Source organism: Myotis lucifugus, unplaced genomic scaffold, assembly GCF_000147115.1.
Source record: "Myotis lucifugus unplaced genomic scaffold, Myoluc2.0 scaffold_110, whole genome shotgun sequence".
NCBI lineage: Eukaryota > Metazoa > Chordata > Mammalia > Chiroptera > Vespertilionidae > Myotis > Myotis lucifugus.
Genome location: NW_005871158.1, coordinates 662,840 through 734,928, shown reverse-complemented (window position 1 = coordinate 734,928; position 72,089 = coordinate 662,840). Strand labels below are relative to the sequence as shown.

Sequence of the window (72,089 nt, the reverse complement as noted above, 5' to 3'; positions counted from 1 at the left end):
TCATAGGACTGAACCAAGGGCCTTCCTCTCTCTCTCTCTCTCTCCCCCTTCCCTCTCTCCCCCTCTCTCTCACTCTCTTTGGTCCTTCTGTCCCCGCAAACACCCTGACCTTGACAGACCCCCTAAACTTGGTTCCAAATATGCTCTACCACATGGAATACATCACAGACACCCTCCCTCTTCTATTCCAGCGATGGCTTCCACTTTGCTAAATACAGGGATCAATTCTGTGTTCTTAATTGACTCTCAGCAGCATTGGACACCATGGACTACTCCCTCCTCTTTGGTAAACTTCCATCTCTTGCCTCCCAAGACACCTCACTCACTCCCTTCAAGGAGCTCCTCCAGTCACATAGTTTTGAATTTCCTCTCCATGCCAACAACTCTACATATATATCTCCAGCATAGTTCTCTCTCCTGAGCTCCAATTTGCATTTCTTTTTTCCTTTTGTTAATTCTCAACTGAGGATATTTTTTCTTTCTTTCTCTGTTTTTGCTTTGTTTTGTAAAAAGAACATTTTATTGGGTAAATTATAGAGGTTGAAGAAGTAATTCCTAGAAAAAATGGGCTTAGGAAACAAGGTATAGAGGTAAAGGAAGGGCCCTTGGAGCTTGGGAGTGAGGAAGCTAATGGTAACGTGCCTGAGGTAGGGAGAAGGGAGGGGAAGAAAAAGGCAAGGTCATGTTCACCAGAGGGAGAGTGCACTGGGTTCTCCATCCTAAGGGTAAGGGCAGAGATTTTAGGAGAGGTCCCAGGGGAAGATCTCAATAGAATATTCAGCAATTTTCCAGGTGTGTCCTTTCAGGGTTGTGGTCTCCACGGATTGATTGGATGGCACCAGGGCAGGGGGTCATTATTCAAGGCAGCTGGTCCTGAGGTCAGCCATGGCTGGTTTTGTTGCTTAGCTGGGCTTAGAGCTGAAATACCCCTGAGGCCTAGATGTTATCTCTAAGGAGGAAAGGTCAGGGGGTCCAAAGGAAAGACCAGCCCTATGCTAGGGGTGGAAAAGTGGCCCTGGGGGCAAGGTCCCACTGTACAATTGATTGTCCATTGCTAGGCACCTGGGTCTTTTCACCCTGGTGACCTTCTGTACCTGGCCCATCATCCTTGCTCTGCTCATGTCTGTCTAACTGCCTACAACATCCCCTCCTCAAAGATCTTGGCTCTGAAATCTTTCCAAGAAAAGGGGTGCCGGGTCTCTTCTGTAGCTGCTTCCTGCTGAAATGGGGCAACATCTTTCTTCAGAGCCAAGAGGTCCTTGCTCTGTCAAAGGGACAATGAGGCCTGGGCACAGAAGGAGGTGGCGATGGTGTCTAGAGGTGGTATTCACTGAGTACAAGTGTGGCTTGTAACCTGGTGGGGACAAATTGTTATAAATCTTAATATTATTGGGGCAAAGCTAGAACAGCAGAGTTATGACAAATGGTCCAGTGGAAGGAAAAAGTTTTAGTTCTAATAATTCCAAATAAAAGGACAGGAGAAAACGGAAACATTAGTTTGGAGAGTTGTAGCCAAATATTTTAGAACATTAGCAAAATTCAGGATCCAGTTAACTCATAGGTGAAAAATAACACTTTGAAGATAACTAATTGAATTAGAGTCTAATATTCACAACTGTGTATTACAGAGTCTTCTGAAACAATTTCCCCCCCAAAATCACCCTCATTTTTATTAAAGAGCCAAATTAAGACCAATTTATTTACTGTATTAAGTCTAGTTTCAATTTGGGTTGATTGTTTATATGAAACACAATCAGAAATAGCAATTGATTGTATGGGCTCATTTAAAATCTGCTTTGCCTGGCCAGCATGGCTCAGTGGTTGAGTGTCAACCTATGAACCAGGAGGTCATGGTTCAATTCCCAGTCAGGGCACAGGCCCGGGTTGTGGGCTCAGTTTCTAGTGTGGGGCGTGCAGGAGGCAGCCGATCAGTGATTTTCTCTCATCATTGATGTTTCTCTCTCTCCGTCTCCCTTCCTCTCTGAAATAACTAAAAATGTTTTTAAGAAAAGAATTCATTAGCTTTATGCTGATATACCAAAATGAGGTTTATTCTCTTAACTTCATTTGTCCTTAAGTGTGGTCAACATATGGCACTAATTGGATTTCTACTTCTCCCGGTGTTGGCAAAAATAAGCTATTTACCCTCTGGCTGGATAAATACGGTAGGAATAGTGCAAATCATTTACTCTTAGAATTTAGTGGATGGTTGCAAACTGCTGTTTACCTATCTCAGTTTCCCTATTCCCCTTGCCCTGGCTTACTAGCCTGGATCATTTATATAACTTCCTTTTAACATTACTCTTTATAAACCTATAACCCTTACAAACCTTTCTACAACTTTCACAAACTTTTTTACCCACTCAGAAATAACCAACATTAGAACTCACTTTTTTCCTCCAAAATATATCTTCATGCCTTATACCTTCTATTTTCAAAACCATACCAATTCCTTTCCAATTAATTTTTAGAGAGAGTGGAAGGGAGGGAAAGAGAGAGAGAGAAACATCGATGTGAAAGAAACACATTGATCGGTTGCTTCCCACACAGGCCCCAACTAGTACCAGGGATCAAATCTGCAACCCAGGTACATCCCCTTGACTAGGAATCGAACCAGAGACCCTTTGGTCTGAAGCTCTAACTACTGAGCAATCAGTCAGGGCTCCAATTTGCATTTCTAACAGCTTATTTGCTTTTCCTACTTAGACATGTAATGGATTTATCAAACTTAACAAATCCAAATTCCTGCTCTCTCCCCTTCCCCCCTCCCCTGCAAACCAGTGCAACCCACACAGCTTTCCCCCCTCAGTAAATGGCAAACCCATTCTTTCAATGTTTGGAGCTAAAAGCCTTGATACCTCTCTTTTGCTAACAACCTACATTGAAACTGTCAGGAAATCCTGTTGGCTCTACCTTCTAAATATCCATCTCCATTGCTACACCATCATCTATCATCTCCTGAATTACTTCATTAGCCATTTAACTAGTCTCATGTGCTTCCACTCCTGCGCCACCCCTCCCCGCAGTCTATTCTCAACAGTAGCCAAAGTGATTCATTTAACATGTAAATCTAATCAGCTCATTCCTGTCTCTAAACCCTGTCATGACTCCCCATTTTACTCAGAGAAAAGCCAAAGTTCCCATAGTGGTTTGCAAGGTTCTTGAACACGATTTGCATCCCCCACCCACAAATGCCACTTACTCAGGGCAGCAAACTCTGACAGCCATAGCTACAACGGAAATGCCCTGCCCACTCCCATTCTGCTTACCTTTATTATTATTGCTTTATTATTTTCCTTTGAGCACTCATCATTTACTTATTAAATATGTTTTGTTTAATATCTATCTTTTCCTGCTAGAATATAAGCCTTTTAAAGACAAGAGATTTTACCTGTCTTGCTCACTGATGTGTCCCATGTATTTAGAATAGTGTCTGGCACATAGTAGGCGCTTAATAATTATGTTTTCATGAATGAATGAATTTATTCCAGATATCAATATAAACTCAGGAAAATACTTCCCAGAAAGAGGTGTTTTTTTTTTCATATCATGCTGTTCTCTACATATTTTTAATTGAGAAAAGCATTCATATGCAGAGTCTCCAAACCCAGACCATTTACTAAAACAGCACCTAGTAGTTTATGTGGTAAAATAAGAAACTTAGTGGAAAATATTACCTTTTTGCTAGTCCCCTAACAAACAAGAAAAGGAAAATAATATGAGTTAACAAACAAAAAAATTGCAAAATAATAATTCCAAAGTCTTAAATTTTATTCTTATTAAGGAAATAGTTAAGCAAAGTAACACAATAATGAAAATAAGTTAGAGCAGATTAAACATTCACTTCTTCGTAACATATTACTTTAAGACTGTCTTTTGTAAAGTTACGATGTATTATAATCTGGCTACAAGAAAGGGCTTAAGTGAAATGAAAGACTATAGATGTGACATAAAATAGCAAGTGGGAATTTTAATTATAGTTTTGCACATGCAAGTTGAATTGATACAAAAATCCCGAGAAAAAGCACCATAAAAGCAATTAGGCAATACTTTAAAACAAAACAAAACCAGCCCCCAAAGCAAACTGATTTGTTTGGTCATTTGAAAAGAGGACAGAAGAGGAATTGCAAAGAGGACGGAAGAGGAATTGCTATTTCCAAAGATGAATTGCACATTTAAACATCCACAGGGAACTCACTCATTAGGATGTCTCCTCCGAGGCCTGGCCTGTGGGAAGAGAAGATGAGCACAGCCAGAAACCTTAAATGTCAACATGAGGCTGAGCAGTGCCTGAGCCGGAGCGAGGAATGCAGAGGACAGGAAGAGAGAAGCCAGCCGTGAGGTTTTCTTACTGGGGGTGACATTCTAGCATTCTGGGTTGGAAAGACTATTGTGTTGGAGCCCTGTCTGCAGCTTCTGTCAGCTCTTCAAAACAGTGTGGCTGGGGATGATTTGAAAATAAGTTTAGATGGAGAGATTGTAATCATGGACTGCAAGTCAGCGTTTCCTTTTTTAATTTTTTTTTTATTTAATCCTCACCCAAGGATATTTTTTCCATTGACTTTTAGAGAGAGGGAAAGACAGAAATATCGATGTGTTTCGATTGGTTGCCTCCTGCATGGGCTCCGGAGGAGCCTGCAACCAAGGTACATTCCATTGATGGGAATCAAACCCTGGGCCCTTCAGTCTGCAGGCCTACACTCTATCCCAGCGGTTCTCAATCTGTGGGTTGTGACCCCTTTGGGGGTCGAACGACCCTTTTACAGGGGTCACCAAACACCATCGGAAAACACATATATAATTACATATTGCTTTTTTACGAAGATGGCGCCGAAAGCTAAGAAGGAAGCCCCTGCCCCTCCCAAAGCCGAAGCCAAAGCAAAGGCTTTGAAGGCAAAGAAAGCAGTGTTGAAAGGCGTCCACAGCCACAAAAAAAAGAAGATCCGCACGTCACCCACTTTCCGACGGCCAAAGACACTAAGGCTCCGGAGGCAGCCTAAATACCCTCGGAAGAGCGCACCCAGGAGAAACAAGCTTGACCACTATACCATCATCAAATTCCCCCTGACTACCGAGTCAGCCATGAAGAAGATAGAAGACAATAATACACTAGTGTTCATTGTGGATGTCAAGGCCAACAAGCACCAGATCAAACAGGCTGTGAAGAAGCTCTATGACATTGATGTGGCCAAGGTCAACACCCTGATCAGGCCTGATGGCGAGAAGAAGGCATATGTTCGACTGGCTCCTGACTATGATGCTTTGGATGTTGCCAACAAAATTGGAATCATCTAAACTGAGTCCAGCTGCCTAATTCTAAATATAAAAATTTTACACTGTAAAATAAAAAAAAAAAATTTACATATTGTTTTTGTGATTAATCACTATGCTTTAATGATGTTCAATTTGTAACAATGAAAATAATCCTGCATATCAGATATTTACATTATGATTCATAACAGTAGCAAAATTACAGTTATGAAGTAGCAACGAAAATAATTTTATGGTTGGGGGTCACCACAACGTGAGGAACTGTATGAAAGGGTCTAGGCATTAGGAAGGTTGAGAACCACTGCTCTATCCACTGAGCCAAACCGACTAGGGCAGTCAGCGTTGCTTAACACCAGCTGCTCCTTGGGCGAGGCAGATGTATAAGAGGAGGCAGCAGTCCCATCTCCGGTTCCTGATCATTCTGGAAGTCAGTGCAATTGCTCAGCCCAGGCAGGGAACAGGAGCCCAGGGGGAGCTGAGGCAATGAGCCTGCATCTGAATCTAAACCTGAGTACATGAAACTGGGTGACCAGGAACCTTCCCTTCCTGAGATTCTGTGACGTCCCCTCCCAATTGATCTCCATCGTACTAATACATAGCCCGTCTTGCTGCCTTCCTCATGAATGTTTGCCTCAGCTCCTACCATCTCTACTCCTTTCTCTCTTGCTAGTGGAGTAAGAGTTTTGTGAGCTGTGTTCATATCCTTTCTCTTTAGTGTGACACGTGGGTGACAACCTGTAGACCCACAACCTATATGTGTTTTAATTAACTGCAGAGGGTTTTCTAAAATAAATTTTCAGTTCACTGCCTATATTTAAGAACTAGTAACTGTCACATAAATATTCAGACGTCCAGCACTTTTAATAACCAGAAAGGACATCTAGTAAACCTGAAGAGCCAAATCCTGCTGGGGCTGAGTGGCTGCCGCCGCCTTTGAGCCAGGTCTCCCTGCAAGCTCACCAGGCCCCAGCCACTCCCTGGTTCCAAGCGGCGGGGCAGCTGCCCTTCATCATTGTGTGTGCACTATTGTCTTTTCCTCTGACAGAGAAATATTTCTTTGTACCATGTCATCATGTTTCCTACAACGTGCTTTACATTTCCTTACCTCAGCCCACATTGAATCCACCTATCTGGGACTCCAGACGTGTGAGGTTGTGATCCATGCTTTATGTTATCTGTCCCGTCCCACCCCCCCCCCCCGATCCCGCTCCCCCCCCCCCGCCCCCTGCCCATCAGGTTTTCAACAAGGAAACATCTAAATAGAATTCAAAAGTGAAATTCCTTTGGGAGCAGGAATACCTCCATAACATGCTACATAAAGGAGTTCTCAGGGCTGCCAACCTTACAGTAGAGGTTGAGTAGTAGTATATTTCTCCTACATAGAAGAAGAAGAAAGAAAGAAAGAAAAAAGTGAAGTTGTGGTCTGCCCTAACTGATTTGGCTCAGTGGATACGGCGTCGGCCTGCGGACTGAAGGGTCCTCGGTTCAATTCCTGTCAAGGGCACATGCTCGGGTTTCGGTCTTGATTCCCAGTAGGGGTCATGCAGGAGGCAGCCAATCAATGATTCTCTCTCATCATTGATGTTTCTCTCTCTCTCCCTCTCCTTTCCTCTCTGAAATCAAATATATATATATATATGAATGCTGTAAGCCCCAAACAACCCAGGGCAGTATATAATTATTATCAGGTGGTTAGACTGAGGAAGGCCTTCCAACCAGGACTCTGATATTCATACCTTATAAGTAATTACAAATAATTGTCACAGAAATTAGTCCTGAAGTAGTCCTGTGAGGTATATATTATTACCTCCATTTTTGTAAATGCAAAAGCCGAGGCACAGAGAAATGAAGGGATTTTCCCGTGGCCACCCAGCTAATGGAGGGTGGACCTGGGATCCCAGCCCAGATTTTTGAGGCCAACTTCAGTGCTCTTTATGGCACATCAAAGCTACTGCATTATCATTTTTAAAAATCAGTGTGCTGAGAAATCTTTAGAATGTTCTCAGTAACATTTTTCAATGACTCACACCAGATAGTGAAGAGAAATCTTGGAGTCATCTTTGACTCATACCCCTCCAGCACCCTTCCTTATCTATCATGGTGAATGCTTCTGTCTATGTATTCGTTTTTGTTTGTTTGTTAATCCTTATCTGAGGATGGATATATATATATATATATATATATATATATATATATATATATATATATATATAATTTCAGAGAGGAAGGGAGAGGGATAGAGAGTTAGAAACATCAATAATGAGAGATCAGCTGCCTCCTGCATGCCCCACACTGGGATCGAGCCTCAACCCTGGGCATACGTCCTGATCGAGAATAGAACTGTGACCTCCTGTTTCATAAGTTGACACTCAATCACTGAACCATGACAGCCCAGCCAAGGATATTTTTTTCTATCAAACCTGCAACCCAGATACATGCCCTTGACTGGGAATTGAACCTGCGACCCTTTGGTATGTGGGCCAATGCTCTGACCACTGAGTACACCAGCCAGGGCCCATCTATTTATTCTTTAAAACAACTATTTTACTCAAATATTTCTCTCCATTACCTCTTCCTCTCAAATCCATTGACTCACCCTTGAATTAGTATAATGGTCTCCAGCTGAGGCCCTTACATAACACTTTCTGTCCCTCCAACTTACATTTACAGGCAAAGTAGATGGTTTTGCAGTACAATTTTATGGTGCCAATGCTTGTCTCAGAAACTTGCAGTGATTTCTGAAGACATCCTATATAATAAAAGGCTAATATGCAAATTGTCCCCATGGGTAGGAGTTCGACCAACCAGGAGTTAGACATGCGCTGACCACCAGGGGGCAGCGCGGAACATGGCGGGCTTTGGCAACACCACGCTGGCAGTGGGCGGCAGTGGAGGTGCTGCCAGCCCCGATGGGCCCCAACAAGAGTGGGACTGTGGTGGGATGGTGGAGCAAGTGAGCAGGCAGCACCAGGCCAAGGCCAGTGCGAGCGGGGGCCCGGATCACCCCACCGGTCGCCCCACAGAGCAATCCTGATCTCTGGCCAGGCCTAGGGACCCTACCTGTGTATGAATTTCATGCACTGGGCCTCTAGTTAGCTATAAACCACTGGGTCTGACATTCAAAGTCTGTCCTTGTAGCTCTGATATTGTTCCCAATATCTGCTGTTCTTCTCTGTGTGAGAATCATACTTGCCCAACCAGTGACCTCAGGCTTGTCTGTATGACTTGCTTTGGCCAATGAAATGTGAACAACATGGACCACTTCTAAGGAAGAGCCTAAGAGCCATTGTGGGTTCTCATCATCTGTCTTTCCTCTTTCCCTGGAAAATGGTAATGTGCCAAGTGAGAGCAGTTCCTCAGCCTGGATCTTGGGATGCAGGAAATGTGGAACGGGGTTACAACCAGCAGGGAAGCTGGTCCCAGGGCAATGCGAACCTGTGGGAGGAGACTCCCTCCCCTCGCCTGTTCATCGGAGATGACAGATATACCGTGAGTGAGAAGTCAGCCTTTACTGTTGTAGCCACTGAGAGTTTGAAGGTGTTTATCATAGCGTAACCCAGAGAAAGCTGACTAGTACGGCCTCCATAGTCTTTTTCCTCAATTCCACACACTATGTTCCTGGACTCTGTACTGGGGTATATGCTGCCCACAGCTTTTCTCACTGAATTAGAGCCACTCAACTTAGACCTATCATTTTGTTTGGTATCAACTCAGTTCCAGAAGATGAGTTCAAATTAGAGATCGCTGGCTCTACCCAAGTTCTCTAGGGTAGGGCAAGACGAAATCTACAACTTTTTAGATTTTCTGCTAGTACACACAATGGAATGATCATACAACCCGACCCTTCATACCAAATAGTTGGTGCACTGATCAAACAGAGCAGTGCCCTTAAATGTCTACTAGTAGCTATCCAAGATTACATATGGGGTAGTAAGCTTCAGAACCCACAACTTCTTTCTTAGAAGTGAGCAGTGATTTGCTCAAAGTTGGGTGATTTCTATGACTTCTTGAACTCTAGCTGCTGACCCGGTGGCTGTTTTGAGTACTGTGGTGTCCTTAGTTTGGATAACAGCATCAGCAGTGGCTGCACTGAAATATGATCTCGCTCCAGGAAGAAACCCCCAGAAGGCTGATCCAAAGGTCCCATCTCATAAAGAACTTGTTTTCCTCACGCTCACTTTTTGTTTCCTCACTGCCTGCCAACCTTTCCTCTTCACCTCTGTGAATCTGACCTAGTCCCTAGACTTGCCTTTATCATGAAGCCTCCCACCTTTCAGGACACCTGGATAGAGGGTGGCAAGTGCCCAGGTGGCACAATAGAGCACTGTGGTGCCAGGGGCCTGGCTAAACCCTAAGGTAACTGTCTCTCTCATAAGTACTCTAGGGCTAGGTGCACCACGGGAAATGGAATCGGGCATCAGAAAGCCAACACTGGCATCAAGCTGTAGACCGGAGGCAGACTCATTGACTAGAACAGGATAAAATAATGATGAGAACAAGTGCAAGGTGGGTGGGGTTTAGCAGTTGAGACACCAGTTCTGCAAACCCTGGGATTGAGGCAGATCATTTCTCTCTGTGGAGCCTAGAGGTGTGACAAGGTGAGGCAGCTCCTTCAAGCGTCTTTCATACCTACTCTAGTCCTCATGGAAAACCCTCGAATGGCAGGGAAAGGGTGAATGCCGGCCACGGGACCAAACCCTCTAGGTCTGCCCTGGCTCATGAAAGAGGGCTCTGAGGTCATGCCAGGTAGCATGGACACCTGCTGGGTGTCCCTGACAAGGGCAGCCAGGAAGGAGGAGAGAAGTCACAAGCTGGGATGGAGGGGCAGGGGGTTGGGGCTGGAAGAGCAGAGAACCCAAGACAAAGGCAGGAAGGAGTGTGGGATTGAGGAGATGAGAAAGGGGGTGGGCCTTTCAGAGAACAGACAAAGTAGAACAAGGTATGGGTGCAAAATGGGGTCAGGAACAACTCAAAAAAAGGGGTAATGACAGCTATTTGACTTTTAAGCATGAATTTAGGATCATTCTCTTGGTTGTAAGGGTGGGTAGGACTCAAAGAGCCAAGCTCTGACACCCACCGCCTACTACTCTGAACCATTCACTGTAAGATATGGTCTGTATTGTTTGTGCTTCCCCTACTGTTTCATGTGTGATTATTTTAACTCTCCCAGCTGGGCTCTCGATTCTGTCTTAGGTTTCTTCGGACTCTCCCATTGCCTTGCCCAGTGATGAGTCAGTGGTTATTAACTTATGAATTAATGTCTGCCACCATCGATCCTTTTACTATTTGTTCTCCTTGCTACTGCCAGATATGCATGCATTCAGCAAGAATTTATTCTTATACATTGTAGTAATGTTAACATTGATTGAGTACTTATTAACGGTGAGTCAAGCACTGTGCTCATTACTGAAACTCAGCGGTAAACCATCCTCCCAGCCCTTGAGGAGCTCAGTCTGGTGGGGAGAGACAGAAATCAAACAGAAAACGCATCCTCTGCCTGATGTGTCAAGGGAGGCTTCCTAGAAGAGATGAAATTTGTGCTGGATGAATAGGAGTTTACTTGGTAGAGAGGGCAGCCAAAGTCCTAAAGGCAGAGGGAACAGTACAGGCACAGCACAGAGCTAGATGCTTGATCTCCATTCGAGGCAGTAGCTACAGGACAAGGGACAAGGCCTCTCTGCACCTCGATCCAATGAGTCATTGAATAAGGACAAATACACAGTTTCTGTTTATACTGTGCAGAAAGAGAAAGCCTTGGCTTTATTCTTTTGTCTCACTAGCAAACACGGGAGAAAAGACCTCAGCCAACTGTTTTTTTTTTTTATGAGGATGTTGAGTTTTTAATTTCTCATCAAGGGTCTAAACACAAGATTCTTTTTTATTTTTTATTTTTTATTTTTTTTAAATATATTTTATTGATTTTTTACAGAGAGGAAGGGAGAGAGATAGAGAGTTAGAAACATCGATGAGAGAGAAACATCGACCAGCTGCCTCCTGCACATCTCCCACTGGGGATGTACCCGCAACCCAGGTACATGCCCTTGACCGGAATCGAACCTGGGACCTTTCAGTCCGCAGGCCGACGCTCTATCCACTGAGCCAAACCGGTTTCGGCAAAACACAAGATTCTTTACCTTTTTTATTATAAGCACCAGACTTGAGTGGCAACTCAAAAAAGGTACTCTTCTCCTCTTGTCTGCTTTTGATTAATTAATTGAAGTTATATACATCATGAGTAAATACTTTGCATTCATTTTGACCACAAAACTTTTTTTTAAATCCTCACCCAAGAATATTTTTTTCATTGGTTTCTAGAGAGAGTACAAGGGAAAGAGGAGGGAGGGAGAGAGAAAGAGAGAGAGAGAGGGAGAGAGAGAAACATCAAGGTGAGAAAGACACATTTATTGGTTGCCTCCCACACACGCCCCCATGGGGCTGGGGAACCTGCAACTGAGGTATGTGCCCTTGACCAGGAAATGAACCCGAAACCCTTTGGTCCTTAGGCTGATGCTCCAAGCACTGAGCCAATCCAGCCAGGGCACAACACTTTTTTTTTTTTTTACAATAAAACATTTAAAAAGAATTCCTGTTATCTGCAAATTTATCCTTTATTTCTCAGAATCCCGAAAATCTTTTCATTTAACCAAGATGGTCTAACAGCATTCTATCTGGCTCTGAGCAAGCACTCTTACCTTAAGATATGGAATGCTTGAAATAGCATGGGTTCTAAAGAATGGTACATTGTAACACGATCTCATTTCAGAGAGAGTGGGCTATTTATCCAAGGAGGACATTTTCCCGCTGCTGAAGTCTAAGCTTCTCTTTCTCTAATCCTCAGACCTTCGACACACCAGTGGCAGCTACAGACTGTATTCATGTGCCTCTCACGTGTGCAGAAACTCCAGGCCAGGGAGCATTCACTGCCAGTCCCCAGGTGAAGCCATGGCCAAGCCCCAGTGGAGAATGCATGTGCCCTGACTGGGCGGACTTTAGAACAATCGCATGGCTGGGTGTTAGCATCAGGGAGATTGGGGCCGTGCTTTCATGCCCCGGAAGGCCTCCAGGATGCTTCAAAGTCCAGAGAGCAAATGGCCATGCCCTGGCTGCTTTGACCCTGCTGGGGGCAGTGCAATAACGTGCGAGTTGGACTTCTTGCCCTGCAGAACAGCTGAGAACATTTTCCTGGAATCCGCTTGGCCCCCAGGGACTCTGGGGTTTCGGGGGGATGAATGGCTGAGATATTTATCGCCATAATATCTTACCCTCCACATAAACACTTGAATGCTCTTTTAGGTTTGCTGTTTGTTGTGGTTGTTGTTGTTTATTAGTGTGTGTGTGTGTGTGTGTGTGTGTGTGTGTGTGTGTTAGAGAGAGAGAGAGAGAGAGAGAGAGAGAGACAGACAGAGAGAGAGAGAGAGGGAGAGTTACATCAAACTGACCAAGATCTGAAATCCCTCTCTTTCTCTCATGTGTGGATATCACCATACCACCGGCTGGTGAGAAGCAAAGAGCTCTGTGGGTGAGAGGTGCCGAAAGCAGTTTAGGATTTCCCATCACACAGGAACTCTTCCCTCCTCCCCCACCCTGCCCTCTGCAACCCCGAGTTATTTTTCCCAGCCTCTCACCTAAGTCTCCTCCTTCCTGTAAGTTAACGATAAACCCTGGCGTGGCATGTTTGTGCTGTTGTGTGGAGGCTGCTGTCCAAAAATAAACCAAATTGCGTGGAAGAGGGGAGGCTGGCTGCGAGAGGTGTGCCAGCCAGCTCGGTGTTCTGTAGCGCTTTTTGGTTGCAAAATTTCTTTTTCTCGAAAATGCTAAGTGGGGCTCATTAAACTCCTTTAGTGTAATTTTTTTTTAAAAAAGAAAGGACAGTTAAAAATAGCCTAAGCACAAGTCTTAGAGGCAATGAAAGCATTGGTTGTTAGGAAAACTGGTGATGAGATGGGGAGGGTTTTCACAATTGAAATTCAAAGCCCTGCAGGAGCTGCTGGACCCCAACAGAAGGAGAGAGCAGAGGTGGGGTGAGGTGCCCTGAGTGAGAAGGGCCTTGGAGGGCACAGCAGGGGTTCTGAGAATGGACTCACACTCATTCAATTCAGTTTTGCTTTCATGGAGCCCCTTTAAAGACACAAGCTACCAAATGGTAAGAGGTTCCTGAGTACGACCATCAGGATGTCAGGATGTGGTCTATTTCATGAGAGCTGGGGCTGGAGGGCCTGAAGGATTGCCTCATTCTGAGGCACTGGCGCTTTGAAGAAGACCGATGGATTGGCTCGTCCAGGGATGGGAAGATCTTGACAGCTGTGTGCTGGGAGAAAACGGGAAATAAGACAACACATAGCCCGTGTATGAATACAGCAGGAAGCGGCATTTTAATCACTTGTTCTCACGGATGACCTCTGTGCTGCGAGCTCAACTAGAGGGTTCAGGCAGCAGGAAATGCTATGCTGACACCTCCCTCCCCAGCTTCATGTTGGTGAAAGGAAAGGCGAGGACAGCCCTGGAGCTGAAATTAGTCATTGGTGAGCTCTCTGTAGCCGGGAGGGAGCTGTAAGGAGGGCCTGTGCCAGCTGGAAGTGTGGGAAGTATAGCATCCAGACCCCGTGGACAGAGGTTTGTGTGTCCCTCGCCTTCGGGATGCCAGTGCTGAGCTAGCCCTGCTGACAGCACCTTCCAGCTCTCAGTGGTGGTGCAACCACGCCAGTTCCCCACGACTCAGGACCTCTCCTGCCTGGGTCAGTGTTAATTTGGATTCATAAACATGCGACACTTGCCTGCCTCTCCTTGCCTCCTGGGGGCACAGGAGTGAAGTGGGAACAGGAACCAGTGACTCATTCTGCTCCAGCCTCTCCTGCTGCAGTCTTTTTGCAGCTAGGGTTCAGGAATCTGGAGAAGGGGCTGACCCATAAATGAAGAGAGACTAGACAAGAAATATACATTTGGAAGGCATGGGGGAAAGCCAGGAGGAAACTTAGCTCTAAGCTCCTCGAATCTCCACTCTCTGGACCCACCGCTTTTTATTAACACATTTTGCCCTTTAGCAAAGCAGATATACATATCAAAGGTAAGGTTTGGTAAACAATAAAGGATTATCAGGTTAGGGAAATTACCCTCAGCTGTTTGGCAGCAGGTAATAATATGCAGATCTTCAGCCCTGCTGAAGATGTCCATCAGCCTTCTGACGAACTTCTCACATTTATCATGCTAACTACTGTTCTTTAGCCTCCAGCACTCTCCCAAGGTCATGTCTCTGCTACTCCCCCTCCTGGCAGGAATGCATGGGGCTGATTCAGATGATTCGGAAAGGGTTGTCCAGCGATGACACCTGGGGCTTGGGCACCACCCCTGCCCACCCTGCTCAAGAGCAATGAAGAGGTATGTGCAGATGGGGAGTACCATCGAGACCAGGATGAAAGTAGGGACAGCCACTTGGCAGAGATGAGGTAGGAGGATGCATGCACCAGACGGGCACCCTGACTGGGTGACCTGGAGGCCTTTCTAACCCTAAGATGCTAGGTTTCTCCAGGGTGGGAGCTATGGGGTCATGACTTCTGTGTCTGGGAAGTGGCATGCAAGAGGAGTTCAAGCAGCGGTGCTGACAGGGTGGGTCCTTTCCTGCCTCTGGCTTGTGCCCGGGGCTCAGGGACCCAGCCCTGCTCACTTCCCTACTCAACCATCCTCATAGTAACCCACCCCAATAGCAGCATTCTATGGGCCTGACTTCTTAAGCGCAATAAGAATATTACAAACCATTTATTACAAGCCACTTCCAAAGGCTTATTATGTGCCAGGCATCAGGCCAGGCTTGTCCTCACAATATCTCATTTATTCATCAGTCAGTCCCAGGTTCAAATCCTGGCAGTATCATTTGTTATTGGGGGTTACTTTAGGCAAATTAGTCTCTCAGTGCCAGTTTCCTCAAATAGAAGTGTGTGAATTATATTAGACAGTTGAAAGGATTAAATGTGTTTAATGCAGGAAAGTGCTTAGCAGAGTACCTGGAGCAGTGCTCAATAATGATAACCAATGTTATCATAGGTCAGGGTTATTATTATTACTAGAGGCCCGGCACACGAATTCGTGCATGGATGGGGTCTGGCTACCCACTCGCAGTTGGGGGGGGGGGGGCGATTAGTGTCAAAGATCTTTGCAGGATATATACACGTTTGCTGTTGGCTTTTGGATGAGTTGAAGCTTCAAAGGTGCTTTAGTGTCAGGGACACTTACAGCTTCCCTTTCTGAGCCTCTCCCTAGTTCCCTGCTGACAAACACTCTAAAGAGAGGCCGTGGTGTGATGTGCTGCCCTCTTTGGTAGGAAGCAGTGGAGAGAGAATGCAGGAAGATGGTGGTGGTGCTGGGCACCTCTCCTGGACACCTGACTGACGGCCCAGACCATGAGCAGTTTTCCTCCTGATCACTCATCATTCAGGTTCCTGGTCTATAAAGGCTGGAGAGCGTTTACTTACTTAGAATCACTGAAGGTCACACTTCAGTGATCAGGGTGGGGGGACCAATCAGGGGCAGTGCCGGCAGCAGGGAGAGGCTGTGGGCAGTTGTCGGGCCGTCCCCGCCCCAAATCGGGCCAGTTGGCCACTGCAGTGCGCTTCATAGCCACCGGTCGTTCTGGTCATTCGCCGTTTGGTCACTTGGCTTTTATATATATAGATTATTATCATTAGGCCTACTTTATACATGTAGCCAAGGCTCCCGGCAGCTCCGGTGTTCCAACCTGGTTCATGAGGTTTGAAAGCCTGGCTTTTTTCCCATTATGCCTCATGGCTTTTTAGGACTTCTCACATTATGTGGCAAGTGTAAGACTCAGAGTCATTTGAACTCTCCTGAGAGTGGAACAGTATCATCTCTTGTTTCCTATTAATAGTTAAACATACTGGCATACAGATCACAGAGAGGTTTCACTTTAAATATCACACCCTCAAGCTCAGGGGCTGTGTCTTGCCCAGCTTTGCTTCCCCATGTCTAGCAGAATGCCCGTCACCCAGAAGGCACCCACTACATATGTGTTGGGTTGAAATGATTTGGACCCTCAGGGACAACGAAGCAGGTGAAGTAACTTGGGCTTTACCACTCACCTTGGCCACCCCCTGGGTGCCCCATTTGACCCTGAGATACAATAAAGATATGAAAACCAAAGTTCCTGACCCGCAAAGGGACACAGCAAGTATCTAGTAGGTGAGGCTGGAAAAAAGTGACTAAGGAAACACAGAACGGTGTGTGCAGGAGAGAGAAACGTGTGCAGCATGTGCCCACTCTGCTGGGAGAGGCGTAGGTGCCACGGGAACAGGCAGCAGGGGTGCCTCACCCAGACCCAGAAAATAAGATCGCTTGAAGCAACATACACTGAGTCATGGAGAGGAGTGGCAGCTACACAGGTAAGGATACAGAGACGAAGTTATGTTTTAGGCAGAGAGAGGTGATGGAAAACTGCCAACCCAACAGGGATCTAATGAAAGGGAAACAGAGCTCCCACTCTTGAGAAACAAAATGTATAGAAATGAGGTAACTAGAGGAAATGTCTTAATCAATAGACCACAAACCATTTCAGACCATGTATTCTCACCCGGGGCGATTCTGATGCCCAGTGAGTTTTGAAGACCACTGTGTTGAAGACCACTGTGAGCACCTCCTACGGTTCCACAAGCCCCTACAGTCAGGAGCAGAAAGAGTGGTCTGAGGCCCAGTGGAAATGCACTTAGGGCATGAAGGCATGGTGGTCTCAGGGGTGAGGGAAGAAAAGGGAGGAGGTTTCTGATCGGTGAGGTTGGAATAAAGTCATTAGTGATCCAAAAAGCTGTGTACAGGGCGCAGCAAACATATGGGATTGGCTGGAGTGGAAGGGCAAGATTGTGGAGTGACAAAGTTTTAGCTAAAGAAATGTTACAAATGAAAGGCATTTAATTAGACAATAGGAAATTATTAAATGGTGTTCAATAGGAAAAGCCCTCGTGCAGTGAAAAAGTTGTCGGAAGGATGGTTAATAGTCAAAGAGTTTTGCATTTATGATTTGGACACCTCACTTAATTTCACTGGACCTCGATTTCTTGATCTATAAAGTAAAGACAATGATTCCCAGTTTTCAGGGATGTGAAGATCGAATGGTATATATGTGAAAAGGCAATGTTATTTTGGGCCAAGCCTATATTAAAACCAGTAACAAAAACTAAAACCAACCACACACACACACACACACACACACACACACACACACACACCAACTTTTCATAACCCATCATGTGACTAGTGATGTCTGGCCCCAGGATAATTACTGTTTCTATTTACTGCTTATTTCTTTGCTTGTCTTCCGTTTGCTTGTCTCCTGCTGCTCAGGTGGCTTCCCGGGAGCCCGTGCAGCCATCCTCTTATGGCGCGCCCTCTAGTGTTGGATGCTATAATGACTCATTCAGTCTTGGAACCCAGGATAAAGTTTCCCAATCTTCAAAGAAACTGTCCTTTAAAGCTAAGACAGCTTACATAAAATAACATCTTTAATATAAAGCTCTACATGGACACCAAGGGCAATTTATTTTGTAACTTTATAGCCATAATATTAATTAATATCAATTAATAATTTTCATCTCTAAACAAAATCTCTTAGTAAATACTGTGGGGTCGAAGATAGACCTGAAGACACAAAGTTCTTTATCTTGAGGCCTCTTCCATGCTTCCAAAGCCACTGAAAAATGTTTCCTTCAAATGTTTCTCTTATCAGTGATTTCACTTGCAAATTTCTTTTTTGGAAAGAATAAAAATATTACGAAGTTGTGAATATCAGGGATCTGATTTCTGGTGCCAATTCTGTTCGTGGTTAATTGGGTAACCTTGGTTAAGTAACTCTCCTTCTTTGGATCTTAGTTTTTTCAAATGTAAAATGAGGGATGTAGACGTAGTGATAACTCAGGTCTCTTCTGCCATATGGTTCTTTGCCTAAATGGAGAGGCTGTGAAGGGAGTGGATATCATGTGGGGGTTGGAGTCAGAAGACCTACATTCTTTTTTTAAAATTTATTTTTATTGATTTCAGAGAGGAAGGGAGAGGGAGGGAGAGATAGAAACATCAATGATGAGAGACAATCACCAATCGGCTTCTTCCTGGACACCCCCTACTGGGGATCGAGCCAGCAACCCGGGCATGTGCCCTGACCAGGAATCAAACCATGACCTCCTGGTTCACAGATTGATGCTTAACCACTGAGCAATGCAAGCCGGGCAGAAAACCTACATTCTTATCCCTGTTCCCGTATTTACCCCTTTGGGGACATTGGCCAATCACTTAACCTGTCTGGATGTTAGTTTCCTCATCTATAAAGTGGAAAAAAGACCTGCTCTGCCTTATTTACAGAGTTAGTATGAGACTCAAAAAATATGTTGAACACTATAAAGTGCCATGAAAAAAATGCAAGGTTCTATAATAAAGACCCCTTTGTACTTACCTTTTTGTAAATGACTTATGGGAGTTAAGGGGTTTCCTGGTAGATATATCTGAGTTTTAATCCCAGTCCCACCAGTTAGTAGCTCCTGTGACTTTAGATAATGAATGTGACTCAGCCATACAAATGAATAAAGCCTTACCATTTGCGACAGGATGGGTATTATGCTAAGTAAAATAAGCCAGACAGAGAAAGACAGATGCAAATACCATATGATATCACTTATATGTGGAATCTAAAGAACAAAATAAACAACAACAACAAAAATAACAGCCTTATAGATACAGAAAACAGACTGATGGATGCCAGAGCCAGGGCTGTTGGGGAGCAGGGTGAAAAAAGGCGATGGGATCAGTATAATTGGTAGTTACAAAATAGGCATGGGACTGTAAGGGAAAGCACAGGGGATAGAGTCAACAATAACCATGTACGGTGCCAGGTGGGTACTGTAAATATTGGGGGGAACACTTTGTAAAATGGTCTAACCACTGTACTGCACACCTGAAACTAGTACAAAATAGTTTTGAATTCAAACTGTAGTAAAAAAAATTAAAACACACACACACACACCCAATACTGATAAAGAGGCTTTGAGCCTCCCTCCACTGCCTTCCCAGCCCAGTCACTGACTACAGTGGAGTCCAGGTGGACACGTGGGGAAGTAGGTGCAGAGAGTCTGGGCATGGTAAGGTGAGCCGGGTCATTCCTCCCACATTTTCTTGTTTTAAAAATTAAGACTCCTGCCAGCAATATATTTAGCGCGATGTGCATTTATCTTAGAATCAGAGTGACACCCGCAAGGTGAGGAAGCAGAAAAGCAATGGCTAAGCTATTCCCGTGTGCTCTCTCTCCACAAAGGAAACCAGGCCTTCTCGGCTCACTGCCCCAGATAAGTCAACTGAATTGGGCCTGTCTGCTTTCTGTGGCGCTTCTCGCTTTGTGTGCTATATCCAGGAGATGGGTTGGAGAGGATGGGGAGAGAAGACTGCCCCTGAAAGGGCCCTCATTCTGCATTTCAAACTCCCATGTTCATATAATTAGGAAATCAAACACTTTTACAAACATTCAGGGCTTACCAAACTCTTATGTCTATGAAATAAGTATTAAGCTCCTTCATAAAATAACCGCCCTTTTCTGCAGAGACAGACTGAAGTCAGAAAATCTAAATTCAAATCTCTGCTCAGTCACTTATGAGCTGTGTGATTTGGGGCAATTCCTTACGGTTTGTATATAAGAGATAGTTTCAGCAGCTCCACATCCTTATTTTCACTGGGGATCCGCAACTGTAAGCCCCTTCCCTATTGACCTCAAAGGGTGGTTATGAGAATAAAGGTGAAAATGTGATAGGGTTTATGCAAAGGCTCTGGAAACTGGAAGGAGTGTCTGCCTGGCCGCTGGTTCATACACAGCAAACATCTGTGGACTCGGCTGCTGGAGGGAGATATGTGGGATGTCAGACACCAAGCAAACAAAACCAATGGGGAGATATTTTGGGCTTTGTTTTTGCTTTACTCCCTTCAATCAGTTACTCTGCCCATACATACAACTGGCGTTAATTCCCTTCAACCACCCTCTCCCCACCAAACAGCCATTCACAAGCACAATAGACCAGCTTCTCCAATGCCATCACAGCAGTCCAGGCCCGTCCACGCGTGACTGACCATGTACCCAATGGCTCATTTATAACGCCCCCTAACATCTATTTGCATATACCAGAAGTCAATGCAACAGTCCTCTCTGGGCCTGGAAGAGAAGAATATCCAGGTACATGTAATAACCCCATGGCATTCCTTCTAGGCCACAGCTGGATGAAGTGTGTGATACTCTAGAATGGAGCTGCTCAAACTTTAATGTGTGTAGAACCACCTGGGGAGCTTGTACAATGTGAATCTGATGCAGTCGGTCTGGAGTGGGGCCTGACATCAGCTCTCAGATGCTGCTGCTGCTGCTGCTGCTGCTGCTGCTGCTGGTAGTGCTCAGAGCACACCTGGAGTGATGCAGCCATGGGAGGCTATCCAGGCTGAATCCCCTCTGCCACACATCCTTGTTTTTATTAGGGATCTGCAGTTGTAAGCCCCATGATTTCACCCCAAACAAAGCTTGGTGTTCCCTCTCTTCCTGTTATGTTTCCCACTCACATCCTCTTTCTCAAGCCCTTTCCTTGAGCCATCTGGACCCCAACTCGGGCTCACATCTCTGGAACCTTGTTTATCTGAGGCTGAGGCAGACTTCTTGATCTGTTCTTCCTCACTCATTGATGACCATGGTTGAGCCCTTCTCTCTGTCTCAAGTCTTGCCATCATCTTGGGTGGGATTCATGTCTCATGGATGGCCAAACCCCAGCTTCCTTAGTTCTCCATCACCAATTTACTTTCTTCTTCACTTTAGCCCAGACACCACTTCCTATGACCTTGCTCTTGATCTGAAAGTCACCACAAACTATCCCATCTTTCGTAAGGGTATGTCAGAAAGGCCACTCTGACCTCAATTGCTACTTGTCCTCCTTATTTGTTTTTCATACTCTCTTTCACTATTGCTGTAACCTTCAAGGTTCTCCACAGCCTGAGGCCCTCACTTCCTCTTGCCTTGGGTCTAAATCCCTGCTGAATGCACCCTGTACCTCTCGTTTAGGATGTAATTGAAAAAGTAGGAATTGGAGAACCCAATCATAAAGCAAACTTATCCCCCACAATTACCCCTGTAAACCACCCTAAGGGGACAGTTTTCCCAGGATGAGAATCCTAGCAGGCCCATAGCTTATCTGCTCACTCACAGATCATGAGAAGTGATCTGGTTACTTTAGATCTCAGGACAATCTCAGTTTAGTAGTTAATTGTGCCTAGCCCAGAGGAATAATAAAAACTGTAAATCATTCAAAGTTGGCCTGTTGTGGTCTGGGAGCCTGCAGTAGGAAAGGGGAACGTAGACGGCTTCCTGTCTTTTTCCTCCCTCCCCCACCAGGTGCAGCTTTGGACTCCATAGGATTGGAGGATCAGAAAGGTCCTACCTACTAGGGCTTGTGCACTTGCCCTGCCCTGATCCTGTGATCCACTCACTGACTGGCCTCTTGAAACTCCCCTTTAGCCTCTGTTCTTGGCAGTTGAACTCTTTCTCTTAGGAAATTCTAGGTCAACTCACAGCATACCCTCCCAATATCAGCACTTCTGTTTCCCGGTAAACACACACCTTTGACCTATTGTCAATGGGGAATGAACTTACTTCCCAAATTTCACCCTCTACACTGTTGCCACATGCAGAGTTCGACTCCTGCCCTTTAGCTTTCTCAGGCATCGGGTGGATGCCAGTCCAAGCCCCACCTCCACGGACACATTTCAATTACTTCAGAAGGTCTCCCTGAAGATCCACCACCTCTTCTGCATTGTGGGATCTTGGGTGAACCACACACTACCTACTGACCAAACCCTCTTCTTGTAGTTCCCAGCCCTGACCTCAGCCTCTGCAGCCTCCCTGAGAGGCAGGGGCTGGGTAATCAGCTAAGGACTCAGAAGCAGTTCTTAGCCTTCTGCTTTGCAAATCCTGTATAATTGAGCTAGCAACTCACTCTGGAATATGGGAGCCCTTGCCACCTATTGTCTTGTGTCCTTAGCCCAAGCAGGATCAAAATCCCATGTTAATATCCTTCTCGTAGTAGCAATGCTACATTTATTTTGTAATTAATGTTTATTTGCCCTTCCTTCTGAAAGATAATCTTCACCAGGTATGAGGCCATGTCTACGGCATATCAGCACTCCTCACAGCGTCTAGTAGTTCAGAAAGTGGAAGAAACAAAAAGGCTTTCTGCAGCCCTGCCTTCTTGAACCACAGCCTATCCTTCTCCCCATCAAGCCAGAGGTCTACAGGTGGTTACTCAGTGTCCCAAATTTCTAACTCTTTGAAAGAGGAGCATTCTAAGGTGAGACTTTGATTGGAGTTCAGGGAGGCGATACTTGGCAGCTAGCAGAGTGACCTTCACAGTTACCTTTGCAGAGGCTTATGGCTCAGTCTACACCTGCTGCAGCCCAGGCCCTGAGTTGTCTGGCTGCTCCCCTGGATCATGACCATGGTCCCCTCCTGTTTGTGTCTGTTGCTGGGCCTCCAGTCAGTTTCACATGATCAGTTCAGGCTTTTTATAGGAAGAGCCCGGTGGTTCTGTCTCAGCCACACAAGGTGTTATCTGGAGGTCTAGTTGAGGCTGGAGGAGCTACTTCTATAACCACTTCAGGTGCTTGTTGGCTACTGACAGGGGGTGGGGGGGGGGGGGGAAAGGGGGCGCTTCGGTTCCTCGCCACATGGCCCTTTCTATAGGGCTGCCTGAGTGATTTCATGTCATAGCCCCTGGTTTCTCCAAGCAAGAGTGGGTGACCCGAGAGAGAGAATAAGGCAGAACCAATGATGTTGCCATGACCTAGCCTCAGAAGCCGCCATCACTTCTGCTGTATTCTGTTGGTCAAAGACAAACTCTGGTACAATGTAGGAGGGGACCAGCAAGGGTATAAATGCCAGGGGCTGCCAACCACAGTCAGAGATTAGTTTACTTCTGTAGTCACTCAAGATCAGTTCTAATGCAGTTATTTAGAAATATACATCAAATACCATTTTCTTATTTTTAAGAGCATAATTTGCTAGTTCTCTTATCCTCTCTCCCTGTAGCCTTTTATCTGAGTATGTTAATTTATTTTTTTTAGGTTTAGACTAAATTTCTGAAACAGAAAGACCCCCAAAATATAGTAGCTTGCTATAGGTATGTTACTAATTTCCAAATTTAGGTGCTGTTGGAATGATTAAAATGCAACATTTAAGGTTTTACTAGGTTTGTAATTGATTTTATTCCATTAGGTACTTTTCTTTCCTAGAGTATAATTACTATCATATGCAAGACTGAGACCTTTTTAATATTGAAAAAGAATTTTTGTACTTGAGTTCTCAGCAAATAATAGATGTTCGATGAATATCTGTTGACTGGATTGAATAAAATGTAGGATGCCATTGAGTAAAATGATCACTTTGATCTCTGCCAACTCTAAAAGCTTACGCATTTTTCACTCCAGCTCTGAGACAATTTTCTAGTCTGAGTCTTACTGTAACCAATCACTTCTACATAATTAAATCCAGCTCTGGTCCGCTGCATCGGTTCCCAAATACTGGGGACTTTTCCGTTTTGCATACATACAATAGCACTGCTCACTTAGTATTCACGTCTTCAAAATCCCTTCCTGGAACAATCTCCGCCTGTTGTGAAAATGAAAGGGGTGGAACTTACACGTCACCCTTTGAAGGTTCTGCATTATACATTCATTCGGGAACGTGGATTATGTCTGCTTGCGAGGGTAAGAGGAAGAGGCAATGTGGCACGTCTCCACTAGGTGGCGAGGCTTTCCAGAGCGCTTCAGTTAACCCCTATCACTCATTATGTTATGCTGAATAATGCTATGAAGTTCTACAATAAAATGCACTGGCTTGCGGGCGAAGGAAGCTCCTGATGCTCCCTTCACCCAACCCTGAGATCTATCCCAGCAGGGGGATGTTTCTGTGGGTTGGTCAGGTTCCAGCTGGTATCCAGGGATATCCTCGGGCCATGCTTTCAGCGGTTCTCAACCTGTGGGTCGCCAACAATGAAAATACCTTCTGCATATCAGATATTTACATTACAATTCATAACAGTAGCAAAATGACAGTTATAAAGTAGCAACGAAAATAATTTTATGGTTGGGGGTCACCACAACATGAGGAACTGTATTAAAGGGTCGCGGCATTAGGAAGGTTGAGAACCACTTAGAATCTGAGGTGTGGGGCCTTGGAGGTGGAGCTTAAATAAGACTTCTCTCTTTAGAGATGGTTTTCTTCTGGAGAAAGAAGGAGAAGGAGAAGCTCTGCTACTTCATTTCATTCTCTCTTGCTTCTTCACTCGCACTCTTTCCCATCTGCCTGGGTAAGGCGGAGGGCAGTACTGAGGTCATCTGAGGCCTGGGCCTGGCTGCCCAGAGCGGCTCTGCCCTGGGCACTGATACACACACAGGCTTTCTTTTTCTTGGTGGTTATTCCCTATTTTCATTGCATTGGTCTTGCCTGACCATCCAGTGCTGAGATGAGGGGGTGAGACTCAGGTGGTGCCTGGACACGAGGGTCATATAGGCTGTGCGACTGGCTTTGCTTCTAGGCTCCAGGCCACTTTACCTGATGAAGCCTTGCCTGGTGGTGAGGCGCAATGGTATTGGAGGCCAAAGCCCAAGTTCTTATCAAAGTTTCCTTGGCTCAGCACTGTGTTCCGTGCATATGTGGCCTCCAAAGCTCAGAGGGTTAGGGACAAGTGACGGGCGGATGGAAGGGTTCTGAGCTTCCGTGCAGGTGGTCTATTTTTCTGTTTGCTACAATATGTCTTGCTATTAAGAGGAGGATTTTATGTAAAGAATAGGGGAAATGCTTTCTTGGGTTGATTTTATAATACAGAAAATTGCTTTGAAATGTAACAAACTGTAAATTTAAAGTTCAAAGACTGGGGTTCAAATCCCACTAACTACTTGATGTTGGCTCAGATACTTAGCCCCTGCTTTCTTGAAAGTGTGTGTGTGTATGAGAATATATATCTTATAGGAGAGTTAGGACTCGATCAGCTCTACCTTGTAGAAATAGGAGCAGATGCTTGCTAAATTGTGATAGTTCAAACACATTTTATAGAATTAAAAACTTTGAGATGATTTCTTCTGAGCATTTTCAAAGACTGACTTGCTACATTCATACCTGTTTTATATTTTCAAACAAGGGATTAAAATATTATGTTTCTCAACATGCAGTTTACTTGGGAACCAGAGATTAGTTCTTACATATCTGATTATCTAAATATGTATGATTACAATGCACAGCTATTGTAAATGATAGCTTTTTCAATTAATTCATCTCATTTAGTTTTCAATGTTGATGCTGATTTTGTGTATTTTACCTACAAGTATTTAAAAACACTTCACAAAAAATATTTTGCACATTTTGTGCTTTCATTCTATAAATACATATGTGATTTTGACCTAGGTGTTCTCTATTATTCTAATTGAGAGAAGTTTTATAATACAAAATCAGCTTAGCAAGTAAATAGTACATATACACACACACACACACATCTATATGTATGTATATATATATATATCTTTTTATAAAATTTGGAGTTTAATTTGTTCTTGCAATAGTGCAGTGACAACATCACAGGCAAAATTAGCTATTTCATCATGGCTTTAGGATGGTAAATGCAAGCTTTTGAAAAGTGTACTATATGGCCCTAGCTGGTTTGGCTCAGTAGATAGAGCATCGGTCTGCAGACTGAAGGGTCCCAGGTTCGATTCCAGTCAAGGGCACATGCCTGGGTTGCAGGCTCAATCTCCAGTAGAAGGCATGCAGGAGGCAGCCAATCAATGATTCTCTCTCATCATTGATGTTTATATCTGTCTCTTTCTCTCCCTTCCTCCCTCTCTGAAATCAATAAAAATAAATAAATAAAAGTGTACTTTTGTATAAAGAAAGTTGTAGTAATCATGAACTGTGATAGAGCAAACTTCTGGAGTTCTTTTCTTTTTAGTAAGTAGTCAATTAGTCAATTTAATCCCTGCCTCAGCTAGAGAAGCCTGGGCATGACTGCCTGAGCTTGGAGAAAGCTGATTGGGTCGTTGACAGTGCCCTACCTTCCTTGAAGAAGGTTGCACCAGATTCAAGACCCATGTGCTTTTTGGGTGCAGGGATGATAAGGCGAACACAAGGCTGCCTCAATAAGCCTCTATTCATGCAGGGACTTCCAGAGATAAGCACATGTTTCTAAGGAAACATAAAGTAGGTGTGTCTTAGCAGAGGCCCACTTGCTGCATTTTTGAAAGAATGCAGTGTCAGAACTCAAAATAGAGGGCACTGGCTCCTGACTGCCTCGCATACCACAGTGAGGCCAGAGGACTGCAGCTCAGAGACCTTTTCCCTGGGCTCCAACTTCTAGCTTCAGGTTTAAGGTCTCTGAAAATGGTTGGGTTTCAAAGTGAAGATCAACATTTACGGCAAAGCCTCAATTTGCACTTCTGCACCCCCATCAGTCAGGGTCAAGTAGTCTAGCTGGCTTCTCCATCATAGAGCCTGATTCTTAATAAAACGAACATTTATTTGGATATACCAGGAACCACGCTATGCATACTACATAGATGACATCACTTAATCTACAAAACACACCTAACAGGTAGGCACTATTTTTATTCCAATTTCACATATGAGAAACCTAAGCCTTAGACAGATTCAGTGTAAATGTGTAAGATATCCTATTTCTAGGGAAATTCCTACTAATCTTGAAAAAAAAATCTATTCTGCTCTCTATAGAGATTTGTATTTAACCATAGAACAACATAGCAATTCTGCCATCTGTTGGTTGTGTGAGCATTTTGAAGAAACAGCTCTTGTGGGCGAGGTGCTTGAAATCATTGAAGTCCTTGACTCTAAAAAGTAGATAATGCCTACACTGTCAGGAAAAGAAGGGGTTTTGCCCTATTTTAAAGATTTGTTGAGCCGAAACCGGTTTGGCTCAGTGGATAGAGCGTCGGCTTGCGGACTGAAAGGTCCCGGGTTCGATTCCGGTCAAGGGCATGTACCTTGGTTGCGGGCACATCCCCAGTAGGAGATGTGCAGGAGGCAGCTGATCGATGTTTCTAACTCTCTATCTCTCTCCCTTCCTCTCTGTAAAAAATCAATAAAATATATTAAAAAAAAAAGATTTGTTGAGAGAGACACTGTAACTTTTGCTGCTTGTGCAATCCAAAATTAGACAACACTTTGGAATGTCTTAGCAATTAAGCTCAGTTCTGTTTTGATCCGTATGATGATACTAGCACCTAATCAGATCCTTTTATTATAATGCTGGAAATTATATGCTTGAAGATATATGTGAATTAACTCCTATGATTTTTTTCCAAAATATGGTTAACATCTAATTATTTAATAGTTCCTCTTAAGGAGATGGGAAGAGGGAGCTCTTCTGAAATTTGTATATTTGTGACATGTTTCCTGAAACATGTCACAGGGCCTCAGGGCTTCCATGCCTATCACATAGTACTTGCTTAATAAAAGTTGAATGCCAAACTCCTTTACAAATTAACTGGTCTTAAAAAAAAACACACCTCTTCTCAATATTCAGTGAGCAAAACATGGTATAGACAATAATAAACACATAGACGATTCCTTTTAACTCTTGAATACCACACATCTTTCTTTGTCATACTTCTGCTAATGAATTCTAGTATCTTGAAAACTTTTGAAATAACACATGTTACTGAATCATGCTTTTTCTTTTTTTCAGTAGAAAGCCTTATTTTTTCCCCACTTTTATTTAGCCATCTATTTTCCATCTTGTCTCAGGACCCATGATAAATTGAGCAAAAAATATTCAATCTCATACCCCCATCTTTCTTGTACATGCATGTCATCTTGCTTTTGGTGGGCTGTTGTATAAATCTAATTTTGAATAATGGCCTGGTCTTCTAAGGCATGATAACCCTGCCTAGCATTACATGCTCATCCCACCTGCCCTTCACGCTTACAGCCAGGGGCTCATTATGTCCCTGCTCCATTGGCATGGACTGATGAAGATTGATATTTCTAGGCACCAAGGTCCTATCTAAATGAGTTTTAAAATCTGATTTCTTCAAAGATTATGTATTCAGGGTTATTTCCACATTTTCAGATACTCTGCTGAGAAGAACAAAATGTGAACAAATTGCAGCCAACTACTATCATTTCTTGCCTTCTCAGTGTCACATCTGAGCCTGTGTTAACATGACACATGCTTGAACTTGCACTTGTGTTTTGAAAAATGTCTTCTTTGCTGCACATCATTCTTTTCAATTCTGTTTCTTGGTATCTCAGGTATCTTAGCAACATCTTTGAGCATTAATTAAGGCCATACTTTGCACTTTCTACAGTGTCGAAAGCATCCTGCTTGGGTGCCTGCTGAGTTTTTCCAGGCAACCTATTTTTATTTTAGGAATGTAACAGGAATCTAGAAGCTAATGATTTATTACTCTTCTAGCTAGGCCTCAAGGAAACTCTTCCTGCCACAAGCACATCTCCAAGGCTCTGTGACAATCTTGAAGAGCTTCTATTTGCTGCTGATATTCTATCAGCTATTGTTTTTAAGTTGCCCAAAGAAAGCAGAGCATTTTGTAGAGTGAGTTTAGACTATGTCCTGATGGGAAAAGACACCAAGATCATGTACCCGCATGAATCTTGGGAACCTTACTGGTAACCAGAGATGTAATTTTTAAGAGTTTTTTAACAAGTATCCTATATAATAAAAAGGTGATATGCAAATTGACCCTCATGCTGTAACACCATCACAAGATGGCTGCTCTGCCCAGCCCCTCCTGACCCCATCCCTGATCAGCCTCTCCCACCCAATTGAGGGTGGGGTGGCTAGCCAACCCCCCCACCCCCCACAGCCCCTCACCCAGGCTGGCCACGCCCCCACACTTTCCTGGGGCTGGGGGTACCCCAGGCAGGCTGCAGGCATGGCGTCGGTCAGAGTCAAAAGTCCTGGCTGTCCCTGGCCTAGAGAGTCCAGAAAACCTCAGCAGTGACCAAAGACCAAGACCAAGTGGAAAGGTCCCTGCCGGCGCTTATGGCTCAAAGTACCAGGAGGAGGCGGAGCATCTTGAACCTGCAACCCTGGCATCTGCACACCAAGTCTTGGGGCACACCATGCTGGTGGCACATGTAGGTGAAAGGAGGAGAGCAGGGAGCTGGGGTGCGGAGCTGGGAGAGGCCTAGAGTCTTCGGGAGCAGCCTGCCTGCCGAGGTGGCTGTGACCCATGCGCTTGGGCTTTCTGTTTCAGGAGCATGAGGCCCAGAAATCAGGATTTTAAAAAGATTCCCAGGTGATTCTAATGTGCAGCCAAGGTTGAGAACCACTGTGCTATGTAGAGAGGAGAGCTGATTCGTTTCCAGCAACACCTGGTGTGTTCCCTGTCCCAGCCCTGAAGCCTGACAGCACCTAGCAAAAGTGTGTCCACACAGCCATATTGGCCTGGCTCCTGAAACGTTGGGAGCAAGTTTGAGCTGCATTGATTAAAAAAAAAGTAAAGATTGAAAAACACCTCTTTGTACTCAAATGGCACTATAAAATGCAGATCACAGCATCTGATTTTGTCTTCTGTGTTGATTTTGAGGCAGAGTGCAAATAGGTTCATGGGAAAAGCAGAAAAAAACAAAGGGAAAGGGAAAGGGTCCTGCTGTCCACAGCACTGAACGTTGTTTTTTGTGTTTTTATTTATTTTTATTTTTCCTTCTGTTCCTCAAGTCAGTATATGCCATTTAAACCACTTTATGGCATTAGGTAATGAGCTAATGCTTCCTCTATTAAGAGTAAGCAGCAGTGCCTTTCATATGAGTCAGATACATTTAATCCATTCAAATGGAGCATACTGAGTGGAGAGAATGGTATGTGTCATTATATAAAGAAGTTGGCATTATGATGCTATCTGGCTGAAGATCTTATTTATTTTGCAATTTAGAGAACGTAGACAAATCAGGCATTGAAAATGAATGTGCATGCTTAAATGCATGACTTTATTTTCATCCGTAACAACCAAACGACCGGTCACCAGGAGGTGCATTAATGGGTCCCGCGGTGTGGCAGGTCTGGGTGAGGCTGCATGGCACGGGCCAGGGCTGGGGACCTAAGGCCGAGTCCCCCGCCCCGGCGCCGGGATGTGAGGCTGCGTTCCCCGCCCGGTGGGGCTTGACTGGTGTGGGGACGGCCGGGTCTTGGTGTCGCCCAATGGGGGTGGGGCCGTCCAGACACTTCTATTATAGAGAAAGGGCAAATAGCAATATTAAAATATTTCCTATAATTAATTCCCTTTTGATATGCATGAATTTCGTGCACTGGGCCACTAGTAGTTAATATTTTTGTATAACATATAAACAGTAAAATGCATAGACCTTGTGTAAATTTGATTAATTATATACACACTAGAGGCCTGGTGCATGAAATTTGTGCACTCGGGGGGAGTGTCCCTCAGCCCAGCCTGCACCCTCTCACAGTCTGGGATCCCTTGGGGGATGTCCGACTGACAGCTTAGGCCCACTGGGAGAGGGCCTAAGCCATCAGTTGGACATCTTTAGCACTGCCACAGAGGTGGGAGAGGCTCCCGCCACCACCACTGTGCTCTCCAGCCGTGAGCCCAGCTCCTGGCTGAGCAGCGCTCCCCCTGTGGGAGCGTACTGACCACCAGGGGCAGCTCCTGCATTGTGTATCTGCTCCCTGGTGGTCAGTGTGCATCATAGTGACCAGTCGTTCTGCTGTCAGGCCAAAACCAGCTCTCCGACATCCCCCGAGGGGTCCTGGATTGCGAGAGGGCACAGGCCAGGCCGAGGGACCCCACTGGTGGATCGGTGCCAGGGAGGGACGTGGGAGGTTGGCCAGCTTGGGAGGGACCACGGGAGGGCTCCAGGGCATGTCTGGCCCATCTCACTCAGTCCTGATTGGCCAGACCCCAGCAGCAAGCTCACCTACCGGTCAGAGCATCTTCCCCCTGGTGGTCAGTGCACATCATAGCAACTGGTTGACCGGTCAACTGTCTGCCCCCTGGTGGTCAGTGCACGTCATAGTGAGTGGTTGAGCAGCCTTAGCATATCATTAACATATTACACTTTGATTGTTTGAACGGCTGGACACTTAGCCTATTAGGCTTTTTAAATACAGGATATGCATGTAGTCACCACTAAGATCAAGATGTAGATTATTTCCAACACTCTAGAAGGATTCCTTGTCTCCTTTATGACTCTTCCCAGTTAATACCCCACTGGGGTATTACTTCAATGATTTTAAGCACCTCACCCACAAGAGCTTTAATAACCATAAATCTGATTTCTACCATCAACTTTATAATAAATGCAACCATAGAGTATGTGCTCTTTGTGTCTGGCCTCCTTCCTCATCAATATTTCAGTGAGATCCATGTTCATATCTAAGTAGGACCACATTCTTTTTCTTTTCTGTTTTAATGCTATCTTACTCCACTGTATTCATGTTTCACAGTTTATTTATTCATGCTACTATGGATGGCCATTTGGATCATGTTCACGATTTTGGACTATTGTAAATAAAGCTGCTTAGTCAGAGGTGTTCACATGTAAAAGAGCACGTAGCTGTACACAAATTCTGCTATTTTGACAATCGTTTATATGATGACAGGTGCAGAGTGGAACACTAAGTCAAGAAGCCCAGGATGCTGTTTGTGAGATTTTCAGACGGAATCCAGAAATTCAGTTTGAGATAAACTGTAAGAGCACAGGTAACAAAAGAAAAAAATAGACAAATTTTATCAACTTCATGAACATTTTTTGCTATCCAGAAAGCAAAAATACTACCCACTGAGTGGGAGAAAATATTTGCGAATCATTTATGTGATAAAGGATTGATAGCCAGGATATATTAAGAACACCTAAATGTCAGATAGGTACTAGATCTATGGGGTGATCACTTTATATGTCATATAAATGTCTAATTATTATGTTGAATGTCTGAAACTAATATAATATCATATGTCAACTATAATTGAAAAATTCAAAAGTACACCTACAACTCAACAGCAGCTAAAATAAATAACTCACTTCAAAAAATGAGCAAAGAACTTGAATAGACATTTCTCCAAAAAAGACATTTCTCCAAAAAAGATACAGAAATGGCCAATAAATCCATGAAAAGATGCTCAATATCATTAGCCGTTAGTGAGATAAAAACCACAAAACCACAGTGAGATACCATTTCACACATAGGATGGCTATAGTTTTGTAAAAATAAAAGAAAAAAAGGAAGATAAGTGCTGTCGAGTATGGGGAGAAACTGGAAACCTCAGGGATAGCTGGTGGGAATGTAAATGCTGTAGCCGCTGTGGCAAACACTTTGGCTAAGTTTCTCAAAAATTTGACCATAGAACTATCCTATAACTCAGCAATTTCACTGCTAAGTATATACCCCAAAGAACTGCAAGCAGGGACTTGAACAGATATTGGTACATCAAGGTTCATTGCAGCCTTATTGACAATAGCCAAAAGGTGGAAACAACCCAAGTGCCCATCAACAAATGAATGACTAAACAAAATGTGATATGTACAAGCAATAGATGAATAGAATAGTATTCAACCATAAAGAGGAATCAAATTTTGATATATACTACAACTTGGATGAGCCATGAAAACATTATGCTTAGTGAAATAAGCCAGACACAGACATTTACTGTGTGATTCTATTTATGAGGTACCTAGAATAGGCAAATTCATAGGGACAGAAAGTATAATAGAGGTTACTAGGGCCTGTGGGTAGGCTGAAAGACGAAGGTATTGCTCAATGGGTAGAGATTTTTTTGAGGGGGTATCATTAAAAACCTGGATATAGGTAGTGCTAATTGCTATACAACATTGTAGACAAATTTAACACCACTGAACTATACACTTATAAATGGTTTAAAATAATAACTATTATGTATATTTTACCACCATAAACTGTAGGTGTAAAACGGTAGTTCTTTGGTATTAACTCATTCACGCTTATTGAATACTTGCAGAAAGCAAGGTCCTTGTTAAGCACTTAAGGAAAGAAAGATGAATCAAACATATTGTAGTAGCTTCCATTGCTGTGGTAACAAATTACCACAAATTTAGTGGCTCACAGCAACACAGATTTGTTATCTCACAGCTCTGTAGGTTAGAGTTTAAAATGAGTCTCAGTGGATAAAAGCAAGGTATGGCAGGGCTGCGTTCCTTCTGAAGGCTCTAGGGGAGAACTGGTTACCTTGCCTTTTCCAGCTTTGGGGGGCTGCTCACATTCCTGGGCTCATGGCTGCTTTCCACCTTGAAAAAAAGCAATTGCAACTCTTCAACGCTGCTTCCTTTGTTACATCTTTTCTAACTCTGACTGTCCTGCCTTCTTTCATTTATAAGGACCTTTGGTTACACTTGGCTCATCTGCGTAATCCAAGATAATCTCTCCATCTCTACAGCTAATACGCATCCCAGTTCCACCTGGACCTTTAATTCCCCCTTTCCAAGTACCTATCAGATGTTAGGACATTGTCATCTTTAGGGGGCCATCATTCTACTTACTACACATATCTTCCTGCCTTCAAAGATTAGCAGGGGAGATAACCAAAAAATAGGTCATGAATAGTGCTACCGAAATGCTTTGAGTTCAGGGTGAGAAAGATTATTCCAGCTCAGAGAATCAAGAAACTCTTTATGGAAAGCAGTCAAAAAACATATACAAAGGTGCCCTGCATGTCAAGGACTTTGGGATTCTCAGTGCTTCGTGGCATGTGTGGGATGCATTCCACGTGTAGCTGATCAGTTAATGCGGAGTGGTTCACGGTGGCGGCCCAGTGGCATGCTTCCAGCAGGTCAGCCGAGGAACAGGACAGCTATGTTGCTGCTGCTTGACAGTCAAGGCTGCCAGGAGCATTAACTCCCCGTATGATGCACAGGTGAACCTTGCACATGGGACCCACTGGCAAACCGGAAACCAGAGAAACACGAATTCTGGCATCGCATCAAAACAGAGTAAGACTAGAAATGGCAGCCCTAGCTGGTTTGGCTCAGTGGATAGAGCGTCAGCCTACGGACTGAAGGGTCCCAGGTTTGATTCCCATCAAGGGCACATGCCTGAGTTTTGGGCTTAATCCCCAGTGGGGGACGTGAAGGAGGCAGCCAATCAATGATTCTCTCTCATCATTGATGTTTCTATCTCTCCCTCTCTTCCTCTCTGAAACCAATAAAAACATATTTTAAAAAAGACCTAGAAATGGCAGCCTGGCCCTGAGAGTCTCTTACACACAATGTGACTACAATTTGGTTTGCTTACCAGTGTTTGCATTTGCACTGTTATCCAAGAAGTGACCTCACCAGCATTTTCATATAAATGGTGGCTAGTAAAAAAGAGCAAGACCCACGTATCTTCTGGTATAAGATTAAAACAAGCTGAAATAGGACAATCATAGTTAATTCAAAAAATTCATTTTAATGGTATCCAAACAAGGTATACTGGAGACCACAGAGGAGAGAGTGGAGAGGCATAATTTTTTAGAATAGTTCATTTAAATGTGTGAACCACAAAGGTATCCTATAAGCTGGGTGTAGACCATGTAACAGTTACTCCTACCTTCCCTTTCCCAACTAAATGGATTTGACCCCAGTAGCCTCCAAACCTGTAGGCCAGGTGCAAGAGGTAGACTAAAGAGCCCCTGGAGATAAATAACCTGTCATAAAAGCCCCATAAGCGTTCCTTTCCCAGGATACAGCATTGGAGAAGCCATCTGAGCTAAAATGATTATCGCTGGGCCACTGCCAACAGAAACTATCATATTCCCAGCTTAATAAAAAAAGAAGATGTAAGTTGAATCCAAATGAAATATAATCCTATTTCCTTTTTATCCAAGAGATTTCAGTGGACAAAAGATAGGCGCTCTTCTAAGAGCAAATTAAATGAGTCCTCGGATTGATCACAGTGGCTTTTAGGACACTGAGGAGGGTGGCTGGAGAGGGAGGAGGGACACTCAGCCTCCTCAAAGGCTTGTCTCTCAACGTATAAAAAGAGGGGGAGGTGAGAGTGAATCACAGCTCTCCCCTGCTGATGGTCCTCCCCAGGGGGGTGCTCATCCTTGCAAAATCACTGCTGTAAGCCATGGGGAGTCACAGAAGGTTCTTGGGAAGGAGAGCGGCATGACCAAAGGAGCATTTAGGAAGCTGAACTCATCAGTTCTCAATAAATATTTGTTGAATAAATGAGTGATTTATACTAAGAAGATAGAGACATGAATTTGGCCACTTCTGAATAGGGATTTCAGTGAAGCTCTATGAAGAAAGGGTTAGAAAATGATGTCCAAAAAACACCACAGTTATAGCTTTAGGTGAGTTGTAGCTTTTTTTATTTGCTTATTATAAAGTTAATGTAACAAATGTGCTGAACAGATTTGACTTGTGGAATGTAATAAAACTCAATGCGTGACAATATTTTCCTGCCCTGGATAAATGACTCACCCATAGGTTATACGTGATCCAGGCTGTGGTCATTTTAAGTCTCAAAGACAGCCTAAGACACACAGTAAAAGACACAGCCCTGGAAAAAATGAAACCCCTGAATTTTATTGGATGTCAAATCTCCCTTTCTCAAGCCACACCGCTGCGGGCTGTTGGCCCATGTTTCTGTTCATTTCTCTTTTCTTGTTAAGCTTATCCGTAGGGTTGGAACACAGAGAGAGAAAGGGAAAATGGGAACAGGAAATGTCCTTCTGTATCTGCCCTAATTGGGCTTGAGCTGACTTAGGCTCATATTTAAAACTGATATTCTCTTGAGGGTATTTTGGGGACCTCCCTGCTGGGACTCAGGAGATGTGTTGATCCCTCTCAGCTGGCTGCTCCCCCCTTCTCTAAGCACCCCCCACACTGTTGGAGTCCCATTGCCCTTTCTAGTGGTTCTCTCGGCTGGATCCTAAAACAGCCTCAGATGGCATAGCCTTGACACCGTGTGCCACGCATCAGGAAAACACCTTTTGTCCTGCCACCCAATGGGGCGAAGACACTTCCCAGACAAAGCAGCCACTTGCCTTGGTTCCACAGCCCCCAGCGCAGCCGACCAGGCCTCTCCTACCTGCGTATTTTCTGGGGCAGAAGTTAGCCCTCAGCTCATGGTACCTCCCAAACTCCAAGCAGCACATGTCAGACTCTCTAAGTGGCCATGTTGAAGACTCCCAGAGGCTTGAGGAGGGATTCAGGCACCCCTCGTTCCTTATTTCCTCATGGGAAATAGGACTCGAGGGTCTTAGCACAAATTTCTCCAATGAAATCCTCACCAGAAAATTTCTACCTGCTTCCCACTCTCCCACCATCTTTTGTAGTTTTGAAGTATGAAAGAAGCCCCTAGATAAATGTCCTGAATTTTGGAAACCAAACTTCAGATTTAAAAAACAAAAAGATTTTCTAAATGGCTTTCTGTCTTCTATACTTTGCTACCTCAGAGCTCTAATATCAGTATCCCTGAGCAACTGAGGTGAGAAGTGTTCTATTGAACATCAGGTTACGTTCACCTAATAAACTCTATGTAGGGCATTCTATAAAGTAGCTCCAGTTCTTCTCACTGAATATCCTTCTCCTTTCCAAGCATGAAGTTGTAAGAACTTGCAAGTTACCCAAACAAACTGGTAAATGACACTACAATTCTTATGGATTGTAATTGTGGCCTGGCCAGCAGAAACACCCTGGGTTGTGTAGAAGGTTTCACAATTTGGGGGGTACTCTTTAAGAAAAAGACATAAAATTAGGAATACAAAATTGGGTATGAAAGCAAATATATATTTCTATTTCTCTCTCCCTCTCCCTTCCTCTCTGAAATCAATAAAGACATTTTTTAAAAATTTACAACAAATTACAAATTTTAAAATGCTGACTAATACCAGAAACATCAAAAATCTAGAAAAATCACACAATGTTTTTTGAATGATTTGTCTTATTTATATGTACCTCTACAATTTCTTTGGAATTTTGATGATTAACAATTCTGAATAAATATTAACTTTTTAAAATTAAAGCATCACAAGGATAATTAAAATGCATTTAAAAACACCCCTACTTTGCATTAAGCTGCTTGATTATGTAATCACATTATTCTAAAACTATATACATTAATTTGTTTTTAAATGTGTAGAGTGATTTTTCAAAAATATATTTTTATTGATTTCAGAGAGGAAGAGAGAGATAGAAACATCAATGATGAGAGAGAATTATTGATTGGCTGCCTCCTGCACGGCCCCACTGGGGATCAAGCCCAAAACCCGGGCATGTGCCCTTTACTGGGAATTGAACTGTGACCTCCTGGTTCATAGATCAACACTCAATCACTGAGCCACACCAGTTAGTCTGTAGAGTGAGTTTTGTCATTGGACTATTTCTTTAGGTTATTGTGTTCCATTGATGGATAATTGTTCATCATATTTTGTTTAAAACTGCTGATTTTCTTCAGATTTGATGTGATCCAATATGTTGAATGTATAAAATATATGACTACACAAATATACATAGGCACTGTGGAACTGTCACTAGTTTGTGCCCTACAAACACAGGGATTCTGATAAATTTTATGTTGTGTGATTTACATTAAGAAAGAAAAACATATATTAAGGGTTTATAATTGCATACATTGCTTATTGAGTATGTGCCCAGCAGGACAGATCTTTTGTTTTGACAAGGCATCTTGTGAGAATCAAATCCTGTGATTATAATTTTACATATCTGAAGATTGGCAGAGATTCTATAAACTACCTTCCAGCTTCAAACATTTGAAAATTCTCCTTTCATACCCACATACTTCCAATGCCCAGTGCAATAGGTCACATTCATATCACAATATGACCTCTGGCCTTGCCAAAGCAGGCAGTGGGAATATTGCTGGAAGCCATTCCTGCTCCAGAATAGCTAGCAATAACTTAACTACATGTGAAAGTGACCACATAAATATAACCTTCTTAACCCAAGCTCTATGTATCTTCCTCAGCCAATTCCCAAACAGCCATGGTCTAACACTACATTACAGAAGGGCAAGTATAACAGAGGGTAAGTGGAGAGGAACGAGACAGAGGTCTGATTATGGCTAGCCTATCTTACAGGTTTTACAAAAGCGTATGACCACGTGATCACATTGCTTGGTCCCCAAACAGAACCTTGAGCGGGGCCTGTGCACATGAGGGGTCTGGAACATCATTAACTTCAAGGCAAATCTGTCCTATCAACCAGAGATGAGCCCTGTCTGGATGAGCCATCTATTTACAGCACATTTATGTCTGTGGAGTTGGCACATTGGGGTGCTTGGAAGCCAATGTAGGTTAGTATAAGTTACCACCAGAGGTTAGCAGTTGGCTAACTCCAACCAGAGTAGAAAACTGAGTACAATTTTTCTAAGTGTTAACTTTTATTCTTTAGCCTCAAGACCTGAGAAAAGTTACTAACCTCATTAGTGTGTTCAGATACCTTAGAAAATGAAGGCGTTTTAGTAAACTAGCAAGGAGGAGACTTATGGAAGAATCACAAAGGGGTAGGCCATGCTCAGACATTGGGAACATTAAAGAGAACAAGGTAATATGCCTTCATTATCAGTTTAAGGAGTCTCTTTTGTGCAAGTGTATTCCATAAGGGAATAGCCACAGGAATAATTTCAGCTGGAAGTAACACAGTACTCAACTAACAGTGGCTTAAATAATAACAATATTTAATGAACTCTTAGAACAAAAAGTCTGAAGGTAGGTGATTTGATCATTCTGCTATTTTGGGACTATGAGTCCTTGTCTCTGTGATTCTCATGGTCAAAAGATGGTTGCCACAGCTCCACGCATCATTTGTCCAAAGGCAGAGAACAGGGGTACAGCGAGAGAGTGTGTTCGCCTTTCTCCTTTCAGCAGGGAGGAGAAATCTTTTCTAAATGATTTCCCTTCAGAATTCCTCTTTAGGTCTCATTGGTCATACTGGGTACATGGGCACCCCTTGGTGCAAGGGGGACCTGGGAAATTAGGTATTGATAAGGGAGCATGGGAGCTGCATGATTGGCTTAGTCATGCTTCATCTCTCTGGGCTGGGAATATCGCTTCCCTGAACAAAAATGGATCCAGCAGGAATAAAGAAAAGGGGAGTAGCTGTTGGGAGGCAACTAATGGTATATGCAACTGGAACTTTTGGGTTGAATATCAGCAAAACTATTCTTTACTTATCTTTTTTTTTTTTTAATTCTCACCTGAGGATATTTTTTTCCATTGCTTTTCAGAGATAGTGGAAGGGAGTGAGGGAGGGAGAGAGCGAGAGATCAACTGGTTGCCTCCCATATGTGCCCTGACCACAGGCAGGGAGTGATCCCACAACTGAGGTACATGCCCTTGACTGGGAATCGAACCTGTGACTCTTTGGAGTGGGCTGACACTCTAACCACTGAGCAGCTCTGGCCGTGGCTACTTATCAATTATTAATAAATTAACAAGAATTGAGAATACCAGTATATATGAATATAAACCATTATTTATTTAGCCAACTAGAGGCCTGGGGCACAAATTCATGCACGGGTGGAGTCAGGTTGGCCTGCCCAGATCAGGGCCAATCGGGCCAGGTTGGCCAGGGGGAGGGGCTGTGGGCGGTTGGCCGGCTGGCCCCGCCCCCTGGCCGAACTCCTGGTTGAGGACATAATTTGCATATTAGCCTTTTATTATATAGGATACTCTGTACCAGAAACTGGGGCTAGATGTTTGATACTATACATTATCTGCAATTAGCCCAGCCCTGCAAGATAGATATGATTATTTCCAGAGAGATTAGGTTACTTCCCATTAGGGAAATAAGTAGCTCTATTCTGACTTCTATTTTTAAAGTCTTTGCCTTTCTTGAACTTTAAATCAAATCATAGAAAATTTTCTGTTTTGTTTCTGAATTCTCTTGCTCAATATTGTCTGTGATTCATTCATATTTTCAAGGGTATCAGTAATTTTTGCTGCATATTATTCCATTGTTTGAGAACATCACTGTTTATCCTTTGTACTGTAATTGATAGTCAGGTTGTTTCCAGTTTGGAGATAATATGAATAAAATAGCTATTTATATTCTTCTGTGTGTCTTTTGATGAGTAGAAGCACTGCTTTCTGTTGGGTTTACATGCAGTAGAATAGTAGATACTCTAAGCCACTTCCAAAGTGGTTGTACCAAGTTACACTCCCACCAGCAATCTATGAGAGAACCATCTGCCAATGCTTGGTTTTGTTACACAGAATGGGGTAAGAAATAAGGAAAAGGAAGAGTTGGACAAGATAATGGGGGTTATTACTGCTGGGGAAAGTGGAGCAGGTTGAGATTTTAAACACAGTGGTCAGGATTTGGGCTTTTTTCTTTCTATCTGAGAAGGCAACATTCAAGCAAGGTCATGAAGGAGGTACAGGAATGAGCAAAGCAGGCATAAGAGGAAATGTTCTAGGCAGAGGAAAGAGCCAGCACAAAGGCTGAAATGCCTGGTGTGTTAAGTCAAAGTAACAGGTGAATGTGGAAGAAGTAGTGAGTGAGGTGGAAAGCAATAGAAGATGAGACAGGCAAGCAGAACTAGAGCATGCAGGGTCATTTAGGGCATAGGGAAGACCTTGGCCTTTACACCGAGTAAAATGGGGAGCTACAGCAGGCCTGCAAGCAGGTGAGGGGCATACTTTGACTTACATTTTAAAGAGATCATTCTGATTGCTGGGTTGAGAATAGACTGTAGGGTGGGAGCAAGAAGACCAACTAGTAAGCGATTGCAGGAGGTGACGGTGACTTGGAACAGGGCGGTGGCAGTGGACATGCCAAGACTGGTTAAATTCTGGAGAGTCATCATTATTGTCAGCATCACCAGCTTTATTATTAGCAATTCTATGCTCATATTGATAGCTACCACTTTTGACCTCCTACTAAGTTCATACTTTATGTTTTACTATCCTCAGGCACTAAAGCTCAAGGCTGTTCAGCAGCCTCCTGAAGGATACACAGTTCATAAGGGGGAAACCAGGGCCTCAATTTTAACTCTAGCAGAGTTCAAAGCGAATGCTCTGTCACTAGGTTCGGTTTTCTTTCTGCCCAGCCCAGCGCCTTGTACGTACAAGGTGAGCAATATCTGTATTTGAATGAGTGATACCACCTTCCTTTTCCTGAACTTGCTGAGTTTAATTGAACTATGTGTTTGCGTCTGAGGTTTAAAAAAAAGTATTGTTTTATTTTTATATTAATTTTACTACTTGGATATATAGTTCTCTGAGTTTTAACACATGCATAGATTTGTGTAACCACTACCACAATCAGGATATAAAACATTTCATCAACCTACACCCCCCTGAAATTTTCTCTCATGTTGTACCTTTGTAGTCAAACTCTTCCCCAAACTCTAATTCCTGGGTCTGTTCTTCGTCAGTGGGGAACATAGACAATAACAATGAGCGTCTGGAGGACAACGTTGGCCGCGAGGTGAATAATGGGTTAGATGGAAGTTGGAGGCAGAGCATCCAGGGAACAGACTACAGCAGCACGACTAAGCAGGGGCGACAAGGCCAGAGCTAGGGAGGGGGCAACGAAGAGAGCTCTGTTTTCCAGAAGCGCTAACTGGACACTGCAGTCCCTGAGCCCTCAAAGCCTAGGATCATATCAGCCAAGGCCACTAGAGGGCTTCCCTGCCTGTCTGGAGCCCGCGCTGCTTCCTACCAGGCAGGGCAGCGCTGCTGCTTAAAATCCCAGTCGCGCTGGTGCCTGGAACGCTTCAGGGGAGCTTGGGTTTAGGACGGCTGATCTTCACTAGAAGGTCTCCCACTCAATTGACAACGGCGGAAAACAAGGCCCAAGATGAAAGGATGAGTTACAGGGCAGGTGCCCAGGAGGCCTGGGGAACAGGAGGGCAGGGGGAGGAAACAGCTGCGTACAAAACGCCAACAGCAACCGGGTGCTGGTCCTGGCCCCAGGGGGCTGAGGTGCCAGAGATTCCAAACATCATTTCTCTGCTTGCGGTAGGTCACTCTATTGGGCCAGCAGTTGTTTATGTCTCTCTCACAGGCCCAGGCTTGAAATGGAAGGAGGGATTGTCCTAGATGCCGCTAATCATCCTCTGGCTGGAGCAGGAGGGTGTGAACATGTGTGTAAATGAGTGTATGGGTGACTGTGTGTGCACGTATAGGTAATGTGTGTGTGCAGAGGTGAGTGCATGTGTTTGTACGTGTGTGTGCATGAACGTGTACATTGAGTGAATATGTTGTACATGTGTGGGTGCATATAAGTGTGTGCATGCCTCTGAGAGTGTGGTGCATGGGAGCAGGCTTCCATGTGTCTGTGTGTGTCTGCTCTGCAGGGGGAATGTTAATGTTTGTTGCTTGGCTTCAATCCCAAAGAGAAACAAACAATGAGGTGAACGGAAGTGAACTGGAATCTGCTTCTACACTGATTAGCCCACATCAGTTTTGATGGAGGGGAGACACAATGGATGCAAAGGAGCAAAGGATGAACATCCCAGGAACCTGGGTTGCACAGTCCTGTTGGGTAGAAAAGGCCATCTCAGGAGCCCAGGTGCCTGAATCAGGTGAGGGGGTCATTCCTGCCCTTAGACAGGGACCTGTGCGTCAACCCGTCCTGGCCAGCATCTCTTTAGGGCGGTCTTACCTTACTAAAGGCCACTTCACTTTTTGAGGGGGTGACAGTTCCCTCCCTCACTCCCCCGGGCACTTTTCTTGCTCTCTGTCGGGCTGGCCCTGGCCGCATTCCTCAGACATGCGCTCACAGCCTCTTACTCACCAGCCGCTAGACAGACCTGGCTCCCACCTGTGTCTGCACTGTCATGTTGCCTTGTCCTTAGGCTCTGGTTTGCTCCCTGTGAACGGTTGGAAGCAGAATGGTGAAGGCAGAAGCACAAACTCTTTGGTAGCTTGCTGAGAAGCTGCTCCTTAATCTCTAAACCTGTGTTATATATTGTGAGTGGGTGGGAAAGAGACATCAGAGACCCCTGAGGCAGGCCTTCACCCCTCAGCAACAGCTGGGGTCCCCGTCGGTGGGTCCCCCACAGGCCCAGCTCACATGGGCTCCAAAGAGGCGGGTTCTTAGAAAACGTTCATTACATTCAGGTTCATTGATCGTCCCTGTTCTTATTTGCCCCTTCTGGACACAAGTGGCTCAGTCCCCTGGTTTTTGTTTTTAAAAATATGTTTTTATTGATTTAAGAGAAGAAGAGAGAGGGAGAGAGAGATAGAAACATCAATGATGAGAGAGAATCATTGATGGGCTGTCTCCTGCATGACCCCTACTGGGAATTGAGCCTGCAACCAGGACATGTGCCTGCCCTGACCGGGAATTGAACTGTGACCTCCTGGTTCATAGGTCGATGCTCAACCCCTGAGCCTGCTGCCAGGACCGGTTTTCTCTTTGATGTGGCTATTTCTTCCAGTTTGCTAGAATAAACAGCAGTGGGAGTTCTCAAACTTTAGTAAGAAAAAAAAAAAGTCTCCCAAGGACTTGTTTTAAATGCAGATTTTGTAGCATGGCACAGGAGTTTGCATTTACTGAGCCCTCTCTGTCCCTCCCCTGTCTTTCTTCACCCAAGGTCCTAGGTCAGGTGGTCCACAGCTCATATAAATGTGGTGCTGAAGGATGCCCTGGATCCATTTTTAAAATAATGTTGACTTTTGAGAGTTCTAAACTCAGACCTTTGTTGGACATGCGATTTATGAGTATTTTCTTCCAGTATGTAATTTGTCTTTTCATTCTTTTTACATGGTCTTTTATAGATCAAAAGTTTTTCATTTTGATGAGGTCCAATTTAGAAATTTTTCCTATTATGGATCATGCTTTTGGTATCTAAGAACTCTGCCTAGTGCTAGGTCACAGAGATATTTTCCTATGTTCTTTTCTAGAAGTTTTATGTTTACATGTGAATCTATGATCCATTTTTTAAAAATAAGTTTTCATTGATTTTGAGAGGGAGAAAGGGAGACAGAGAGAAACACCAATCAGTTGCCTCCTGTAGGCATCACCAGAGGGATTAAACCCGAAACCTGGGTATATGCCCTGAACCAGCATTGAACAGGCATGAGGCCAGGGTGTAGTGTCATTCCCATCCATGAGATCACCTGATATTGAACAGGCAACCTTTTGGTGCACCAACTGAACCACACTGCCCAGGGCTCTATGATCCATTTTGAGTTAATTTTTGTAGTAGGTGTAAGGTTGAGGTCCAGTACCATTGAAAAGGTTATTTCTTCCTCATTGGATTGCTTTTACTCCATTGTCCATTGTCCAAATTGATTGGGCATATTTGTGTGGCTCTATGTCTGGCTTTTTTTTTTAAAAAAATATATCTTTATTGATTTCAATATATCTTTATTGTTTCTCTCTGTCTCCCTTCCTCCCTCTCAAAATCAATGAAAACTTATTTTTAAAAAATGGATCATAGATTCACATGTAAACATAACACTTCTAGAAAAGAACATAGGAGAATATCTCTGTGACCTAGCACTAGGCAGAGTCTCAGATACCAAAAGCATGATCCATAATAGGAAAAATTTATAAATTGGCTGCCTCCTGCACGTCTCCCAATGGGGATCGAGCCCACAACCCAGGCATGTACCCCTGACCGGAATTGAACCTGGGGCCCTTCAATCTGCAGGCTGACGCTCTATCCACTGAGCCAAACCAGCTAGGGCTATGTCTGGCTTCTTATTCTGTCCACTGGTCTGTGTGCTTGCTCCCTCCATTAGCACCACACTATCTTTTTTTTTTTTTTTAAATCTTCATCATCCAAGGATATTTTTTTATTAATTTTTTTAAAAAGAGAATTTAGAGAGAGAGGACGGGGGACAGAGAAAGAGAGAGAGAGAGAGAGAATCAATTGGTTGCCTCCTGCCCCAATCACAGATCAAACCCAGAGCCTTTTGGTGTATGGGATCATGCTCCAACCAACCTAGCCACCGGCCAGGGCAGTGCCACACTGTTTTGATACTGCAGTTATATATTAGGCTTTAACATTAGGACGACTGTCTCCTCCCAATTCTTGTTTTTCAAAAAATTTTTTTGGCTATTTTAGGGCTTTTCCCTTTCCATATAAATTTTAGAATAAGTTTGTCTAGACTTGCAAAGAAACTTGCTGAGATTTTGATAGGAATTGCATTAATAAAAATCAGTTTTAAGAAAAGATTATTATTTTTTTTCTTGCAGCAGAATTTTAGGGGAGCGAGGTTTAATCAAAGCAGCTCTAAAGTCTTACCTTGTTAGAGGTTTCTTGCCTGGGATATACAGGGTACCCAAAAAATGTAGTTATCAGCTATTAAAGTGTGTATACATTTTTGGGGGACATCCTATATATGAAGTTCCAAGACTCATGGTAATCCACTAAAGGTTCTTAAGCATGGGCATGATAGAATCAGATTTGAGTTAGAGAGATGCAGCTAAGTGGGGAGTGAATTGGAGGGATCCAAGGCTTGAGGCAGGTTAGGAGACTGACTCATGAACATCTGGAAAGGTAACTTACGATTATGGAGCCAAGATGAGCTTTCTAAAAACAAATTTCTGCCCCAGGCACCTCATTTCCACTTTTGCCGATGTTGCTGGATTAGTATATGAGAGAAATGACGAAGTCCATATTCCTCATCCTGGCTCCCGCTGGCCACTCAGCTCTGCCTGCCCCAGGCTCCTTCTCTCCTCCTGCCTCTTGTTTTTCTGTTTGCTTCAGTGTCTTGAGGATTCACTTTGACGCTGGGCTTTTGCACAAGCTCTTTCTTCTGTTTAGGTTGCTTTCCCACCCTGTCCCCAGGCTAATTCCTCAAACATTAAATCTCAGTTTTCTTAGGGAGGACTCCCCTGACCCCTAAACTAAGTTAGATCCCCTTAAAGTGCTTAAATACCACTTGCCTCATGCCCTCCCCCCTCAAACATTCAATACCCCTGTAATCACTTATTACAAGAGCTCTTTATCTTTCCTTTGAGACTCAAAAATTCTTTGAGGGCAAAAACACTGTCTGTTGTGCTTATCACTGAGAATTTAGAACAGTATGAAGTAGGTGTTCAAATATTTGTTGACTAGGATTGTCTAATAATAATGTTCTGGAAAAGTGTCAGAACGCAATGCTAAGCTAAGTGGATTGCAGATTTCGAGTCTCCCTCTGTCCTCTGCCCTTGTCCAGATTCTGGGTACTTCCTCTTTGCTTTGGGGACAGCCTACATGAGTCTCTGTTGCAACAGTAAGTTCTGTTTTCTGAGATGGGTATTGCTTTAATGCAGGGGTCTACTAACTGAGGCCCAGCCCAAAGCTGGCTAGCTACCTGTTTTTATAAATAAAGTTTTATTGGAACACAGTCACACCTAACTCATTTCCAAATTATTGATGGCTGCTTTCACACTAGAAAAGCAGAGTTGAATAGTTGAAGAAACCAAAACCATCTTGCCCATAAAGCTTAAAATGTCACCTTTGCAGATAAAATTTGCTTACCCCTGGTCTAGTGTAAATACTTGAACTCGTTTAAGTGATTTTTTTTCTATCACCTCATCTATATGTGGTTTCTTTTTCTCCTTACCAACCTTTACACTTGAAAATTTCTTCTATGTTCATTCCAGTGTTATTTACAATGCCAAGATTTGGAAGCAGCCCAAGTGCCTATTAGTAGATGAGTGGATAAAAAAGTGGTGGTGCATTTATACAACTGGACCATAAAAAAGGAAATCTGCCCTAACTGGTTTGGCTCAGTGGATAGAGTGTTGGACTGCGGACTGGAGGGTCCCAGGTTCAATTCTAGTCAAGGGCACATGCTCGGGTTACAGGCTTGATCCCCAGTAAGGGGCGTGCAGTAGAAGGCCAATCAATAATTCTCTCTCATCATTGATGTTTCTATCTCTATCTCCCTCTCTCTTCCTCTCTGAAATCAATAAAAATATACACTAAAAACAAGATAATAAAAAAAAGAAAATCTTACCTTTTGCAACAGCATGGATAGACCTGGAGATTATTATGCTAAGTGAAATAAGCCAATCAAAGAAAGACAAATACCATATAATTTCACTTATATGTGGAATCTAATGAACAAAATAAACTAACAGCCTAAATAGAACAAGACTCATAGATCTTCACACCTGCGGGGGGGGGGGGGGGGCAGGGAAAAGTTGGGGGTTGAGAGGCTGGGTGAAAAATGAAGGGATTAAGTAAAAAAAACACAACACAAAAACAACCAGAAAACCCAGACACAGATGACAGTATGGTGTTTCCCAGAGGGAAAGGGGAAGGGTAGAAACCGATAAAGGGGAGATAAATGGTGACAAAAGGAGACTTAACTTGGGAGTGTCAAACACCCCATACATATACAGATGATATATTATATACTTGTACCCCTAAAAACCTATATATTTTATTAACTGATATCACCCCAATAAATTCAATAAAAATAAAAAGTTAATTTTCTAATAAGGAATTCAGAACAAAATAGGCAGCTGCTGCCTACTGTCATCTGCTGACAAATATCTTCTGCCTCATGCAGTGTCTCTTCCACATTTGTTTTCTTTATAATAAAGATCATTTATTAAAAACAAAAATTAATGTTTTATTTTTAGTTACTCAATTAACATGTTTTTTTCTCTTCCAGTTTTAGTGAAATATAATTGATATATAACATTGTATTTAATTAATTTATTTATTTAAAAAAATTTTAATACATTTTTATTGCTTTCAGAGAGGAAGAGAGAGGGAGAGAGAGATAGAAACATCAATGATGAGAGAGAATCATTGATTGGCTTCCTCTTGCACACCCTACACTGGGGATCAAATCCACAGCCCAGGCATGTGCTCTGACTTGGAATCGAACCATGAACTCCTGGTTCATAGGTCGACACTCAACCACTGAGCCACACCGGCCAGACCATTGTATTTATTTTAGATATGCAACCTAATGATAGATAGGTAGAAAGATAGATAGGTAGATAGATTATCACCACAGTAAGTTTAGTTAATATCATTACTTCTTCCACATGTGTCTCCTTACTCTACACATTTGTAACAAAGCCCATTTTATTGCCCTTAGAATTTTTATAAGTTGGGTTGTACTTTCAGCTTCCTTCTGCAGGTTATATTATTTCTTGAATACAACATTTCTTTATGATCCTCTAAGACAGCAGTCCTCAACTAGTGGGTCGCGACCCCTTTGGAGGTCGAATGACCCTTTCACAGGGGTCGCCTAAGACCATCGGAAAACACATATATAATTACATATTGTTTTTGCGATTAATCACTATGCTTCAATTATGTTCAATTTGTAACAATGAAATCGGGGGTCACCACAACATGAAGAACTGTATTAAAGGGTCGCGGCATTAGGAAGGTTGAGAACCACTGCTCCAAGACAAGAACTCACCAAAGGGCTCTCTTTGCAGCCACTATACTTTTTTTTCTTCAGCATCATTGGCACTTGTGTTATTAGAATTTTATTTTTGAAAGTTACTTATATTTCATGATTGGATCTTTGGATTATACCTATGAGTTTTTCTTTTTCAGTCATTTTCAAATTTTATCTTTAATGTTTTGAGAGTATGTCAGAGCAGCTGAGATGCCCCTCCTTAGCAAGTGTGGACTCTCAGATGAGACTCCACTCCATTTCCACACTTCCCCAACCATTCTCCACTTGGTCAGCATTGTAGGTTGAATTATGTCCCACACAAAGATATGCTGAAAGCCCTTGCCCCCTGTAACTTAGAATGTAACAGTATTTCAAATAGGGTCTTTACAGAGGCAATCAAGTGAAAATAAGGTCATAAAGGTAGGTTCTAATCCATATGACTAATCTATATATATAAAAGCCTAAGCAACTGTTATGGCAGAACAACCAGAATGACCAGAACGACTGGTTGTTATGACACGCACTGAGCAGGCAGGCAGGTGAGCGGTTAGAGGTGAGCAGTCCCAGATTTCGAGAGGGATGTCTGACTGCCGGATGTCCGACCTCAGGGATTGAGCCTAAACTGGCAGTCAGACATCCCCCAAGGGGTCCTGGATTGGGAGAGGGCACAGGCCGGGCTGACGGCCCCCTCTCTATGCACAAATTTTGTGCACCAGGCCTCTAGTGTCTTTATAAGAAGAGAAATTTGGACAGAGACAGACACATCACAGAGAGAACACCATGTCCCACCAGGAGAATCTTTCTCAGAAGAGAGAAAATGCTGACAGATTACTAACATCTGTCATATTTAAGAATACAAATCCTGTCCAGTGAAGCATCCCCAGATGTGCATGACAGGACAGTCTGGGCTGATGAGCTGCAACTGCCCCTCAGCCCATCTGCCTCTCATTCAGTCTCTGACTTACTACCTTCACCTGCTCTCTCTTCATCTCCCCAATTTCCCTTCTGCTCAATTCAACTTAACCAGCCTCACAAACCACAGCCATAATCTTATTGTTGGCCTGCAGGTTTTCAGACTTTACCAAAGCAGACTCTTCGAACTGGTGTAGCTTAAGTCTTACAGACAGAACCCTTCGGCACAGCCCTGCATTGCCCTTTCCTTGACCCTAACTGTTCAGGAAGGACTTAGAGGCAGAGAAATTTATTCCTGGCTGGAATTAAATAACGAAGGGCTTCTAGAAATCTAAATGTCATGCTGACAACTGAAGAGCTGAAGACATGGGGGCATATGACTGTGCATGAGAGACCCTCGGGCCCCCTCCCCCCCAATCCTAGGCATTGGGCTTGCCTTTGATATAAGTCTGACCTTTGGACAAATGCTCTCTTGAACTGCTGGGTTATATCTTCATATTTAATGAACTGTTCATCCTCACAGGATGGCAGCTCATGTGTGAAACAAATGGTAAAGAGGAAAAGCAATCATTTCTTCTCCACGTGAAAGAGGAGATATGAATCTGAGGAGCACAATCTGGCTCCGATTGAAAGTAAATTACCAGCTGATTAGACAGCTGTAAATACAGGGAGCGAAGCCTCAACAGGCAGCTGGGTTCTGTAAGGAAGAGGGACATGAGAGAGGGCAAAAGGGGGGGGGGGGGCTGAGCATGGGCAGGGCTCAGCAAAGAGGAATAGTGGCGGGCTCTGTGTGGCCAAGACTACAGAAACAGGAGGGCTTTGTAGGAAGTGTTCTGTAGACGGAGCCTGGGAGGAAGTGCAGCTCCCCTCCCACTCTGCTAGCGCCCCCCCCCGCCGCCCCCCCGCCCCCCCCTCCCCCGTGAGCCTGAAGGTGTTAAACAGCTAATACTGTATCCAGTAGGAGGTGTTTGTTCTTGCAACAAGGAAATGTCAACGATTTCTGCCCAGAGGGGAAAACTTGTTTTAGGTTATACTCAATTTGCAATTCTCGCTTTCTACCAAAGAGCCAGGGATTCCAAAACCACTCTCATCCCAGCAGCCTACTGGGACAGGGACTGCATACACACAGATCCCAGTGGGAGGTTCCATTCCCCCAAATAGCGGATGCGCCAGTTTCTGCAGAGAATAAGTAGGGAAAGCAGCAAGCTTCCATGAACTGGGAACTGTAATTAGTAGTGGAGTTTGGGACAAGGAAGGACAGAACAGTGGAAAGCTTAGCCCTCCTCTGTGCACACAGAGAGATCCCTTCTTCCTCTGGCAAATATGAGGAGATAGTTCAGGGGCCTAGAGATAGATTGGGGCAGCGATGGTGAGGGAGAGGATGGCTGTGATTTTTATTTTGGTGATGGGAGTAAATTTAGCAAAGGACAGACAGTACATGCCCTAATCCTATGGGTGTTATTGTTTCCATAGCTCTGAGTCCTGCCCTACAAGCTTCTGTAATTCCCAAGCAAGTCAGCTGGGCGCTGTCATGGTCTAAGGCAGTGGTCGGCAAACGGCGGCTTGCGAGGCACATGTGGCTCTTTGGCCCCTTGAGTGTGGCTCTTCCACAAAATACCACGTGCAGGCGTGCATGTACAGTGCGATTGAAACTTCGTGGCCCATGAGCAGAAGTCGGTTTTCGGCCTGGGTGAGTCTATTTTGAAGAAGTGGCGTTAGAAGAAGTGGGGGGGTGTCGGTTGATCGGGCGACGGGAAACGTGACTCTGGTGGGCCTCGGGATATGCGGGGGGGTGGGGGGGAGGTGAGTGCGATTCAGGCAGTCAGCAGTCTCATTGTGCAGTGGTTAGTGCTAGTTGCGTCTGCAAATCGCTTGCAGGTGACAAAAGATAGACGAAACAAATATATGAGACGAGTGTGGATGGGAGAGTTGGAAGGGGTCGACCTCAGCGAACGTACCTCAATCAGATTGAGGACGCTTTTAGCAAAGGCCAGCTTAGGAGTACCCTAATTAAGTTAATAACAATGTACCTACCTATACAGTTTAAGTTTAAAAAATTTGGCTCTCAAAAGAAATTTCAATCATTGTACTGTTGGTATTTGGCTCTCTTGACTAATGAGTTTGCCAACCACTGGTCTAAGGAGAGATTATATTGCATCTAGATTCACTCAGCCACCAGCAACTCTCCTCATTGTCATTGGGTTCCAGCCCTCAGGTCCTGGATATGCCTCTTGCTGGGGGACAATGGACCCAATGCCCACATCAGCTACAGTTTACATCTAGAAAGAACCATTCCAGTGTAACTTGTCAGAGGATATACAAGAAAATAGGTAAACAATATAGAGTAAAGATAATGGGAGGAGGAGAAGTTGGGAAAGAGGTCTTCTCTGAGCTTGGATAAAGGCATTTCTCTAGGCAGCTCTGACTAATGGTATCACTAATTCCCTAATATGGAAGCATCTTAAGTTACAACACACAGGATGAAATTTATTGTGTAAATACCACATGTAAATGTTAACTGATACAATTAACTGTTTAATTAATGGATAGAGTTCTCATTCCACATGTGGGGTTTGACATTCTTAACAAATCTTGTGGTTGACTCTACAAAATTCAGGGTTGAATAACCTTTAAAGCGTCTGTGGATACACAAAACTGTCACAGGTAGTCAAGGTTCCCTGTTCTGAGGGCAAATTCCAGGAAAGTAGCCCCTCTTGTCAAGTGCTTCTTTAACAAATCAGCTATCAGGATGTGCCACCCATCACAAAGGCCAGTATAAAGCAGATCCTTAAAGGGGCACACATAATTTAGAGAAAAATTCAGAATTTTTTTAAAAAAACTTGTTTGGTGGCGAAACCAAGATGGCGGCATAGGTAAACACCGGAGTTTGCTGCCTTGAATAACCACTTCAAAAATACAACTAAAAGACAGAACGGACATCATCCAGAACCACAGGAAGGCTGGCTGCGTGGAAATTCTACAACTAGAAGGAAAGAGAAAAGCACACTGAGACTCAGAGGAGGTGCAGTGTGGAAGTAAAATACTAAGGTACAGAGGCGCACACGGAGCGGGCTGGCGGCTGAGGGCGCAGTTGTCATTTTCAATCGGGAGGGAGTCTCAGGCTCTGAGCTCCAGTTCCGGGCAAGTCTCTGGGGACCCAGACTCATACGGGAGAATCGGGACAGTCTGGCATCTGTCAGAACTCGAGGGCAGCTTTCTCTCAGAGGGGCTTGCAGCTATTGCCGAGACACTGAGAAGCTGGGCCTCTGAGAGCAGCCATAACTGCTAGCCCTGCCCTGTTGATCCCGTGGGACCTGCCCCGCCCAAGCCCTGCAGGGAGGCTTTTGCTGGATAGCCTCAGGCAGAGGCTAGATTAGCACCTCCCTAGAGATCCAGGAGCCAGTGTACCCAGAGGTCAGAGTGGGACCATCCAGTTTGCAGCTCCGTGGAACCATAAAGGACACATTCAGGGGGCAGACTCAATGAGCACCAAAGCCCCATTGAAGCAAGTCTTGCCCTGGAGGGGTGTCTCCAGCACAGAAGTTCTCCCACTGCAGACACAGCTGATTCTCACAGTCAATTGGCCTGGAGGTCAATTCCTTCCAGTGATAACTACAACAATCAAGGCTTAACTACAACAAGACTGTGCACAAAGACCACAAGGGGGTGCACCAAGAGTGTCCTCCTCAGGTAATTGGGGAGGCTGAACCACTGGGCCCTAGAGGACACTTAGCACAGAAAACCACTCTACCAACACAGGGAAGCATAAAAAATGCGGAGACAAAGAAACAGGACACAAATGACAGAAATGGAGGAAAGCAAACTACTGGATATAGAGTTCAAAACCACACTTTTAAGGTTTTTCAAGAATTTTCTAGAAACTGCCGATAAACTTAATGAGACCTACAAGAAATCTAATGAGACCCTTGATGTTGTGATAAAGAACCAACTAGAAATTAAGCATACACTGACTGAAATAAAGAATATTATACAGACTTCCAACAGCAGACTAGAGGATCGCAAGAATCAAGTCAACGATTTGAAATACGAAGAAGCAAAAAACACCCAACCGGAAAAGCAAAATGAAAGAAGAATCCAAAAATATGAAGATAGTGTAAGGAGCCTCTGGGACAGCTTCAAGCATACCAACATCCGAATTATAGGGGTGCCAGAAGATGAGAGAGAGCAAGATATTGAAAACCTATTTGAAGAAATAATGACAGAAAACTTCCCCTACCTGGTGAAAGAAATAGACTTCCAAGTCCAGGAAGCACAGAGAACCCCAAACAAAAGGAATCCAAAGAGGACCACACCAAGACACATCATAATTAAAATGCCAAGAGCAAAAGACAAAGAGAGAATCTTAAAAGCAGCAAGAAAAAGAAAGTCAGTTACCTACAAGGGAGTACCCATACGACTGCCAGCTGATTTCTCAACAGAAACTTTGCAGGCCAGAAGGGAGTGGCAAGAAATATTCAAAGTGATGAATGCCAAGAACCTACAACCAAGATTACTTTATCCAGCAAAGCTATCATTCAGAAGTGAAGGTCAGATAAAGAGCTTCACAGATAAGAAAAAGCTAAAGGAGTTCATCACCACCAAACCAGTATTATATGAAATGCTGAAAGGTATCCTTTAAGAAGAGGAAGAAGAAGAAAAAGGTAAAGATACAAATTATGAACAACAAATACACATCTATCAACAAGTGAATCTGAAAATCAAGTGAATAATCTGATGAAGAGAATGAACTGGTGATTATAATAGAATCAGGGGCATAGAAAGGGAGTGGACTGACTATTCTTGGGGGGGAAAGGGGTGAGGGGAATGCGGGAAGAGACTGGACAAAAATCGTGCACCTATGGATGAGGACAGTGGGTGGGGAGTGAGGGAGGAGGGTGGGGTAGGAACAGGGTGGAGGGGAGTTATGGGGGAAAAAAGAGGAACGAATGTAATAATCTGAACAATAAAGATTTAACTAATAAAAAAAACCCAACAACAACAAAAATAAATAAATAAATGCCATTTAACAACGACAACAACAAAGAACTTGTTTGGGGCCAACTTTGGGTGAGGACAGATGTGAAACTGGATTCACTGCATCTGGTGTTGACTGAAATGAAGGTTAACATGCCAAATGTCCTGGTCACTGACTAAAAATAAGATGCAGATTGGAGAACTAATGGGTGTGGCTAGGAGGAAGTGGTGACACTGAAGGAAAGGCCATAAAAACTGGAGGCAGTAATGTTGACAGCCTGTCCCCCAATGGATAAGAAATAGGAAGAGAACAGGGAAGGAGACTGAAGAGCAGGGAGGAAGTTTAAAGACCTCCAGTAGCCTCCTCTATTGCACCATCCACTTCTTCCCCACACTCAGCATGACTCCTGCTGATGCTGGTGGGAGGTGCATTTTCAATAACTCCTCAAGTTCATTCAATTGTCTTTTTCTGACAAAGCAGAGAGAATCAATTTTACTGAAGGAAACATTTGGTTCTCACAGACTCAAGAAGAACAGCCTCCTTCTCTTAAGACATCTCTATTTTGTTTTCCTTAAAAAAAAAAAGTGTATAAATTCCACAAAAGCTACAGTGGGCCTCAAAGGAGCCAATTTAGGGCATTGAGTCTCCTTAGATTCCAGGATTATAGATGGAACAAAGTTTATTAGTGAATCTCGCACCAACTCCAGCTGCCCAACTTTTCCACATAGAGTTTCTTCTCGGTAACCAGAAAAGAGGTGTTGGCTGGAAGTAAAAATGTAAGCTGTCCCCAAAAATGTATACACACTTTAATAGCTGATAACTCACTTAATTTTCATTTCTTTTCAGGTTTAGCTGATTTGAAATAAGGGTGAAGCCAGACTAAGCTTTGAACAAAGAAAATTTATCCTAAAGTGCCCTAGACTTTATTTTTATGGGGATACATAAAATAAAGTGTATGGAACAAAGCCAGCAACAGTCAATGAATTGAGGACACAAAAATACCAAACAAAATGATCATTGATATTGTGATTCTATTGCTTTGCAATATCAGCAGTGGCTGGACCAGAACGGCCATCAGTTTGAAAACAGGGATTGACAAAAAAATTATTCATTTCTATACACTCTTTTAAACTTTGAGAAATGAACTGTATGTTAATAAACACTGACTTTATAATCATTCAAAGTGTGTAAACATTTTTTGGGGACACCTTTTATTTGGATATAACAAGGCATTTGATTCAATCTTTTATGATGTTGTTGAGTGATAAATTGAATTTGTAACTGATGTAGAGACTGTAATGGGATACTGTTAACTGCCTTGAAAGTATTGCACTGGCTCATGTAAGCACCCCCTGTAATAGGGACATCTAGGAAAGGGGGCCTACAAGGTGTCTGTTTCCAGGGAATATAAGAATAGAAAAACCACACTGAGTCTTAAATGCCTTGAAGCAGAAGTGATATCACCTTCATTCACAATTTATTGGTGAGAGGAAGTCACATGACTTGGAAAAGTAGGAGAGTACATGGCATCTTTGGTGAGAATTGTCTTTGCCACAGTGTGCTTACTGAGTTTCTGTGTGTCATAAGACATGAATGGTTAGCTAATATTCCTGATAAGAAAATTAACATTCAAAAATATCGGAACCAGGTAGAAAGATATATCTTAACTAACAAAGAGATATTTAGGAGGGTTCAATATAAAGTCCTGTACCTAGGATAAAGTGAAAACGAGCCATTCTAGTACGAGGTGGAAAATTTCTTGCTTGACACATTGCAAGTTCAACACAAAACACAATCTGTCTGCTTAACCACTTGCTCAGAATGAATCATCAGAGCCTGTCAAAGAAATCTGAGGTAATCATAGCAGCATTTAGAATCAAGTAGATAACAATTGCCTTACTCTCTTGGCTCACTAGACCACATCTGCCAGTGGGTTCAGCATCAGGGGCTACATTTACAGAAGATTTCTGAGAAGCTGGAATGAGTCCAGAAGAAGATGAGTGGGAGGGTAAGGGTATTTGAAAGATATGGGCTAAACTCTGGATCTGGAATTAAGACATCCAACTTTAAGTTCTGGATCTGCCACTTCCAGATGACAATGGGAGAAATCTATTCCCTACACAGCTGCATTCACCTTTCTAAACCTCATCTTCCTTCTGGGGAAAGAGGGAGATTTGGATTTGAATTTCTTGAAAGTTTGGCACCTATGACATTATGCTGAGAACAGTTGAAGGCATCTAGGGATGTGTAGCCTAGAGTAGGAAAGATGGAAAGGTCCATGTTTTTAATTATTTGAAGAATTGTCATGAGCAAAAGAATTAGATTTGCTCTGCATTTCATGCGAGACTAGCTTATGGCCAGAGAGCTGAGGAGACAGAGAATATTCTGAATCTCTGGCATTTCTTGATGATGAAAGGGGCTTTCATGTAAGGCAGTGGCCATTTGGCAGAAGTTGGGTATAAGTTCTATTCCAGCCCCTGACAACTATAATTGTACTAGGCACAATCATACACATTTGTGTGTGAACTGTATTAAAAATTCCATCATGGGAACCTGCATGCACTCTTAGGAATTTCTCCAGGCTTGCTCACCTTTAACCATCTACTCTGTATTCATCATTCATCAGCATCCTGGGTATCTTCTTGTTTAGCTCTGTATACTTTATTCTGTCTTCTTGCTCCTGAGATTGGAAAACTTACTTGGTGCTCCCTTTCCAAATTGTCACCTTGGCCCCTCTTTAAAACATGACTTTCTCTATCTGCCTTTTGGCCCTTCAGACCATAATTTTGGGCAATAATTGGCACAATAAATGACCTTCCCTTGCCAACAAAACAATGTGCAACTAAATTGCCACCCAGTTGGTCCCCATCCTATCTAATAATAGAGAAACATGGTAATTAACCGTAACTTCGCTCCCCTTCCCATTGGCTAATAAGAGGGATATGGAACACTGGAGGACTCCCTGTCAGGGCTGCATGGAAGAACCCTAAATTAGGTGGAAGGTTGGACTTGATGATCACTAATGCTCCCTTCTATTCTCAGACTCTAACTTTTTTATTTATATTTGTCCATGTTCACAGGGTGGGCAATACATAGGGAGTTTTTAATGATTCTTTGCCAGTGGTAATGCACTTTGAAGAATGCCACCATTCAGTAAGTCACATACTAGTATATGTGTAAATACTTCTGCTCCTTGATTTTGGCACTGAACTACCTTCAGCAGAGCAAGGGCAGCTATTGGAGCAGTAGTGATGAGCTAATGCTTCTTCATCTACCTTCTCTTGTCTGGTGTCCCACATAACCAAAGGGAGCCTATGAAGTACAGCCAGCTAGAGAGGAAGAGGAGGCAGCATTCATCATGGACCAATCCGATGCCAATGGCTCAGATGATGAAACCATGGCTTTGGGCTCCTTGGCCTTCTGAGTTAACCAGGATGCAATGATCTTTAAAGGCTCGCAGGGAGGAAGACATGTTCACAGTTGAGCTGACTCCAGAATGATTCTATTTCCCTGGAAACTAGCAGAAAGCTAGGACCCTGGCAGGCAGTTGTCCTGTATAATGGCTTCGCCCTTCATAATGGTCTTTGGAAAAAACCCCAAATCATATCACTCTACCAATGCTTTCCAACTGTACTTATAATAATATCCAAATTCCACATCATGGATTAAATGGTCTGAATCCTGCCTCTCTCTCTAACCTCATCCCATATACTTATTTTAATATTTATTTCTTGAGGGCAGAAACCTTTTCTTGTATCAGGCTGCATCTGCAACATTGAGAACAGTACTTGGCACATGCTTTAATAACTATTTGTTGAATAAATGAATCCAGACTTGACTTCCAAAGAACTTTACTAAGTTTATATAATGGAACCTCTCATCACTAAATTCTTAAGAATAATCCCTAGTTAGAAATTCCACCCCCATCATACTTCGGGGATGAAAAGCATTAGTTTGATTAATAAGAGGATAGCTGAAGAAATGAGTGAAGGATAATGTCATGCTTAGTTCAAACTCCTTGGGAGAATTTGGTTAGGAGAATTACCCTACTTGGATTCTGCTCAGGACACCAGGCATAAGTTATTGGGTAAGAGGACATTAGAAAAATGAATTTGGCAGTTGACAAAATATTTTCTTTATGTGGAAGTAAGTGGCCTTGGATTTAGCTTCTTTTATAGGCTGGTTTTCTCTGGCAGGGGCAAGAGAAGATACTTCGAAGGAGCCAGGATTTTGGAATGACAGCAGCAATACCAGGAAACCTGGGGGTGGCTGTAAAGTGTCGATTTCTCAGCATCCATTAGCATAGGCATGTGATGGACCAAATCCGCTCTTTGTTTTGCCAGTGTTGGCCTTTTCATTTGGGGAGTCATCCATGATTGTAGCTGACTATATTCCAAGGTTCATGAGCTTTGGCACCTGACCCAAATCCTTATGGACAAAAATGAAATCTTTTTCCCCTCCCCCACTTAACTGTCTCAAATTGTTAATGAATGAGTCAAATGTTCAATATCTTTTCCACAGAAACTGACTTTGGAAAAGCTAACACAGTTCATCATACCATTTCTCAACTAGTTCACCGTGACATTCTGGGATTTTGAACAGACCGTTTTTTCTGTGTCAAGCCGTCCTAGGTTAGTTCATACCCCTTCGTTTGTTTTTGACAAGATGGATGGAGGACAGAGAGATAACACAGCAGGAAGCAAAGGAGAGAGTGGCTGTATGAAAGGGGTGTGTCTGACATCGGGAGGGCGGGTGCGGGTGGAGCTGAGGGCAAGATGGCAGCGTGTGGGAAGAGGCCTCTTTGTCTGCATAGTCCTGTATTCCAGTCCCTAAAACTGAGAATTTAAACAGTGAAGGCCTGCTTTACATTATTTGTATTCTCTGCTAAGACAGTAATAAATGATCACCTCTGTTGCGAATCCAAATAGAGTATATGAGGCCAGTCATGGTGGGATTTGAAGGAAACGCCCCCAAAATTCTTCCCCACCAGTCAGGTGCCTCAAGCTCTACTTACATCCTTTCTTTTGTGTAAAAGCCTGATCTCTCTCACTCTGGCCACTGTTCTCAGTGGTTAGAGCATCAGCCAGCACACTGAAGAGTCTCGGGTTTGATTCTCGGTCAAGGGCAAATACTGGGGTTGCAGGTTCGGTGCTGGAGGCCATCAATAGATGTATCTCTCACAGCATCTATGTTTCTCTTTTTCTCTTACTCTAAAACTCAATGGAAAAAACATCCTCAGGTGAGGATTAACAAAAAAGCCCCACCTCTCAAAGCCCCTGAGAATGCTGGTGTTGCACCTGGGAGGGGTGGGCAGATGGTTGGGCAGCAGCCATTGCGCTCACAGTGGAGAGAGTTCTGGGGAGGCAGGAACAGCAATAAAAGACACCTGTTGGGGAGCCAGCCAGGTGGGCCAGCAGAGTGGTGGTAGTGAGCTGCACCATGGCCATGACTTCATTGCTCTTCACTTCTCTTCTTCAAATCTCATGCACGGATGTCTCCAATGGCAATAGGAATGGGAAATGAGCAAGGAAGGGAATTCTGGGAAATGCAGTTTGGTCTTGTCAAGTTGACACTTATCATGCCACCATTGTAGGTCATATCCTGTGGCCTTTCCATGACACCACATTGCCCCTCTGCAAATGGCCTTTTAAGTTACTTGTTCAAAATTTAAATCCATAGAAGGCATTCTTCCGAGTTCAACCTAGTTTAAGTTTTAATACCACAGGCCTCCAGCAGAGCTGGCTATGGCTAGGGGGCAGCATGGAGTAGGACTAGGAGGTTACCATCTTCTAGAGCAGTGGTTCTCAACCTTCTTAATGCCGCGACCCTTTAATACAGTTCCTCATGTTGTGGTGACCCCCAACCATAAAATTATTTTCGTTGCTACTTCTTAACTGTAATTTTGCTACTGTTATGAATCGTAATGTAAATATCTGATATGCAGGATGTATTTTCATTGTTACAAATTGAACATAAAGCATAGTGATTAATCACAAAAACAATATGTAATTATATATGTGTTTTCAGATGGTCTTAGACGACCCCTGTGAAAGGGTCATTTGATCCCCAAAGGGGTCTCGACCCACAGGTTGAGAACTGCTGTTCTAGAGGAAATGTTAAAGTCCAGCTGCAAAGGAAAAGGGTCTCATCCTTGGGGTGTATACAGTAGGGGTCAGGCATTTGTTTTTCATGTACTCCTTTGTTGGGGAGCACAAGAGACTTGGATAGAAAGTTGTAAGGAGGCCATTCTGAGAAAAGGGAAGTGGGTGGAAGGGTGCCTGCCCTGTTTCTCAGAATTCTGACTTAGGGGAGACTTAGGGGAGTGTCGAAGGTGGTGCCCCTGATTATTCCTTGACCTTTCTAAACAAGCCTGTGCACGTACAGACCCTGAGTGTTTACTGGAATCCTTATGCTTAATCCCTGGATGCTCTTGCCCAGAGGACAATGTAAACACATGTGTCCAACCAAGATTACTCACCCTACTGATTGTATCTAAAGATAAAAGCTGCAATAAAAGGCTAATGAGGCAGGCAATCGAGGCGGCCTGGCTTCTTCAGTTGGGCAAGTCCCTTAGCCCTCACCCCCACAGTGAAACTCTGTCGGAGTCATCTGTTCATCCCTCGTTCAGGGGGTGCTGGTCAGCCCGGCACTCCTGGATCTCCACCTCCTTCTCGCATAGCAGACACCAGGTATAGTCATGAAGTTTGTGTCCTGCACAAAGAGGTCCGGCCCAGGGGGAGGGATGAGAACGGGCGGCACAGAGCCCTGCTTCTCACCAGCCTCAGAGATGCTTCAGCCTTGAGGAATGAAAGCTGTGCAATTAGGACATCTCTTTTTGATCCTCACTAACTCTCCTTTTCTGCATGCTTTTCTCTCCTCTCTGGAACTTCGTCATTCTTTTTTAAAGAAGTTTGCAGCATGGAATAATACAAATGATACAAGTTAACACGTATTATGTACTTGGCACATACCAGCCAGTGTGCTGAACACTTTACATGAATTATTTACCCATTAAATAGTTACTTAGGACTGATTCTATATTGGACAGTGTCCAGGTGTTGGGGATTTAGGATAAAGTAGACAAAAAAATCCCTGCCTTCATGGGACTTACATCCGAAAGGGAGATAAAGAAAATTTTAAAAGTAAAATATATGATGTGGAGATGATGATAAATGTGTTGTAGAAAAATTAACTGAGGAAATGCTAGGATATATGGTGTGAGGAAGAGAGGGTGTAGCTATTTTTTAATCCGCTGGATGGCAAAGATTTCACTGAAAATGGATCTATATGACAGCTCTGTAAGACGTAACATCGTTATCCTAATTTAACAGATGAAGAAACTGAGGCTTAGAATATAAACACCTTTTCTCAAGAATAGACCTCTTACCTATTCCTATGCTACAGTCAGTCTCTCCCAGAACTACTTGCTCTCTCTTCCTAGCTGTAGCGTTCGAAGCAATTGTACACAGTGAAGGAATCGTGACACCCTGGGCTGTGCCAAAGGCGTGAGGAAAAGGAGAGGTGACCTTGCTGTGGCTCCTACAATTGTGACGGTTAGTCGGCCTGCTTACCTGGTCTCCCCCTTAAGCTAGAATGAACCATCCTCATGATTCTAAGCGGGTTTTGTGGCCATAGGACAGACTTAAAAAAAAAATCTCAATTTAAAAATAGACTTTTTAGAGCAGTTTTATGTTCCTATGTACAGCTTCCCCCACTATTACATCCCCTTCAACTTCCTGTTTACAAAGTTAACTTCTTTCCTGTCCTCTCCTCCTCATGCATTCAATCTGGGCTGCAGATGCAAATAGCATTGCTCACTGGATGCTGAGTCCCCACGCACACCTGGGGCTGCCGTCCTCCCTCTTACAGATGGTGGACCCAGCGCCTGCAAAGAAGGTCCAAAGGACACGCAGGAAACCCAGGCAGATAGGTGGCCGGGCTGCTGAGCGAGCGCTTGCAGGGTCATAGCTGCTGCAGGGTGAGGCCGTCCCTGCCTGGCAGCCCTGCCAGCTCTAGCAGCCTTCGCCTCCCGGCCAAGGTAGTACGTTCTTTTCGAGGAATTCCTCAGCTCTGGGCTTCCCCTTTTGCTTTTTAGTTTATCATCCTGAGTTGGCGCATCCTGCCCTCCAGGCCTGCCTAAAAACCCCTTCTTTACTGTGGGGCCTTGGATAAATACGTCCGCCTCGGGGCTGAGTCACCCTTTGTCACCCTCACTGACTGGAGTGCCGTTTCAGCTAGAGGGCTTGCCCTGTGGCGAAGAGGAAGCAGCGTCCAGCCAGACTCCCACACCTACAGGCAGAGCCGCTTCTGAGAAGCCGTCTGGGTGGAAATGTGTCACCAGCCAGGCAGGCGGAAGAGAGGCCTTGGCAGGGAGAGGGCGGTGACATCAAGCCCAGTCTTGCCAGATTTGAGGGGAGGTCACCCTTGGACTCGACTTTTGAGGGAAAAGGAAATGAAGTCATTGATGAGCCCCCTCTACTTGTGATTCAGGGGATGAGGTCACACTGGGTTTGCCTTCTTTGGGAGAAGACAGAGCGAGAGCTGGCTGCGGTTCCCTCATTTTGGGCCCGGGAGGAAGGTATACTGTACTAGAATGTGCCCTTCTAAGAGGCCAGGGAGGTTAGGAAGCCCTTCTGCCTCCAGAGGTTTGCCTTCCTCCCTGCAGAGCTTGCTTTTCTCCTGGAAGGAGCTGGAAGGAGCAGCCCCGCCCAGGCCTGCAGCCTGCATGGCTAGTGGCGCTCTTCTGCTCGGGACTCCCAGGACCACACTGTGACTTTCAAGTGCCCTCCCTGGTCATTTTTTTCCCCTTCATGGGACCTTTGCTCCATAAATAAATAAAAGAAACTAAGATTAAAACATTGTTGTGGGCCTCTAAAAGTAGCATGGGCCTGAGGTCCTCTGTGCTTGATGACTTAATTGGCTCTGAGGCCAGGGCTCTTCTCACCTTCAGAATGACTTTGCCGGGATGCTGGGCCAGGGCCTGGGCTGTGAGAGCGGCACAGAGCTGTGGCCCGCCTCCCTGCACAGACAGAGGGCACTGTGCAGAAGCAGGGCAGTCCATCAGGCAACAAGCTTGCTTCATAGGACTTACTTCATGCCCTAGCTGGTTTGGCTCAGTGGATAGAGCGTTAGCCTGTGGACTGAAGGGTCCCACGTTCAATTCCAGTCAAGGGCACATGCCCAGGTTGTGGGCTCGATCCCCAGTAGGGGGCATGCAGGAGGCAGCCAATCAATGATTCTCTCTCATCATTGACGTTTCTATCCCTCTCCCTTCCTCTCTGAAATCAATAAAAATATATTTTTTAAAAAATAGGACTTACGCCAAAACCAGTTTGGCTCGGTGGATAGAGCATCAGCCTGCGGACTGAAGGGTCCCAGGTTCGATTCCGGTTGAGGGCATGTACCTGGGTTGCGGGCACATCCCCAGTAGGAGATGTGCAGGAGGCAACTGATCGATGTTTCTCTCTCATCGATGTTTCTGGCTCTCTATCTCTCTCCCTTCCTCTCTGTAAAGAATCAATAAAATATATTTAAAAAAAATAAAAATAGGACTTACTTTAGGTGAAGCGCCCTTAGGCTAAGGAATTCATTCAAGAGCAGGTACCAGTTGTTTTCACAGGCAAGGGCAGAGAGAGCACTGTTTGGAAACACAGTGCCATAGGTCATCAACCAGTGTCAAAGAAACAATAGAAGGTAGTAGTACATTATTCACATTCATTCATTCATTCAACAAATATTTATTAAACATCTGTGTGCTGAGCACTAGGCCTTGAGGATACAGACAAGTTCCGGCTTTCATGGAACTTACATAAATATTCTACACTGTACATTTGAATTCTCCAGGGAATCTGTTTATAGCCACAGATAGGAAATGGGGGAGGGAAAAAACAATTAAATTTTTGGAAGCCTTGTTACCTATTACCTGCCAGCACTTGACAGGCATTAAGTCATTTGATTCTCCTGACCACCCTAGGAAGCTCCAATTCATTTTCTCTTTGATGGATGAGGAAATGGAGGCTCACAGAGGTTAGGAAACCAGGCCATGATCTCACAGTTCCCAAGTGTGGGAGGGAAAGCACTTCTCACTCATTCCAAAGCCTGCGATCTTTCCACTTACCTACTCTCTCTCACTAGTTATTTATGTTAAACAGATATTTGATTTCCTAATAGTTTTCCCAGACTGTATTTACCATGTAAAGTTAAGTATATCCCCTTTTTGCAAAGTTAAGGGCCAATTATCTCAGAAACATATTAAGTTCAAAAAGGATCAGAAAAGAGCCCATATTAGAAATGCAGGGAGGACAGGACCTTCTTGGTCCATTTGAGGGGTAGTGTGTAAAAGTGAGGCGATGGGGTCCCTGATGTATGGGAAAACCACCACAGTCAGATCGAGAGATGAGGAGTCACCGAAGTTTGGGGGAGACATCTATTTTCCATATAACAGTATCAGTTAAGTTGTGCCCAGACCCCTGGTAAAGAACTCTGGGTGAGGATTAACAGTAACAATGATAATGATGATGATGACCATGACGACCACAACGACAACAATGATGATGATGATGATGACGACGACGATGATGACAACAATGAAGAAGAAGAAGAAGAAGAAGAAGAAGAAGAAGAAGAAGAAGAAGAAGAAGAAGAAGAGGAGGAGCATTGAGGGGAGATTCAGGAGCAGTCTCCTGCTGTGATGCTCGGATAGGGGAAGGGACTGAGAGGAGGAGGAATGAGAATGCCTTGGGATGTCCAGTGGCATCCCAGGCAGCTAGAGGAGGGATGCCCTGCGGTAGCAGGCCTCTCACTCCCCAGGGCAATACCAGACAGAGCATGATACAATCCCCCCCACCCCCGCCCCTTATCCATGGGTTCGCTTTCTGTGGTTTCAGTTACCTGTCTTCAACTTCAATCTGAAAATATTAAATGCAAAAATTCAAGAAATAAATAATTCATAGGTTTTAAACTGGATGCTGTACTGAGTAGCATGATAAAATCTTGTGCTGTCCTGGCCTGGGTTGTAAATCATCCAGTGCACCTACTGTTAGTCATTTAGTAGCCACCTCAGTTATCAGGTCAATTATTACAGAGAGAGAGAGAGAGAGAGAGAGAGAGAGAGAGAGAGGCCACGTTCACATTACACTTATTACAGTATATTGTTATAATTTTCTATTTTATTATTAATTGTTAATTTCTTACTGTACCTATTTAAAAATATGTTTTTATTAATTTTAGAGAGAGAGGAAGAGAGAAGGAGAGGGAGAGAGAAACACATCGACATGAGAGAGAAACATCCATCCATTGCCTCTTTCACGCACCCTGACTGGGTATCAAACTCACAACCTGGGCATGTGCCTGGCCAGGGATTGAACTGGCAACCTTCCTTTCTGTGCATTGGACAATACTCATCCAACTGAGCCACACTGGCCAGAGCTACTGTGCCTAATTTATAAATTAAACTCCATCATAAGATATATGTAAAGGAAAAAACATAGTATATGTAGGGCTTGGTACTACCTGCAGTTTCAGCTGTTCACTGGGGGTCTTGAAGTGTATCTCCCAGAGATAAGGGGGGACTATTGTACTGGGCATTTGATCAGACTGCACAAAGATGTGCCAGACCCTGGGAAGCCAGATCTCTGATGCCGATGTGTGTCTTTGGATACAGTCACTCTCCCTCCCTCCCTTCATTCATTTTTTCCCCCCTTCCTCCATTCTTCACTCCTTCTTCATGGTAAGTAGAGTATATAGAACACACTTTAATCTGTTTTTTTCTTTATTTATTGATCAAGGTATTACATATGTGTCCTTATGTACGTGACCCTTGTACCCAATCTCCACTCAGCAATGTCCTCACACCCCAGCCTGACAACAGGCTGACCATGGGGTATGGTTTGGGTTGTGGCCCCTCTTCTGTCAGCATCTAGGTATTGGAGGACAGGAAGTCTTCCAGAGGCTGTGGTAGCTGGAGCCGAGCCCTATCCCTGGCACGTGCTGGGCTCTAGAACTCTGTCATCTTCTTGTGGGTGTTCGCCTTCCTCTGCTCCCACTGCAGGCCCGCTTCCTGGGCTCGGAGCTGCCCCAGCTGCCGCTGGGCTCCTGCCAGCTTCTCCTGCAGCTGGGCCACGGTCACGCTGTGCCGGCCAGTGTTGCGGGCGAGGGCCTCCTGGATGCCCCGGATGTCCCGCTGGGCCTGCTCAATCTTCTCCTGGGTCTGGAAGAGCCGCAGGCTCAGGGCCCTCTTGGTGCCCTTGCTGGCATGGTACAGCTCCTTGCCACTCCTCCTCCCAAGGGTAGCAGCCCCTGCCTCCAGGGTCCCAGGAGCCTGGCCCTGCAGCTTCTCATTCAGAAAGTCAAACACGCTCTGAGGGGGCGAGCGGCCCCCAGGCCTGCCTCCTCTGCCCCGGTATTTTGGGGCCCGACTAGTGCCAGCCTTGCTGCCCTTGGTCCTCTTCTGTAGGATCTCTGCACACTGGTCCAGCGACTTCCCTCGAGGCAGCACCACAGCCTGGATGGGCTCCACCCAGCCGTCCGAGTGTCGGCCCAGACCCTTGCCAAACTCATAGCCCATCTTGGCGAGCAGCCTGGAGCCGATGCCCCGCGTGTGCACCTCCCAGCCCGCAAAGGCAGAGCTGCAGGCCCCGTGGTCGGTGGCGCTGGGTTCCACCACTCTGGCATAGCTGGAATCGTCCGGGTCACCACTGTCTGAGTCAGAGGATACTGCAGGCTCTGGGCGCAGTGGGGGAAGGATGCTGTCCCCCTCCAAAACGGCCTCCTTCAACAGCAGCGAGTCAAACTTGACTGTGTAGTAGCCGCTGTCCATATCAGTGATCCGTGCTGGGTACCAGAGACCATCTGGTTGCTTGGCCAGACATGCAGAACCAGCCTGCAGGGAGCTCAGGTCCGGGTCCTGGAAGGGGCGCAGCTCATCCACAGAGACCACCTGCCCGTGGGAGAACCTGCAGTTGTCCAGGAAGTGGCACTTGCCCTCCAGGAAGAAGGGACAGGGCTTCAGGGACTTGTGGGTGGGGTACAGGTAGAGCACCCGCACACCTGCGGAGCCGTCCTCTGCCTCTTCCGTGCCCACGATCATGGCATTGTGATACTCCAGGGTGCCCCAGGAACTGCGGTAGGGGGCGTTCACCTTCGTCCCACTCAGCTCTCCCACATCCTCCGTGTCCTCCCCTTCATCCTCCTCCAGTCCAGGCTGGCTGGGTCCTGGCCCAGCCTCTCTTTCAGGTACAGTGTCCAGTTCTGCCCTGGGGGCTACTGGCGCCTCCACTACTTCAGCAACAGCCTTCTGGAAAGCCAGGTACTCGGCGTCGTCCTGCTCTGGGCGCTCTCCGTCCAGGGTGGCCAGCAGCTTGCTCTTCAGGATAGACACCAGGCTGGCCTCGGTGAGCTGGATCAGCTCCTTCAGGTCTCCCTGGAGCTGGCGCAGGTCGGCCAGCTCGGCGGGACCCAGGCCGGCACCCAGGGCCAGCTCCACCTGCTGCAGCTGGGCGCCGTAGGTCCGGAGTGCGGTCTGGAGGCTCTCCTCGTCCATCATGCCGGGGAAGGCTGGTTTCCCCGGTAGGCAGGGCGGGTCCTGGGTCCTCACGGGGGTGGTGGAAGCAGAGCTTCTTTACTTCTTGTCAGCAGCTCGGTCACCCTCTTTGTTCCTGAAGCTCTCCCAATTCTACCCTGGCTCCTGCAGCAGTCCCCTGAGGGTGAGGATCTACTTCCTTCCTTTGGGCATAGAGATGTTGCTAATTGTTGGGGTCCAACCCCAGCAGATCCAGGGGTTCCCAAAGGTGTGGACAGAGTCGGCGAAGAATGAAAGACACAGAGGCAGCGTTCAGTTGATCATCATAGCCAGGTTCTCTCTCCAGGTTCTCCAGGCAAGTTCTGTAGCCATGTTCTCTCGCTAGGTTCTCCAGCCAGGTTCTGTCTTTATTTCTCCTGTTACATCTGTTTTTATACCAGTTGATTTTAATCCTATCCATTCTATTCCAAAGGTTAGGGCGTTTCTTATCTCCATTCCAGGGAGTAAAGATTATGTAGTTTAAGCATGTTTGTTCATAGTTAAAGTGATTAACTATCCGCCTGGTACTTAGTTAAGGGGTTTTACTGATAAAAATCCCCACCTGGGGAAACAACCTTTCTCAGAGAGGTGACCTTGGTTAAAACACATAGTGCTTAAGAAGGGGAGCAAACATATTAAGAACAGTATGCCATATACGCCAGGTCCCTTGAAACATAAACTGTGCAGATGTTTCTTCCCTGCAGTGACTGTGTCAAGCAGCAAGGATGGACCGGCTTCCGGCACTTAATTCAGTCACTTCCTTGAAATTTCCAATTGTTTCCTAAGAATCAAAGGCAGAATTTCTGATTAGCTGAAGTTTCTGATTATTTGGTCTCTTGTTAAAGCTCTCTTTGCCATTCTACTCTCTTCTTTGTCAGATACATCTGAGTTAAAATATTAGGAAGAACCTAACAAAGGGAAACTTCCTCCTGCTTTTATAAACCATCTACATATCTGGCTGCAAGGTCCTCTTCATATACATAATTACCTGTGGTTGAAAACACTTTATCTAGATTCCTGAAAGCACTTCTGCTGCTACCAACAGCAGGGAAGAGTTTCTGGAAAGAACTACAAGGACACTTAGCCTCTTTAAAAGCTCTACTGTCCGCAACCTAGATTATGCCTGCCACCACTTTCATTATTGTATGTCATGTAGCAGAAGTGTGGCAATTATGTACTTCTATATACTTCCAATCACTGCTGTTACAGTTAAACACTACCGACATAATTAACAACTTCAACTTAAAAAGATGCTTTTCTCTTTTAAATGTCATAGATCTTCATTGTGAAAAATTATACAATACAGAGAAACATAAAGAAGAAAATCACAGTACTAAATGATAACCACCATTAACATTTTGGTGAATATCCCTCAAGTATTTTATTTTTTCTATTCCTCCATTTTTTTTACTATTCCACTGAAAGATTCTAGTAGCGATTTGATTTTTTTGCCACTAAAATATACATATATCACACACATTTATTTCCCTTATGCAGTGAAGTAATCACATGCATAATGACATTTAATGGCTGGGTATTTGTATAGATGTATCATAATTTACTTAATAAATCTATTGGGAACCACAGTTAGGTTGCTGTCATTGGAAGGGGTTCGGAACAGGCCTCCCCAAGATGTGCCACTTTGGTATGTGGGTGTGGGCTCAAGAGAAGCTTCTGCCTCCACCCCACCAGCTACCTAGAAGAGTTTAAATTAGGGGCCTTGCCCAGGATAAGAGTTCTTACCAGAGACAATTTTTGTTTATAACTTATGGCAGGGCAAACACCTAATTACTGAACATCTGCTCTTCTTACCCTCCTTCCCTCTGAAGCCACAGTTGCCTTAACTCATTCCTTAGCTCAAGATGTCATGTACACCTCATTTAACCTTTCTGGCTCCGAACCTCTCATGTATGTGGGATCTCTGAATCTCTCATGTATATGGGGTTTCCTGTACCTACATATGTGATTACATTTGGTTATTTTTCTCTTGTTACTCTGTCTCTTGCAGATTTAATTATTAGACCAGACGAAAGCACCTAGAAGGGTAGAAGAAGTTTCTTCCTCTCCTCTTTTTTTTTCTTAACTATGTTGTATGTAATAGAGACATGAATACCTTGTACAAGAATCCCCAATTACTCCTTTGTGGCAAATTCCCAGAAATGGAATAGCTGGCTGACAGGATTTAGACATTTTTAAGTCTTTTGCTAAAATATTGCCAAATTGGCCTCCAAAAAAGATGTATCAATGTACTTTCCCAAAGACACTCAAGAGAGTGACTTTATCTATATCCTCAACAATATACTGTCTTGAAAGTAAAACTAACCATGCAGCTGAAAAGTAGGAAACTCATTTTCATTGAAACTTCTTTGAATATTAGTGAAGTTGAACACTGTTTTATGTGTTTAATTGGCCATTTGTATGTGGCTCTAGGGAATGGTTCATTAAAGCCAACTACAATTTCCTACTGTGATAGTTACCTTTTACTTATTGGTCTGTAGTTAGCTAATTGGTCATTTCCTCTATCAAATCATTTTCAAAGGGATTTTTATGGCCATGTTTGTTTTATATGCTTCCTTTTTCGTCATCTTCTCTAAGAAGGTCTCAGAAAGTGAACATATGTTAAAAACTGCCCAGATTACTTTGCTTCCAAATTTGCCAGTAATATTTCTTTTAAGTCTACTCATGTAATTACTCTGTTTTGAAATTTTGCACAGACTTCTTTTTACCTTTAAAATGAAAATGAAACTCACTAGTGAAAAACGTCTAGAGTAGTGATCCCATCTAGAGCTGTGCTGTTCAAAACAGTAGCCACAGGTGATCTTATCACACACAAAATAATAATAAGTAAAGAGAGCAGGAGGAAACTTTTGATAGAGATGTTTATGGCATAGATGTGTTGATTGTTTCACAGGTAATATACTTATCTCCAAACTTATCAAGTTGAGTAGATCAGTTTTATACAGCTTTTTGTATGTTAATCATATGTGGTCTAAAAAAACTACAGTAGCTGGTGGTCAGATGTGTCTATTTAAATTGAAACTTAAAAAATGAAATAAAATTAAGATTTCAGTTTCTTGATTGTTCAATAGCCACTGTTTTGGACAGCACTTTTTCATCATTGCAGATAGTTCTGGGCAGCACGGATCCACAGATTTATCTTTTTCTAACCCCTGGATCTGCTTTCTTCTCCATCTCCTGGCCTCTGCTGGGAGTGCCCTTCTCATTTCCTGTGGCCAATTCCCACACCTTCTTCAACATACAGCTCAAATGCCGCTTACTCTGGGGAGGCATCTCCTGACCACTCATGTCCCTCAAACTGTCCTGATGCCCTCGTGGCCCAGAAGAACCCTGGGCTTAGAGTGTCCACTAGAGTCAACTGCAGACATCAGTTCTCTGGTCCTCACTGAAGGAGGAGTTGATGTCTTCAACTTCTGACTCCCCAGGACCCAGCTTAGTTTCTGAAAAATGGACAAAGCTTAGTGTATGTTGAATAAGTGAACTACCCACCATTTGCCTCATCCTGTGTAATGATTTATTCTTAAAAATTCAATGCAATGATTTATTCTGAAAAATTCTCAAGAACTGGAAAGCATATCAAAAAGAGTATTCAAGGGGCAACATATTTGTTTTCGGAATAGTACAATTACTAACTACAATAAAGTAATGGAATATATGGGCATGCTGGATGAGCTGCTTCACAGAAGTTAGTTACAACAGCAATGCTATAAACTCTTTCTTGTTAGTTTGTCCTTCAACAAATATAATGATTTATAATTATTAATAATTCTCACCTCAAATAAAAGCCTATAAAAGTTTCTGTTATCCTTAGTCTTCCAGAGTCTCCCTGGGGAGTGACAGCATGTTGCTACCAGAAAGAGCATTTGTGAGTACCAGGTCCAGGACACTTTTACCTTTTAAATTAAAAAAAATCACAATTAATATATATTTTATAGAAGAAAAAAGTTAAACACTAATAAGTATAAAGAATTATGGATTCAATCCCTGGTCAGGGTGTGTGAGGGAGGCAGC

General features: G+C 44.0%; 1 protein-coding gene and 2 pseudogenes across 2 annotated transcripts; 2 read left to right on the top strand and 1 right to left on the bottom strand.

The window, feature by feature from the left end:
* The first annotated feature begins 4,811 nt into the window (after positions 1 to 4,811).
* Positions 4,812 to 5,344, top strand: LOC102431069 (annotated as a pseudogene). The gene has a single exon (XR_001349137.2). The product of XR_001349137.2 is annotated as a 60S ribosomal protein L23a pseudogene (transcript).
* A 1,193-nt stretch (positions 5,345 to 6,537) lies between these two features.
* Positions 6,538 to 6,654, top strand: LOC111826925 (annotated as a pseudogene).
* Positions 6,655 to 66,485: 59,831 nt separating this feature from the next.
* Positions 66,486 to 68,042, bottom strand: LOC102430747 (zinc finger CCCH-type with G patch domain-containing protein-like). Its single transcript, XM_006093160.2, has one exon. The coding sequence runs from the start codon at positions 68,040 to 68,042 to the stop codon at positions 66,498 to 66,500; it is 1,545 nt and encodes a 514-aa protein (XP_006093222.1). The 3' UTR covers positions 66,486 to 66,497.
* Positions 68,043 to 72,089: the final 4,047 nt, after the last annotated feature.

Excerpts from the sequence above, each read along its gene's own strand:
- LOC102430747 (XM_006093160.2), bottom strand. The coding sequence starts at position 68,042 with ATGGACGAGGAGAGCCTCCAGACCGCACTCCGGACCTACGGCGCCCAG.